At 41.9% G+C, this 71,586-nt stretch overlaps 1 protein-coding gene across 3 annotated transcripts; it reads left to right on the top strand.

Moving 5' to 3' along the window:
* The first annotated feature begins 16,853 nt into the window (after positions 1 to 16,853).
* Positions 16,854 to 60,187, top strand: RPS6KA6 (ribosomal protein S6 kinase A6). Of its 3 annotated transcripts, none has more exons than XM_064462850.1 (23): positions 17,074 to 17,163; positions 19,133 to 19,965; positions 26,774 to 26,833; positions 30,354 to 30,470; positions 34,042 to 34,123; positions 34,938 to 35,018; positions 35,544 to 35,623; positions 38,447 to 38,553; positions 38,826 to 38,863; positions 40,597 to 40,739; positions 41,574 to 41,644; positions 42,882 to 42,970; positions 43,420 to 43,484; positions 45,539 to 45,641; positions 46,979 to 47,103; positions 47,399 to 47,524; positions 48,085 to 48,174; positions 48,846 to 49,004; positions 49,455 to 49,616; positions 50,023 to 50,099; positions 51,806 to 51,923; positions 53,859 to 53,999; positions 54,897 to 60,187. In XM_064462850.1, exons 3-23 carry the CDS (start codon positions 26,789 to 26,791, stop codon positions 55,020 to 55,022), a joined length of 2,145 nt encoding a protein of 714 aa, XP_064318920.1. In that variant the 5' UTR covers positions 17,074 to 17,163; positions 19,133 to 19,965; positions 26,774 to 26,788; the 3' UTR covers positions 55,023 to 60,187. The 3 variants fall into 3 exon arrangements, with proteins under 3 accessions (XP_064318918.1, XP_064318920.1, XP_064318919.1); XM_064462849.1 differs by having other exon boundaries at positions 19,129 to 19,965; XM_064462848.1 differs by lacking the exon at positions 19,133 to 19,965 and having other exon boundaries at positions 16,854 to 17,163.
* Positions 60,188 to 71,586: the final 11,399 nt, after the last annotated feature.

Below are 71,586 nucleotides of genomic sequence, written 5' to 3'. Positions count from 1 at the left end.
GTAACTAAATAGGATTTTCAGGACAATTTCTGAAGAGACTCGATGCCAGTAATTTTTGCTAAGCCAGTGACAAACAAGCAAGTACGTATCAGGTACACAGAATTTTCCTGGATCTCTTCAAACCTGAAGGAAACTATTCCCAGAGACTGAAGTGAAGTATCCAGGGACTTGCAGCCCGACACGGAGCCTTCCAGCCATTTTATGTTCTCTCCTGTCTGAACATCGTGTTTCTATCAGAATGCCTGTTAAAAAAAAAATGCTATCAAGAAGAAGCTATAACATTGTCTGCAGTCATCCGAGGAGTCGTGCTGAGGTGTACGAAGGTCTAAAAAACTTTCATAGCTGTTGGCTTCGGGCAGCGGGAGGGTTTTTTTACTAGGAAAGAGGCTGATGCAGGGGGACCGGGGAGTCGCTCTGGAAGAAAGCAGTAGTCTGCACCTCTGGCTGCGATGTCACACACTGCTCAGGAGCAGTAAAAGGTCCCCCCACCCCCTCCTCTTGTGCCCCCCTCCGTGCCTGGTGTGACGGCAGGAGGGCTGGATCGGGCCCCGCTGCTGCCCCGGCCCGGGGCGAGGTGCGTGCGGGACTCGACCCTGCACCGCCTCTGCTCTGACCCCGCGGACTGAATGTCGGTCGGGTGCGTACTGGGGCTCGGTCTCCTCCGCAGGGAGTCGGGTTTGGGGGTGCCAAAGCTGCTCCGTGAGACGAGGTGACGCGCGGCAGGCGGGGCGGCCGCTCCATCTCCGTGCTCCTGCTGCAAAGCGTGAGGGGAAATGATCACGGAGGGAAAAAGAAACACAGGAGAAAAAGGTGCTTTCTGGGTATTTATTTGCAGTTGTTTGTGTTATTTCAGTGGGGAAGAAAGGAGGGAAGGGGAGGCTCTGTCTTCCTGCCAGGGAGATCTGAACATTTTCAGACTTTACCTACTGTTTTATCTTGGGCTTTGGTTATTTTTCACTGGAAATTTGGAATAATCTTGGACTGTGTAAAAATTTTCACTAAAAAAAAAAGCTCATTTGATCTTTTTTTGAAAGAAAAATTCCCACTAGCTCCAATCTTCCCACAACAGTCTCCTCCTCTTTTCTGTTTAGTGTGAATTTTCAGTTAATTGTCCATTACCTCTTTCTTCAGAAGGGTTTTGGGCACAGCTGACCTCACGCTGCGGTGATGGGGGAGAGGGAAGGGTCACGTACCGACGCTTGCTTGAACCAGCCCTGCCTTTTGGTCTGGAGGGCCTTAAAAACAAGACTGCAGTGTTGTTATCTGGGCACGAGGCCAGCGGTATCATCTGCCTGCTCCCGGGGGGAACCAGCCGCGCGGGGTGAACGGAGGAGCTGTGCCTAAAGCCCCATCTCAGGCAACAGCGTCGCCCAGTTTCTGGAGGGACGCGCTGGATTTCGCCTCTCGTGTCCATGCGAATCAAACAAAAGGCCATCTTTCTCCCCACTCTGCTGGTTCCTCGTCTCTCCCGTACCACTTAATTAAATAGTTACCCAGCGAAACCCTCCGACGTGCTACATGCATCACGCAGGGAGCACGCGCTTGCTATTTCCTTGGTGTCTCTGTGTTCTCATGCCTCTCTCGTGCAGCAGCCAGGCTCGGCACCCCCAGCGGTCCCGCACCAGCGGTAGATGTTTTGCAGCCCTGCTGAGGCAGGGAGTGACTCAAGGGCAGAGCTACCCTGTGCCCTTCGAAACCACAGACAAAAAGCCCTGCGGCAGGGAAGCGCGGGAGCGTCGTTACTTCTCGTGCGCGCAGCGGGAGCCTCTGCTGGGGCTGAGCCCCGCCAGTGGGTCCGGGAGGGTGTGCAGACCCCGAGAGGGGAGATGGGCAAGGGGAGCTTGCGGGGGGCAACCTCCCAAAACAGCTTCTCAACTTCAAATCAGAGCACGTTTTCTTTTCTCCGTAAGCTGGGTTTGCTTCCGAACAGCTGAAGGCCTGTTTAAAAACTCCCTTGCTGGCTTGAGGTTACAAACCGGGGCAGTCTAGAAGAGAGCAGGGGGTGGGAGCTACGTCTCCCGTGGACTTGACTCATCTTCCCAGGTGACCACTTGGTTCAGAAAACCAAGGCTGTGGCTGTGTAACGGGTGCTTCTTCCCCCTTTTTATTTAACAAGTGATGCTGGTGTGAGGCTATCACAGAGGTTCCTCCCCAGGAGCACCCTTCTCCCCTCTGGCTGCCGCTGGTTTTCCGGGTAGCCCCAGGTGCAGATGAGCCACCAGCTCCGTGCCTGGGGCAGCGGCTGCTCCCGGGGCTCCCTCCTGGGGAGGACGCAGCAGGTGAGAGCAAGGCCAGTGGGGAAAACAGTAGTGAGGGCTGAAAGGAAAGGGAATCTAGATGGAAATAAAGGAGAAATGGAACAAAGCATGAAAGATGAGAAAGCTGGTGAGAGGAGGTGAGATCAAGGCGGGGGGAGAAGAACAAAAACCCCATGGAAGCACTTGGAAGAGAGGGGAATTTAAAGCAAATAAAAAAAAAAAAAAAAAAGACAACCAGCAAGTATAACCCCATCAAAGACGAACGGAGCCTGGAGCAGGAGAGTAGCAACCGCGCCAGGAGGGCACGTCTCGGGACAGCCAAGTTGCTGAAATGGCACCTGAGAGCCGGTACTCGCCACCCGGCAGCCGCGCCTTACGGGTCCGCCTGACGAAGGCTGCAGGGTAGCTTGCCTGTGTTTAATTTCGGTTAATACTTCTCCTCTGTAATAGTTGCAGACCCACTGCAACCGAATCCCTTACGCCTCACTTCCAATAATAGTAAGTAAATGGCTCACTGTGAGCTGAACTATAAACAGATTTTACGAATTCTGCCAGAAATTTAATATTGAATTATTTCTTGATACCCACATGTCTTTCCTGGTTTTCTTAATTCTGCCAAATATTTAGCTCAGCAATCTCTTCTGTCAGCAACCCACACTCTCCTAGCTACATAATCCCATTTTTGGACCATTATTTAAAATTTTGGCATTTTCACAGCGCTGGCCAAAGAAGCAAAACTGATCCGAGAGGACTAAAACAAATGGACGTGTCCAGCTCTTGTTTGCGGATCAGGCCATTGCTCCTGACATGAAATCCAGACTGCCAAGCAGCAGGATTTGACTCTAACCAAGTAAAGCCGAGGGAGCTATTACCCTTCCCTGCCTGGGTGAGCCCCAGCCCTCGGCCCAGGGTCCTTGTTTTAACCCTTTGTGGGGCAAATCCCTTCCAAGTGTGTCTTTTGCCCCCCCCGTTTGAGCTCAGGGCCACGAGAAGAAGACAGATACATTTTTGCATGCCCTATGATCACACCTGAGAATATATGGTTTTCTGAGTTTCTTTTATTTAATTTATCTAAAATTTCTTTGTATAGGACTCTGAGCGCTTGGCTGAAAATGTCATTTCTTGCTGCTGTCAGTGGGCTCTGAGCTCACTCGACACCTGCTATGATCTGTCTCCTCCTCAGGAAACAGGATGAACGCACATGTCTTAATTTTCAGAGTATACGTTGCTTATTGGTCTGAATGACATGCAGAAAAAAACAGAGGGAAAACAAGACTTGCTCAGCCATCAGGTAATAAAAGAATAAAAGCCCCCAAATCTGTGCAAACATTTGTCACAAAGAGTCGTATCACCTTTGTATGTTACATTTCAATTATCTCCCCCCCACCCCTTTTAAATCAACTCTCGGCTGAAGAAGCCATCTAAGATAACAGATATTCACTGTAGCTGCTTGCTGGGACGTCCTGTCGTGGGGGGAGCGGGAGCGGCTGGGGCGGGTGGGCTCCCACCCGGGGCGGGGACGGGACGGGACGGGGACGGCCAGCATCGCCGACCGCTCGCGGCTCCCACGCTGAAGCGATGTGTTGACTCACTCAGTAATTGATTTGGGCAACTCGAGGCAATCGGTTTCCAAGATACCACATCCTTCAGATATTTTAAAAATCGTAACTCTGGCAGTATATTATATTTAAATGTCGATGTATAACGTGCGTGTGTGTATATATATATACACACACACTCATAGGTCTCGGTGTGAACTGAAAATGTATGGATGGGCAGGGAAGCGTGCGTAGCTGCCGCGTCCCACCCGAGGAGGCTGCCGGGGTCGGGTCAGCGGGTGGCCCCTCTCTGAGTCACCGCGCAGCATCCCAGCATGGCCTTAGAGGCTCCCGTCGGGGTTTTCAGTGTGTCTCCAGTTAACATCCTGCAGTTACCAACTAGCAATTTCAGATTTTTCTTTAAAATAGCGGGGCAGTGACCAGCTCCAGCGCAGCACGGTGCATTTTGTTTGCTGTTTCTGCGGTTCCTCGCCGTCGCCTCCCCACCTCCACGCCACTGAGCGGCTGCCCCCTTGCACGGAGGGATCGCTGCCTTTCAGCGGTGAGCGCCTGGCTTCCTATATAAAGGCAATTTCTAAAGAAGAGAGAGGAAACTCTGCCGTGATCTCCCCCTGGCTTTCTAACAAAAAAATTGTTTAAACATTGGTTAAATTGGTTGAATATCACGAGTCCCCAGAGCTGCACACACGTCTTTGTGAGCTCTGGTTTTCAATGCATGAAGAGAAAACTCGTGTACGCAGAGGGAGAGGGGGAAGCTCTGAAACAGGCAGGAGGGCAGGGGATAACCTTGCGGGTGGGTGGGCAGGGGGACACGCGGGTCGCCCCTGCTTGAACCGGCTCTGCAGGTGCCGCGCGGCGCTGAGCGGGAACGAGGGGAAGTGCCCAGAAAGGCAGAGCTCCCAAACCCCCTGCTTTGGGCTTCCAGAGCAAGAACAATGCTTATTTAAAACCTGAGGCCTGACATGAGCCAAACTTAGTCAATGCAGAGTTTTGCATTGTTTTGAGGCCAAGACAAGGTGTAAAATGTGTTAAGAATGGAGATAAACCAAAGGATTGGATTTGTGCCCTCCCAGGTTTGTGACCATCATGATTTCATAAAATCACAGAATCATTAAGGTTGGAAAAGACCTCGAGGATCATCAAGTCCAACCCCCAACCCAACACTACCATGTCTCCTAAACCATGCCCTGAAGTGCCGCATATACAGGTCTTTTAAATACCTCCAGGGATGGTGACTCCCCCACCTCTCTGGGCAGCCTGTTCCAGGGCCTGACCCCTCTGTATCTGAATTTAAAGTTAGGATCCAAGATGACCCAAATCCTCCTTTCATCCGTCCCTTGGGTGTAGGCTGCGGCAGGAGAGCGCAGAGGAACCACAAGGGAACAGAACCGAAAGAGCCCAGAACCACAGGTAACAAAGACAGGTTAAACTGATGGACCAAACGTCAGTGCAAGCACGTAATGGGGACAGGTAAGCCTGGGAAGCACGGACAGCCCTGCAAGACGGGGTCGCAAACACACCCGCTGCCAGAGGCGGGCGTACACGTCTTGGGGGAGAAAGGAAGAGCGGCAGGGAACAGGGACCAAACCACAACAGCCTCCTCGTTGGGGTGCAAGGGGGGGGTCTGATCTTGGCTGATCAAATCAGAAATAGGGCTGGAGGAGTCACCTGAAGGCGTGCGTGCCATCCAGGACCGCACCGATTCGGTTTGGCCCGGGTTCAGCAGGCGCAGGCTCCTGGGTGCGGTCTGTGTGCTGCACGCCGCGCTGACGGTGCTGCCCGTAGGTGTATCAGTGGGATGAAGTGACGGCTGATTTTTGGCTCAACAAGGAAAAAATAAAACCCAACCTTTTTTTGTTTGGTTATAGCCTCACTATAAGCTACGTATTGTGGAATTTCCATTGAAACATTTTAGGTCCGTATCACATGCAAAAAATAAAATCTGTGCACAAAATAATAATCTGTATTAAAAGCAATATAGTAATTATAAGCTGAAATTAAAATAAAATCCCTTAGACAACCTCCTGCTCAGGAGGTTTTAAAGGCTGTTTTTACCCTTATCTAAGGGTAATAATGTTGGGTTACATATTGTTTTTCCATATCCTAAAAATTTCACAGTAATGAGTATTTTTTCTGGAAGTATTTCTTAGTTCAAGGAAAGAGATCTTCTGCTGATTCAACTCATGCCCTGAAGTACCCTGAGTCACTCCAGTTTTCTCTAGCCAAGATCTGGCCCAATAACTTTAATTTACTTTTTTTTGGTGACTCTTTCAACTATTTAGTCACTTAAAATACAACTATAGGCTTACAAATGTGTATTTCTTATTTGCAGTAGAAGAAGGGAACTGTACGCCTAAGGGGCCCTCGCGAGGACCGTCCGGCACCGGCGGAGCCGGCGCTGTGCCGTGCCGGCGGGAAGCAATGCCGGCCGTTTCCAGCGCAGGCCCTGGCTGAAGCACGTCTCTCTCAGCTGCTGTTTCTGAGACATCTCTGGATGTGCTGCACCAGGATTATAATAACCCACGTGTACGATGGGCACCCCGAGGAGTCTGAATCTCTCCAGAAATCTGAAGAACGACGCCCAAAGGTTTTCGCAGCTCTCTCAAATGGATGCCAGCGGAGAGAAGGACAGTCTGGGGCAAAACAGCTGGTTCTGTAGCACTCGATGTGCTTAATAATTTTCAGCAGACTCCAGAAGAAATTAAAACACAAACTGAGAAGCGCTGCACTCCGACGGCGATAAAACAGAAGGAAGATGTTTTTACAGAGCGGGGTGAGGATAAAAAGAAAGACGGGCCTGGGGTTGCGTTAGGGCTGAGCAGCCTGCCTGGGGGTCCTCTGGGGGACCCCCATAAAAGCTCAAACCGCGACTCCCTGCTCAAAAACATTTTGAGGGAGGAGGGACTGAGGTCCTCGGGGTGTGTGTTGATAGAAAATAACTCAGCCCGTGTGACCATTTCAATAACGTTGAAACAAAAATGCACTAGCGGTTGTTCTGGCAGGTGCTTTTCAAAACGAACCACCGGCCTGCGCAGCTCCATCACCCGCTTTCGCGGCAGTGATTGATTTGGTAAGGAGCTGCTTGGTTGCGCTCAGCAGCCAAGGTGTTTCGTAGGTGAGGTCTCTATTTTTTCTTTCCAACTCTGTAGAGCACAATGAAATGGAGGTGACACTTTGATATGCCAATAGCATTAAAAAAGCACTCCCAGAGTCTCAGAACAACCTGGGAAGAAGGCGGAACTGCAGCGCTGAAGTTAAACAAACAAGCAGACAAACAAGGAATGACAGTCTTCATTTCCCCTGAGGTTCCCGCAGCTATTGGTGGGTTAAGCAGATCTATCAATGTGACACGAGGGGAGTCGGACAGAAATGCTGAGCACTCACTGCGACGTTTTATGGAGGAAAAAAGCTTTTATGCAAAAAACACTTATGGCAAAATGTTCTCCTGTGTAGAAAATGCTACAACACAGTTACCCCGTTGAAATCGTGTCGCACTTTGCAGTGGGGCTTGGGCGCTGCCGGCGTCTTGTGCTGGTTCTGCGCTCAGGTAAGCACCATCCCTGCTCCGAAATAACGCCACCTCTCAATGTTAAGAGGATATAAAGTTTTGTTTGTAGCTGTTAATATAGATAGAATCATCTCTGCGGGAAAACCTCTTCCATCTAGTAAGCTAAATAAGCAATGTTAATAGCTGGATGTAAAATGTCTGGAAAAACATAAAATACTTTTAAAACCGTCTTATAAAAACGCATTAAGCAATGAGGACTTTGTCATAACAGAAGAAATATGTTACTTCTGTTGCTGCAAGCTTAATAATTACGCTTAATCACCCATTGTTTGGTGATTCAAAATTTAAAAGGGTGTTTTGATTTAAATTTTTAAGAGTTCACAGACTTCATGTGCTCTAGAAAAGCATCACTGGCAGGCAGTTGTGGTACCCTAAAATACTCCATTTAGCACTAAATCCGAAGTTGCAGAGCAGCTCGCCCAGCCGCCCGCTGCCCAAAGCCCTCGCTGCTGAGCTCAGGCAGAAGCCTAGCTTTCATTTAACAAGGCTGACTTCTTTCTTTGAGTTGATTCGAACTTCAGCCCTTTATCATCTGCCTCTGTTTATGTGCACTTATACATAGTTTAAATTTTCCAAATTAATATTTCAATGTGAATATTTAAAGTATTTTAATTCTGACTATCTCTTTCCACGGTTCCTGTAATTACAAGGTACGTCATTCATTTTACATTTAAATAGGCTTCCTTCCCACACAAACCCAGCATTATTTCTTTTTTTTTTTTTTCCTTTATATTACTGTTAGCATATTTTAAAAGTCAGTCTTACTATTTTTTATACTAAGAAATCAGATCCTCCTCTTTTTAAGAGTCCTGCCCTGGTGCTTTTTGCTGTCCTTCTGAAGATGGTACTAGATGGTGGTGGCTGGAGGAAAAAATATCAAGGGCTCCTCCTCCTCTTCCTTTTATGAGATAAAGGTCGATGCTCAGAATTACTCATTTAAAAAAAACCCCAGCCTTTAATAAAAGTAGAACTTTATTTCCTCAGCCTTAAGATGTGCTGGTGGTTCTAAACCCTGGGGTATTCAGCATCCATCCGTTCACGTGGTGGGGTGAGGGGCAGCTGAGCTATGCTTGTAGCTCTGAAGAGGGGAGGTGCGAAGCCAGCCCTAGCGCCTTTTCCAGGGGTGCAGCACGGAGTCTGAGACTGAGGGGTTTATTGGTGCAAGTAATTTCATTACGTAGCGCCTACCCTGCTGGAACAGGAGCTGTTTATGACGCTACCCAAACTTTAAAGAGGAACAGCACCGCCAGGTCATTGCATCCAGAATTTCAGTTGGATGCAGCCTTTGCCTTTTCCCCTTTCCCTCACAGACCGTCCGCGTAAGAGCAGCGTTTCAGCAGCAAGGCTCCAGACCTAGCTCCTTTCTGCTGTATTCTTTAAGGTCTTGCCACATCAGCTGTAGGGCTCGGTTCTAGTTTGCTTAAACTCGGTGAAACACCATTAACTGGTGAAATGATGGAAACCGATACCAGGCGGGGGCTGACCTTTTGTAGCTTCATTAGGGTTTTCACGGTACCTCCTACCAGCATTATTCTTCCTGTTAACAGAAGATTATTTATTGTTTACTCCATAGTGGTCTGCTGATGTTCGGCTGGGTAATAGCTGTTCTTTAAAAGTCTGACCTCATTCTATTAGATGCTTCCTCCGCTGAGTGCTCTCATTTCTCACTGAAGCCAATACACAACATTTACTAAAAAAACCCTCCCATTAAAGGTGGTGAGAATCTGCCTCTCAGATGGCGTGGACTGTATTCTTTCCTTATCATTAAGAAGTCTGTTCGCCTGTCATATTTTACTGCTCTCATCTGTTCTGCCATGGCTACTGATCGATGCCTGTGACAGCTCATCATTAACAGGAGAAGCAGCTCTTTCAGTGTCAAAGTAAACTTGTTGAAAACTCTTCATAACCGCCTGTCCTCATAGATTTACGGCAAATGAGAAAGTATTACAAAGAACTGGGACCTGTCGCAAGCAATGCCCTTTCTTAGCTTAGCATTCAGCTGCCCCGTGACCACTGTCTTTTATTAAAGCAGTAGAAGACACAAGATAATGCAATGAACCACAAAGCATTTTGTGTGGCATTTCCCTGTATGAGAGACAGGGTTTAAAGATAAATTGCCATTGTAATTGCTGCTTCGGATTTGTCCTGGGAAAGCACAATGTGACCGGGATAAAGAGTTTTGACTTTGCTGGTCGCGCTGTGTTATCAGATAGCGTCGACAGGACCAAGCAGTTAACTCTTGCAGAGCAGCGGTTAAATTAGAAAGAGAAGTAACGAGCAGTTCGCGGAGATGGTACGCAGAGATTCTGTATTTGATACACGTCTGTAAGGCCAACCGAGAGTAACGCGAGGTAGAGGCACGCTTCAAAGACAGACCTGCGTCTTTCCTTAGTCTTTTAACCAAACCACTGTGTGACTGTAAAGGCTTCTCAGCCTGACAGCCAGCCTCGTAGAGAGTTTCAAGTAAGTTCTAGTCACTTACCTGCTCATCTGCATACAATACTGTTATTTAATTGTTTCTATTCTTGTATGTTTGGTATGTAAAAATGCAGTAAAGCCATTATGCAGGAAAAGAAAAGGAAAGTAGCTGAGATGATTATTCTGTTATCAGTCATGACTAAGATGAAGAGATACACTAGCAAGACATTGTTCCTAAAATAGCGATCTTGCAAACAAGAAATGTCAGTCAAATGAGGTTTAAATTAAATTCCTGATAGCAATTACTTACAGAATGATTATGCTCCCATTGAAATTATTATGAATATTGTCACCATTTTTTAATGGAAAAAGAAGTTGGGCTTCAGATACTGGCTCTGAAACTTATTTCAGAACGTCCTCAGCTTTTACCACGCTCTTACACCCTGCTGAACCCAAAGTCACACTCTGCAAAATGCGTACTTGGCTGGCTGGAGGCTTTAAGCAACACTCTTTGCACGGGATAGTATGAAAATGAGTTAAACTGAGAAACGGGCACTGGCAGGAGGTTTTGAATGGCCACAAACAAGTGGCTTCACTGGGGGGAAGAACTGATGAAGTGAAGAAATGTGATGTGCGGTCCAAATAAAGAACTGATGAGTCAAATTGTGCCCCAACTGGAAGAGATGAAAAGTCAAGATGGCTTGAAAATAACCTTGATAGTAGTGGAGAAGAAATAGCAATCAGTTCACATTCGGTTGACCCCCAGAAGCTACGAGAACAGCCGTGGGCTGGGAAGGTACGCTGATTTCCCTTCCTCCAGGTGGGGGATTCTTTCGTACTACTGCTACAGCCATTATCTGAAGACCTAAACTAATATCACTGAAGTGTTATTCAGCGACCTACTCTCTCTTCCCAGTAACGTATTGATTACTCATGCAGTCAAGTCCTTTTGTTCCACAATAAGGAGAACACAATTTCTAAATATATTCTTTTAAATCAGTAGCTTTACACTGCAAGACACAAACAGCTACCGCTGAATTATTTCTGACAGATACTAAGTCCCTATTTAATCTTCCAGGTTGAGACATTTTTCAAAGCATGGCTCAGTAGGAAGTTAATTATAATCTTCCAAAATGGGAAGAATTTTCACCTGAGATGATTAGGATACTGGTTTGAGGCATGATATGTGGGCTCCTAGCTAAAGTTAGGAACTGGCAACATCTTTGGCTCTGTATCATTTCAGCAGTAACACCCTCTGCTGTCACAAAAACTTCCCTGAAGATTGAGATCACGATGCCTTTAGATGCAATCAATTCCTTAAGTATTCATCATTGTTGATACATTTGCATACTGGAACATCAGGATGGTTTATCCTGTGCTCTGAGGAAAAATGAGAATTCAAGATGAATTTTTCAGGCTTGGTTTCAGTTTCAAGGATTAAACAGGTTTGAAGAAAAATAAAGAAGCAAGTTTTGGAAAATACAAAAGTATGTGAGATTCGGTTAAAAAAAAAAAAAAAAGGATCAACTGCTTGTGGTTGATTTGCCATCTGTTGGCGTATCCACACTGCTGCGGTAACTTATTTCAGTATTTAGTTACTTTTTCTGACCTGCATTTGGCTCAGCTAACCTCAGGTGCTTATATGAGAAATACAGTTGCTTACGTTTCCTTCAGTAGTCTTTGGAAAGAGCTGAATTACCACAGAAATTCTTGTTGATGAGTACTTAGAGTGAGGTTTGATAAAGCTGAGCCTTTGGGTTTGTCACTGTAAGTCATTTCGTAGAGGCTGGAGTACATCTGTGGTTCTCTGCTGGGCTTTTCTAAGCACAGACTCCAAAACTGTACTCAAAGCCCCAGTATCCACTGCCACAGTGTTGCTCGTGGATGTAAACTCACTCCTTACTCGATCGCGGCTTGTGTATCCAGTCTTCGTGGTCTGTAATTTCCTTTGAGTCGCCTGTCATTTCCCAAAGGGCTTTGATAGCTAATGACTACTCATTACTTTCCTTTCTCTTTGTAATTTGTGCATGTTATTGGTAGGTTTTTCATATTTACTTCCAAATCACTGCTGAAAATGTGTACAGAGAAACTGGAATTTCCCCACCCTTCATTTACGAGTGACTAAACAGCCCAAGAATCTTCAGCCTGGGAAACAGAGCAGAGCACGGTAGGATGACAGAGGTGGGATATATGCCGTGCATAAAGTCACGAATGATGTGGAGAGGGTAATTAATCACTCTCCCTTACACTCTCCCTTAGGGAACATCAGATGAAACTAAGCAGTAGGCTCAGAGTGAGATACTTCCGACATAAGGCATAGTTGCGGAACTTGGGAGATGGTATGGTTGCTGAAAATGTACATATTCAAGAAGGCCTGGGCAAGTTGATGGAAGAAATATCCATCAAGGCTATTCCGTGAAAGATACTACCCCTGGCTCATGAAACCTGGATTGCTGGAGACTGAAAGCAAATTCTGGAGAAGTTTTCTTAGCTACTGCTTACCCTCTTTGTATTTTTTGTCTGGCATCTGCTTTCTTGGCCAGTGTTGGAGACAGGATACTGGATCTTTAATTTGACTGCACATAGCTTTCTGTTTGACCATATAGAACTTCTGAGACGTATCAGCTGGCTGGTTTGCAGTGTTCACTCAATTCGGGGGGAAAAAAAATCCTGTAGAACATTTGAATTCAAAATGCATTTCGAAATGAAGAACCACTAACAAACTTTAAGTGCAAAAGATTTAGATAATCATCAGAATATCTAATGCCTGTCTGCAGTTTTCATTCCCTACTTAATGCAATATGATCAGCAGAGATAAATTTGTTGTATTTTCCATATGGCTGAGATCTTTCTTGAGCTCATTTTGGACAAACGTGGCAAAATTTGCTGCTAAGTTTGTCCTGTGGTCCTAAAATAGCCCGAGAGAAGAGTGTTGCTTTGACGGTGAGAGTGAAATAGTGTGTATCAAGGATCTTTCTTAAGGTGTTGATCTAGGAGCTTCGTCTCAAATTAGCTTCCTTTTTTAGCCATAAGTGAGCTTTTAAAAACTTGCTACAAAAGTACGAGAGATGTAGATGGAGAATATAATCATAAAGCTGAAGCAGGGATTCAGTAAGAGCCTCTTCGCTCGTGCTTCGTACATTCAGTATAACCATAATCGAGTAGAAATCCGATTCTTGCTGTTTCCTCACACAAGCGACTTCTCTTGCCTCTGTAGCGTGGGGCAAAGTACACAATAAACTGCTTAACAACATCAAACTGTTTATAGTCCATTTTATACCACATTTCTGTAAATACACGCACATACACGAGCTTGGCTCTCCTTGCATTTTTAAAATATCAGTACATACAGGATGGGATGTGGACTCTCACGTTTCTACTTCATATTCAAACTAACACAGTATTGACTAAAGATTTTGTTGCGGTACTCTTCCATAACTTAGTCCAAATACATACAGATCAGTTCCTCCTCTGGAACAACTCTGGCGTAGACACAGGCACACAACTACACATTTTCAATGCATCAGGTCAGTTCATTTTCCTTCTCGTATGAGAACGAGTCACGCTAACAGAAGCATGCTTTGTACCCACGTAAATTCATCCACACAATAGGAAAGGGTCGTACTGCTCTGACTGTGCAAGCGTTGTTAAATACTGTACAAAAGATTAAAGGTGAAGTGATGGCGAACTTGAATAAACTTGCCCTGAGAAATTAACAGTGTTCCCCCCAAAACCACCTTCACAATCGATACTAGAGGTCACCGTCTGCCTTGAACTGAATCTACAAATGCTAAATTTGTACCTGTTCCCTTTCAGGGGCTTTACCATCATAGTAAGAGCAGAATAGAAACATCAGCCTCGACTTGGGCAGTTTCCTCAAACTTTGCTTTTTGTATAGTTTCCTTCCTGAGATCTCGCTGAACTAGACACTATTCACATATTCCTTCACACTGGTTTTTCTGCTTTCCTTTCCAGGGTGGAGCTGCACTGTACTTGCCATGGTTAGCGTGGTTCGGATTCCAGTATCATTAACTGGGAGGAGGAGGGGAACAAAAGACACTGGCCTGATGATAATATTCATATTTTTCCTTTCTTGAAAAACATTCTGAGTGAATGAATGCAAAGTTTGCAGGATTCCTCTGAAATAATCTTCTTTAGGTACAAGGTTGATACAGAGTCACAGAAAGCTTAAGGGGGAACGCACTTCTGCAATATGCCTCTCTGAGAAATGTCCTGCTACGAATCATCTGCAGAAAATTTGCAGGGATATTTTTTTACACCTCATAAACTGTTGTTCGTATTTTCAAGTGTATGACGACTGATACTTTCAGGGGAATTGAATGAGCAAACTAAGCACGGATGCTGTCGGATGGCTGCAGCCCTGAGCTCTGTAAACAGGACAGCTGAGTGGATGGAGTTCATTCACTGACACCGAACAAGCTGAATTTTGGCTGCAGATGCCATTTATTTACTTATTATTATTATTATTATTCCTTTCCTAATAGGCTACATAAAAGAGCATTCTCAGCAACTTTGCCGTGTCATAGCATTAATTTTAAAGTGAATAAATATTTAGAAATTGGTTACCTTGAAACCTTAATCTAATTAAAGCACCTGACAGAGGAAAAAGTGGTTATAATGTCATGCTGATCATACAACGACCTGCTGAGAACATAATGGGCAGAACCAGCTGAACGAATTAAGGTACTGGAATGTAAAAAATATTCAGCTGAAAACTGCACACCAAATGAGATCCGATATCCACTCAGTCATGGACACAGGTGAGCTTAGATGCTTTAGAAAAAGGTACAAAAAATATCCAAATGTATAAAATTTAAATATTCCTTTGAAACCCAAGACATGAGGCCTTAGTCTTCCTGAATTAATGACTTGCTATTCCATTTCTGATCTTTTATTTCTCTATTAAAGATCATTTGGGAGGGGGAACCTTGCTGAGTTTTACGTTTCAGTGACATATTGCTGCCTTTTTATTGAATACCTTCTGCTGCTTCGTTTGTGAGACCTAGAGTAAAACAAACTCTGAATTTACTTTTTCTTTTTATTTATCTTTTTATTATATCTACATGTATCATAATTTCCCTTTTACAGTCCTTGACAAGGAATGAACAACAATACTTATTTGACTATTGCTTTTCTCTGAACTTCCCAAATATTGTAGTGTTAGGACTTTGTGGATGCAGAATACTTGTTTGCAATCTCTTATTGTTTCAGGAAACAGGAAAAGCCTCAGGAGCATAAAAAAATTTCAGACGCAGGGAAATGGCATCTGCAACACAAGTTTTAGACACAAGTTCCTGCTGAGCACTCAAGCACTTTCAAAAAGTCACTTCTTACTTGATTGCCCTTATATTTAAATTAAGATCTGCCTCACGGCACTGCTGAAGTACATGCATATTTAATCTCACAGAAAAGATTTGGCCATTTGGCTTCTTGGGGGTGCACACCAGTTATCCCAGCAGAGGCACTGGGGTAGGTAGCGGTGCGTGAGCCAAAGGCCCAGGAAGCTGGGGCTTGTTTCTTGTCTCCTGTTGCTTAATTGCTCTAAAAGCTCCATATTAGCACAATCCTGCTATAACAAAAACAATGTTTACAAGTGACCTAGCCTAAATAGTTCTGTATTTAAAATGTAGATCCTCTCTCGATAGGAAGTACTGGCAAGTTTGGTCCTACATTTTCTTGCACACTTCTTATTTTCTGAAAGATGAACATTCCTGGTACACGCTCCCTGTTTCAGCCCAAAACATTTGTCTTCCATGGTTGAGTTACAGACCTTTAAAAATAGGTTTGCAATGGAAATGCTGACATGCCAGCTGGCTGTTGCTGCAATGACACATTCACAATAGGCAACTCTCTTCAGCAGGCTCAGCGACAGGGAACCGGCAACGGTTAGCGTTGTGAAACAGGTCGCTCTGATTTAATCAAGACTACAGCAGCACGGCATCTTATACTATCCACCTGTTTGTACAATGACTGACTTCTGAGTGAAAAGAAAAATCAGCACGGGAAAGTGTTCTGGGCTATGGGGTGTACGAGCTCGTTCCCTTGGCCGTGCTAATTTAATCAAAATTATTTGGCAATTAAGAACAGTTTGAGACTTCCTTTGCTAACTTCCTCTAAAGTGCAGGGCTTAAATAATAAGTCGTGCGGAGTGTTTAAATAAACTCTGTGTCATTGAGGCAGTTTTCTATCCTTAAAAATATGTATTTTTGATAGTATCACCTAGTGTTTTCCAGCTCCTGAATTCAAACGGTGATGGAGAAATTATTTTTTTTTCATCCCTGGCCTTTTTTTTTCCTATTTCCTCAGGTCTGGAAATCCTGGAGTGTTTCTCTCTAAACACTTGCTTGGAAACAAAAGAGTCCATCCCCTTGGTGTTTGTAACCACGGTGAAGCAGGCTGCTCTCCTGCAGACGTGCACAGGCTTTGCGTCTCACCAAGCGCCCAGGAGGTGACGGGTTTCCCACTTCCCAACCTGTGTTTCATATCCTGCCACCTCGGAATTTTGAAAAACGGAACTTCTTTTTTTTATTTTTTTTATTTTTTTAAATTTTTTAATTTTTTTTCCCGTCACTGCATCCTCGCCAACGGGTCGCCCGAGGTGTAGCCGGAGCTGCTCCCCCGCCGGGCCTGCGGCGCTTGTGAGGGGAACCCGAGGTAGGGACCGGGTGTTTCTCGGTGGGCTGAGGGGACAAGGGTCTCTCAGCCGGCGGGTCCCTCACCGTCCCCTCTCACGCCATCCCCTGCTTTCACCCCTCTTTGTTTTGTTTTAAAGCCCCCCGCGCCGCTCCCCGAGACTCTCCGTCAGTTTCGCCCCAGGCGGAACCGCCAACACCTAAGCGCGGTCCCTCAGGCGGGAGGGCAGCGCCCCGAACGCGTCCCCCCCGCGTCCCCCTCGCCTGAGGGAATATTAACGACACTGCACGTCACCACGCGTCACGACCCCCCCTCCCCTTCCCCCCCCCCCCCCCCCCCCATGCAGGGGATTCTCCGGCCCGCCCTGACGTCACCTCCACGCCGCGCAGGCCCCGCCCCCGGCGGCCGCCATGTTGGGGGGTGTGCGCGGGGGAGCGCAGCGCGGAGCCGCCCCCGCCGGCCGGCAGCAACAGCAGCTGCCGCCGCCGTCGTAGCCTCAGCTCCGCCGCCGCTCTATGGGCAGGGGGAGGGCGGCCGCCCGCCGCCTCTGAGCCGGCCGCGGGCCGGGGAATGCGCAGCGACCGGCGGCGGCGGCTGCTGCCCGGGTAGGAGAGAGAGCCGGGACATGGTGCCGTTCGCTCCGCCGGAGGACGCGGAGGAGCCGGAGCCCTGCCACAAAATGGAGCTGTACGTGAGCGGCGGCGAGGTCAGTGCGGGGCCGGGGGGGCGGGCGGGGCTCCTGCTCCCGGCGGGCACCTGCCTCCCCCATCCCCGGACCCCCCCCCCCCTCCGCCGCCGCCTGGGAGCGGCCGAGCCGGGGGCGGAGGGCGGCCACACCGCAACGCCCCCGGCCTCTCCCCGCCGGCCCCCGCACCGCCCCGGCGTCGCGGATCTTCTACCCCCCACCCCCCCCCCACCTCCGCCTCTCGGCGCCGCCGCCGCTTCCCCGCCTCCCCCGGGATCCCCCCCCCCACCCCCGCCGCTGCCCGGCCCCCGCCGCCCGGGCACCTGGCCTGCTCACTCCTCCTCCTCCTCGGAGCGGTCGCGCCGGGACCGGCCTCCCCCCGGAGCTCGCCCCGGCTCCGGCCCGTCCCGGGAAGGTGGCGGCCCCCCGGCGCGACCCGCCGCCCTGGCCCGCCTCCCCCGCCGCTCCCTCACGGCCCGGCCCCGCCGGCCTCCCCCGCCGCTCCCTCACGGCCCGCGCTGCGGGCGGGCTGGGAGAGCCGCGGCGAACCGCGCTCGCCTCCGGGGCGCGGGCTGGAGGCGGCGGGAGCACGCGTGGGGTCAGCGGGGAGCCCGCGGGGCGGGCGAGGGGGACGCGCGTCCGGGGCCGGTGTGCTTTGTGCCGCCCGCCTGGCGACGGGAGCTCCCGGCTGGCGGCTCCCGCTTCACCCACGGCTCGGGAGGCTTTCTGTAAACTCTCTCAGTCTTAGGGCCGTAGCCTCCGTGGAAAGTTGCTTTAACTTCTGAAAATTTGATTGTGTGAATCTGGAGGCGCATCCAGGTGGGTGGTCGCTAGGAGAGGTCCCTTCGCTTTTCCGTACAATAATTATCACACACACAGTTCACAGAAAGACCCAGGAGTGTGTGACTGACGTTTGGGTGCTTAAACCTTGCAAAGAACTAGAAACGACTGCGAGCGTCTCCTCAGGGTATTGCTTAGCGCTCTAGGTGCATCCATAAGCAAGTACCAAATGCTATTTAAAAGAAAATAAATTGTAAAGCTCGTTATGCTGTAATAACGTGTGTACCTCCGGAGAATGTGACGCTGGAGTGTTACTTTTGCACTTTTAAATCAGAAGCGTAGGATTACACATCAGGTATTGTCAGGTATGACAAATAAAAGATTGCACCTAGGTGTATTAGACACACAAAAGATGTTATCTAAATAAAGCTTCTTAAAACTGGTCAGACTCGCTTTCTGTGATGGGGTAGGCTTTTCTTATCGTAAGTAAAGAGGTCTGTAGCAAATTCATCTCGAAGTACAAAGTGCACGAAACAGGCGTAGTAGGTTAAAGTTTTGGGAAGAGTGAAAGGATATCCTGTGAAGGATCTTGGTGAAACTTTATCCTCTGATTAAAAAAAAACCAAAACAGTAACTCACAATAGGAACAAAGCCATGAGGTTTTAAATTTCGTAAGGTTTTTTTTTATTATTTTCTGTATCTGTGTCTACAGAGTGCCACTTCTATGTACTATAATTACTGGACATGCATTTCTGCACTGTGGCTGCTAGACTTTAACACTTTAAAATATTCTAATGATCTAATAATACTCGATGCAGTCCCTGTAACTTAACATTAGAGAAATCCTAATAACATTAGTGAAGCTACGGGTAAGGATTAAAAAGTCAGCAGCAGAAGTATTAAGGCTTATTTGTTGAGCTTATGGTTTGTAAAAATAGTATGCTGTAATTAAGGTATGAAGCTTATTGAGGGTCTGAGAACTTTCTTGGCCCCGTTGATCGGTTCTTTAAGAATATTTTGATACATCAATGTTAAAATAATCAGAGTATTGTGGATGATGAAATGTAAATGTTTGTGGTTATCGTGCATCTCTCAGTACTTTTTAGCTGGGCAAATACCCCTCCACTGAGGCTGATGCTGCTTTCAGAGCATTGTGTTCAGTGCTGCTTTTGTGTACGGATTCCTCCATAACTGTTGTGTTGGCAGTTAGCAAGAGGCTGGAGAACCATCCCTAGCTCCAGCGCAGCACAGCTCGGACGAGTACTTCTGCTGATGGTGGTGGCGCTTAAGTTATCTTCGAATACTTGCCTGGGCTGGGGCTGCAGAAGAGGTGTGAGCTTGACAGTGCGCTGCTGTGGGAGCCTGTTTCTGAAGTCACGCTCGTCTAGCCAAGAGAGCAGAGGATGATGGATGGAGGAGAGGATGATCCAACTGAAACACCTCTGCCTTCGTAACGTCCAAAGGCACCTATTTGCAACAGCTGTTCTTTAAATTGTGTTTTCCTCAAGCATAAAACTATTTCAGTTGTGCTCTGATTAAAATGAGGCATCATGTTTGTTATGTCTGCTACATTTGGGGACCAGTGTTTGAGACTGTGTTTAGACTAAAACTAGTTTCTTCAAGTTGTGTATGATGTTCCCAAATTACATTAACAAGTGGTACTCTCTCCGAAGTGCATGTCAGGGATGTGTCGCACTTCTCACTTGCTGGGATTCTACATTCGCATAGTTTGGGGATTTAACAAAGGTTCATTTTATGTTAAAATGAAGTTTAGTTTGGATTCTTAAATTTTATAAAATTAATTATAGCCTATAGTACTTACTACAACCTTATGTTGGCAGTCTGATAGATCTCGGTCACCTTGGCCGCACTGGAACTACAGTCAACAGCATTACTCTGAAATAGTCCTGTATTTTGCAGACTAACCTACTTGTGCTTACCAGTGCTCTTGACCATCAGTTGTGGCACAGGAGGAAAAATCTGAGAAACAGTTTTCTCTGAGGAACCGGCTTGTTGACTAAATTTAGGATTACGTTATTAGAAGTAAGTGCATTTCCAGTGAAGTGGTGCTCTTGTTGACTTGATGAAGTAAAAACAGTTGACAAGGGAAGAATGTGATCTTGGAGGTAGGAAACAGATTTTCATGCTTCAAGGCATAAAACCAACATGAACTTTTGGAAGAAATTCAGGACTGAGTTATTTTTGCCTTTTTCATGTTGGTGGTCTTTGAAGCTGGGGATTATGTTTTGGACTGAACTCTTAGTGTATTCCTATGAGGGTGTCACCTGTGAAGCAGTTTTGTGACTGGGGGGATTTTGTAAGATAGGTAGGGAGGTTTGGTGTCATGCAGTTTAAGCTTCAAATATTGAGTGAACTTCTTGCCTCCTAAATATAGGATTAATAACTATTTTCATGGTGGTAAAAACAGGTAGGAAGGTGTTGATTATAATCAACTGTTGTAGATTATTGAAATATGATTGCAGTCTACAAAGAAACAGGAAAGTAAACGTTAACATTTTATTGACCAAGCTGAACAAAATGCAAAAATACTTGGAATCAGGCAGAATACAGTATTTTTTATTTTTCTGCACCACTTAATAGAAGTAGCCTCTCACTCATAAGGAGTGTAATTGACTTAAGCGCACACTGTTTGCAATACATCAATACTGTGAATTGCATAAATGCGACCTCATACTCATATTTTTAAATAAATACTTCAGAATCCAATTACTTAATTGGCTGACAGTGACGAGGAAGACAAGGCTGGAATGACAAAGTGACTGGAAATTAAGGTATTCTGCTAGAAAACTGGGCTGCGTTGAAAGTCACCGCCTTCTAAAAGGCGTGCGAATGAGATGAGTTTTGCTGCTGTTGTACATAATGTGTTGCCCATGCCAATTTAAATAAATACATCTTTGATTTTGGTCGATGTTTTTAGTAAGCGTGTTCTAAGCCTGGTCTGTCAAAGGCCACTGAATTTTGTCAGTGTTAGGAGTTGCATAACTCCTTTGTGAGTAATTACTGGCAGTGACATGGATGACTCAGCTACCTAGTTTTGTGCATCTCTGAAAATCTCCACAATTAGGTGGTGTTATGCTAAGAAAAATAATAGTATTGCATGTAACTTGAACTAAGTGCCCTCAGCCATTGCAACAACGTACATTTATAAAGACGTACGACAACAAACTGCCTTAAAAAAAAGGTTTAAAAAAAAGGCACATTAATACTCTTAAATGGAAAACAATGCGTGTCTTTATGCATTGAGAAGTGCTGCAATATAATAACAGTAATAATTCTGTTTTGGTATACTGCTTTTGAAGATCACTTTGGAAATCTGCTACGGTATTCTGAGTGTCTAAAAGGAGCAGGGGGTGTCTTTGCGGTAGCTCACCTTGATTCCCACAGGATCGCTTTGGTGAGACTTCACAACAACCCTAAATCAGAAGAATGGTATGATTTTAATATTTACGTAGATGTACTTCTTTACTACATGAAGAATAAAATTTGAAATGTGTTGTTCTCATAAATTTTAAATCTTACCCTTTCCCAGTATTCTTTAATCTGCCATTAAACACTATTTCCAGAGCAGCTGCGGTATGCCCTTTGATTATGGAGTTAGTCTTCTCCCAGACAGGTGGTAGTGAAAAGGTCTCAAGTCCTTTACTAGTTCAGTGACCCCTGTGCTTATGGTTAGGTTTGTGCCTTGGCATAGCTATAACTACTCCAAAACACACGTCATTCTCCCCTGATCTCTGATAATGGAAAGGATCAAAATGTTCTTTTAAAATCAGTAATTATACGTTGCTGAAGGTTTGTATCCTGTCTGAATGTATGACTTATTTGCCACAGGAAAAGAACTTCATAACTTCCCCTAGTAATTGACTATGGGTTTAAGTATTTTTTTTTTTTTAAGGTAGATGGCTTTTATCTTCCTCTTTTACTTGGTATGTTAAAAGAGAGCGTGGGTTACCTGGCCTCTTCCTTTTGTGCAAGGAGCTGAGGCACAGGGTGAGCGGATGAGAAGAAAATTCAGCATAGACCTGTGGAGTCTCAGGTGGGCGCTGCCCTCAGCGGGACGTCCTTGCTGTGGTCATGTTGCAGTAGGGCAGGACTCGGCTTTAGCTGGTGTAACTCTGTGTCGGGTAACCCTAATAACACTGCTTCTGCTTCCACTTCATGGGCTTGGCCGCTGTACTGGGGGAAACCCTTCCCAGAAGCAGGCCAGCGCAGGCAGTGAGGAGCACTGAATCCAGCTGGGGTACCTGCATGTGATAGCAATATCTGCCTTTTAAAAATAAAAATGTTGCATGGAGAAAAGCTGCGTATGTTTTATAGGAAGAACCAAGTGCCTTTAAGCTTCAGATTTGTTCACACTGAGTTTTAGAGATTTTACAAAAAAAAGAAAAAAAACCAACAAAGAAACAAACTAATACCCCCTCACCTGTTCGGATGTGCTCAGGACCTCCAAATTTCTTAAGCCTATCTCAGGAAATAAGACTCAGTAGGCCAATGTGTTGCTAATTAAATTAATGATGCAAACTCCCTGCAGTTGTAATTCAAAATAAATGAGGAACAAATGTGGTTGTCTTAACAGGATTTTTTTCAAAGGATTTTTTTTTTCAAAGTCTTTTCAAAATAATTGGGGTTTCTCATGTAAGCTTCCACTCTAACATTTTGAAATAAGTATTTGAAGTAATACTTTTCTATGTGGGGAAGCAAACTGGTTTGTCTTGTGCTCATCTGGAAGCATTGAGGGGTGTAGGTCTGGTGACTGCAGCTGCAGTAACTTAGCAAACTGAGCCAGTGAAGGAGGAACCCGTGGAGGATGCAGAAGCTCTTGTTGATCCGTATGTGGAATTTCACCTGTCTGAAGCCAGACTAGATTATGTGTAAGTGGCGATGAATAACGCTGTCTACTGCTGGTAATATTATGATTAAAATCCCAGTTCTGTTTTTTTCTATAAAATTTTTAATTCTGTTCGAATGCTTAGATGAAGATCTCTGAAAACAGGGCAGAATGAACCAGCTTTACATCTTCTGTGGTTTTACCTTGTAGTTATACATTTTTGCTGACCGTCTGTCTAGCTGCTTTTGGCCAAGACCTATAGACCCACCAATCCATAATGCGTTTACCACGTAAACTGTTGAACACCCTTAATATGGGGGGGGGGGGAGGGGGAGGATGGTTCTAATCATTGGTAATACTGGGATTCCTCTGTTCTGCTGTAATTATCAGAGGAAAAACATGTGCAATACTTGTTAAGCTGTTTACCAGCCCACAAAAGCCCTTTGGATATTCTCCCAAGGTAATAGGGTATAGTCCTGGCTAGTCATGGGACCCATTGCAGCTATTTAAATCAGAAGGCAGATTGCGCTGTGTTACTTCAGAGGCTGGAGGTGCTGGAGGATTGGGTCTCTTAGCCTGAACCTCTGGAAAAGTAAGTTTCTTGCTTGCCAGGTTGTCTGACCTTAACTTTGTTCTCATCTCTTTTTATGCAGTGGCCTTGGTTATTTTTACGCCGATCAACAAGGCAGAACACTTTCCCTAACTTTAAAAATTTTTATTTGGAAAATATTGATGCTGTTTGCCTCAATGTCTGAGTTTAGTTTGTGTCTTAGTGAAAGTCAATATTTACTGCGTTCAGTTAATTGTAGGAGTTTAGCAGTACTGAACAGCAAAATGATTCAGGGATAAAATTGTCTCCTTCAGAGTAATGGTACTTGCTTTTCACCTGTTCTTTTATAGACTTATGTGCTTTCTAATTCTCAATAATTAATTTATGCATTCATAGATATTTAGTAAGTAATGACTTAGAGGTTAAAATAGTTCTGTTCTATATATGTTTGTGCATAAATATTAATGATTAAATGACTAAAAAGTCCCAGTTGGCTGCAGAAGTAGAATTTTGTGTTTGGTTTCCATAAAGGTGGGAATTAAGTATTAATTGTAATTTTTCTTCTTTTTTTGCCTAATATGAGGGACAGTGGAAAGAAACTTCTAGCTACTGAAACTTGCCTAGTATAGGTAACCGTGTAGAACAGTAATGATTTTTGGCACTGATTTTTTTTTTAACAGAATAACTAGCTAACTACTAGTTATTTAAAACGACTAGACTTTGGGTTGCAATCCAACAGGTTTGTTGGTGTTTGGATTTTTGTTTTGTGGTTTTTTTTTTTTTAAATGGATAGTGACCAGTGTTCACAAACAAATAAGGCAAAAGTGTGGTTGTGTATATTGGGCAATACAAGTAGATTCATGCACTTGAACATAAAATTCTTTGGACTAAAAATTGGCAGGCATCCCAGTCTTTGTAGTTACAGAGACTGGACAGGAAAAGAAAAACCATGAGCAACAATGAAGTAGAAAAGTGTAGGATAGGAAATTGTTAATGAAGATGACATTTGATTACCTGCCATAAAAATCCAATAACTTACGATATATGATTTGCCAGAAAGCTGAAAGTATGCCTACATGGCGTGCTCGGGGACTGTGTAGATCAAATAACATGCTGATTTTTGGTTCAAAACCCCAGTCCAGCAGTTACAGTTTTCTGTATCTGATTGCCTGGAGTTAAGCTATTGTTTTCAGTGTGTCTGTAGTTCTTCTGGCTAGTGGTATTGGTTCCAGAGCTTAAATTTGAGTGTAAACCCTTGGAAAATATTGACCATTTAAAAAAAAAAAAAAAAAAGATGAAATGCACTCTAAATTCACTTCAAATTAAAGTCTGTGAGTGAGGGAGGAATTGTATCATATTTCTGAGCGCCTGGATTGGAAACCCATTTTCTTTCTAGGTCCAAATAGGTTTTCTTGACAATTTCGGCAGGCCTCACGTTAATTCACGCTTGAATGTAATCTAGTGATACTGTGAAAAGAAATCACATGGCAGTGAATTGTCTGGAATGAGGTTTGAGTTCATATCTGCTCTGAACTTCAGCATTTTCTTGTTATTGTATGAATCAATTGGATACATCAGCTATAGTGGGGGTCCCATCCCTCCTGGTACCTAATTTGGAAAAAACTAGTTATGAAAAAAAGAAATAAGTTATGTAGCAAACTAGTAGCATTGATTTCTGTAGCGTATGTGAGGCTTCTGAATCCAGGGTAATAGGTTAGTGATTTTTGGCCTTGAGAAATTAGGGTGGCAATGCATGATACATATGAATGATGAACATGTATTAAATATGCCAGCACTGGGTTAAACTGATGGGTTATAGTTAGTGTGAAGAGTATGTGTGTAAACTGTGGTTAAAAGAAATAGAAACATAGAGTGAAAGTATCCAAAGCCTCATGCTACTTTCTTTAGCTTTTTTTTTCCAGTGGGGATATAGTCCATAAATAAGTGCCAGTATCTTGATGCAAAAATTGGAGATTTAATTTTATCAGCATAATTAATTTAGGACTTGGCTCTTAAAAGCTGTATTTGAAATCAAGAGCCCTGGAAGAAGCAGCGGAAGTGGTTGAGTTTGCTGAGATGGTGCAATGATGGTGGTATAAACCTGTCCCTTCAGCCCTACCCGTTTGTCGAGCTTTCTGTTTTGTTGTTAACAGGGGCATGGTCTATATGCCATTTCAGGGTTCTTTGTGGTCCTGTGTGTTACTGGTTCACATACCGATAATCACACCGTAGCGTGGTATCTTAGGCATGTGTTTGAGAAATTCAGAAGTACAAGAAAAAAATGTCATTATGTGGTTCAGGAATGTAATTGCTTCAACTTCTGTTTTCAGGAAAAAAGTAGGTTTTGTTTTCTTATGTTATTTCTAGTTAGTAGTTGCGCGAGATCTATGCCACATGACACTAGTGATGCTGAACAATTAACATATAAATTAATTAGCAATTATCACTAGCAAAATCTGTAATTGGCTTCACCCATTTTGTCAGGTATTTCCAGTTCTTAATTAATGCTTTGCATGTTGAAACAGAGCATGTCCTTTATATTTCTGCATTTTCATTCATGTCGGTTGTTAAAAAGCATTGGTTTGTTACTTAAGGAGAGCTTAAACCAAATAACTTAATCTATAAATTAAAATCTTTTCTTACTGTGACTGTGGCCTTGATATCTTTGTTGTTGGAAGTGTGTGAAGGGGGGTAGGCAGATGCTAGCAAGTATTGTGCTCGTTTAAAACCATGTCATTTGTTTGCTTCTGTCCAAATGTATATCATACCTTTTTGCCTCTTCAAGGTGTTATGTTTTATACTGATCCACAAATATTTTAATATATAGATCTACAGTTTCTAAAGTACTTCTCTAATGCTTGAGTATTCTATTTGCTAGATATTCAGATAACTTTTGATGGAAGCAAACTTTTAGAGGAGTATAATTTTTAAAGGAAATAGGTTGTTTTTGTGCCTAAGAATTCTGTGGTATGTATTCTCCATTCTACCTGGTCTTGCACTTCTCCCTCTTGCCCCAGAAAGACTTGCAACCACATCATAATCTTTTCTTCTTAAACTGTAAATTCATTTTTAGGAGTGGATTTAAGATTTTAGGTTTCTGAAAAGCATCTGCAACATAAATTTTGTGCATAATGGAATCTTGTATGGTTGGTATCCGTAGCTTTTAAAGAAGGCATTTTAAATTAATTCCAATTAAATAACTATGGAATGGCATTGACAAAGGGATAAGCTATATGATACATAAGGGAGATGCTAAATATAACTATTAAGCAGTAATATTTGTTTGAAATTACACTTGTAAATTAGAGCAACAGGAACACTAGTTTTCATTTCTGTGCTCTGAAATGTAAATTGGTCAAATTATGAACTCTGCTTGTTTGAAATTGCTAGGTCCTAACGTTGTTTTTGTTTTATTCCCCTTTCTGTTCTGCATTCCCTTTCCTCCCCCTCTCCAGCTAAATGGCCTTAAAATGGCAGATGAGCCTATGGAAGAAGGTGAACCATATTCCTACCATGTAAGTATATTTGATAGATGTTCAGTTTAGACACTCATTAGCGTGACTTCCTTCTGAAGCAAAACTATGCATTCCCATCTCTTTAATAACTTTTGAACCTGTCATTTTATTTGACCAGATCTGAAGAGGCTCTAAGTCTCAGAGATTATTTTGAATATTAGTACCTGGGTAGGGGCCGTAAGTGCCTTGTTTGGGAAGGTTTGCTGCATGAGGCTGTGATTTATGGAAAACAGTCTGTGTGCTGGAGAGAGCATTTACAGATCCCTCAGCCTCAGAAAATGTTCTGTCCAACCTTGAACCTTTTCTGCACCATGGGTTTAATGTTGCTCTTATTACTCTGTCATCTGTTCTTCCTTTGTATTTTTAATGTAGTTGCTGTACATTCATCGAGAAGGTACTTAATTCCTGCTATTTCAGAACAGAATCTATTTTTACACCAGTATGTTAATTTGACTTTTATGTAGAAATTTCCCAGATAAACCCTTTTGAGCATGATTTTTGTCCAGTGTCTTGGTGATGTACCTGTGTAGGAGATGCTGACGACCAGTGGTCTGTAAGTTGGCTAAATCTTGGACTGAACTTTAGGCTAATTCTCAATGTGGTGAAATGCCCAATTTGCATGGAAAAATTTGCCCTCATTTTTTAACACACACATCCCCATATATGTCTTTGAACAGGATCATGGAAGCAGGTATCAAGTATAACTTACTGCCAGCTGTAACCACTGCTTTGTATTGCAGTAATAACTTTTTAAGTGAGTTGGAGAATAAACTCTTGGGGGTAGAAACATGTGGTGCTTGGACACTTCCTGCTGTGGCACAAGTAAATAAACCGTCAGTGTCATAATCATATGTGTAGCAAAGAAAGATGAGCAATGGGTTGTCTTAGTCTTTCACTGTACTTGAACCAGAAGGATGTTGCTGAGCTTGTTAGGTGCTTGGAGCTACATACCAGTCAAGCAGTAACGAAGCAAGATGGCACAAAGCCATAACCGATTGGGGTGTTTCTTTCAGTGCTTTGTCTTCTGTTGAATCTGCTGGGAATATTTGCCTCTCTTGCAAGGCGACTCGCTTGGGAGCTGGTACCTGTGCCCTGAAATAGGTTTGCTGCTCAAGCAGCAGAGCACAAATCAGATAACCAGATTTGCAGTTCATGGAGGCCAAACTAGAAATGAAAATGAAACTGGCATTTATATCCGTTCAACTCTTTACCTGCTCATTTCTTGTTGATGATGCAGAGGTCTTTTTATGCTTCAGTCATGTCAGTTTTTAGTTCTTTAATGATAGTTAAGTAGGTGAAAATATATAGACACCTTTTGTGAAGGTAGAACGCTCTATAGAAATAACTCATTTCATACATCTCAAGTTACTCTTTATTTGCATGGAAAACATTTTTCTCCTCAGTTCACATTTAGAAATACTCTGTCTCAGTCTTGGCAGCAACCACGTTTGATGTCACAGGCTAATGACTCAAGGTGGGTGATAAAATGAAGAGCAGATGAACTCCTAAAGATCTTTTCTCATGCAAAGGTTCACAATGTTAAGGAATACAAATTAAGGATGTTCAAGTAAAAAGGCTTTTAAATAGTGTGTTTACATATTTCCATTAAGTCTGTTGTACAACTTGGTATACAACTAGAGGAATCACTGGTTTCGTCTGTCATCAGATGACTTAAAATGGTAGTGTTCTTACCTGCCTTGAATTGCGGGCATGTCTCAAAATAAAATGAAAAAAATCTTTCTTATGAACATGTATATACATAGTCAACAAGGTGGATGGATGAAATGAAGTTGGGATGTATGCACTGTATCATCAGTGTGTGTCGGCTGTATTTTTGGTGAACAAAGAGGGAAATAAAGTAGCTTAGAGTGTGAATTAAAGAATGAACTTTCTTATCCAGGAGTGTCTTGTCTTAATACTTACCTTTGTATGGGAAACAGGCCTTTTCCAGAAAGAGTGTGAAATAAGAGATGCAGGGGAAGGGAAAGGATTCATGTGCCAGACTACAGTTTCTGAATACATGAAGATGTTAGTTTGAACTCTTCTTCCCGCTCTGGACAAACAAAACAATTAAGGCATAGACAGTTAATGCAGTGTGATTGCCTCCCCCCCCCCCTTTTTTTAAATTATTGCAGCAAGTACATACACATTTAGATGACCAGATTTCTACCCTGAATTTCTGCGTAACCCACATCTAGAAAATTTTATCTAGATACTTCGGTATCAAGTCTGATAACACTGATTATATGTTCTAATGCATGGTCTTGGGCAGCAAGACTTTCTGTAGTTTGCCTGACTATAGAATGATACTCTTTCCTAAAACCAACTGCTTCATCAAGTGGTCAGGTCTTTTTCTGGTGCCGTTTGCACTTGTCATTGAGGGAGAGCAACGCAGTCTAGGTTATTAGGGTGTTTTTCTGGTTTCTACTAAGAGAAGCTTTCAAGATAAAGATCTAAAGAGAGGATAGGAGGACAGTTAATAATCATTTGGATACCCTAAAGACATCAAAGTACTGCAAATCAGGTCAGATTTTCTGTTTGATTGGGCTGTATTTGCAGTGTGCAAGAAATTAATTGGAGTTCTCAGTAGTGCTGAGGGGTGGCTGCTCCTTTTGTACGTGCAAGCTCAGGTTGCTGCTGTAGGCCTTGGCACGTAGTTTGTAGTTTCAAGGGTGCTTATTTTGACACCTCACTTGTTTTGGCTCACAGAAACTTCTCTTACACCATAAAAGCTGCAATGCATCATCTGATTTGTTTTCATCATGTTTGTCTTTTCACAATTGTAGCTGCTGTGCCCTGCTTTGCTAAAGATGAGAGTAACAGGAAAAAGTCAACAGAATGCTAAATCTTTTGCCTACTTAACATTACCCTTGGCTTTCTGAAGGAGGTCTCCACACAGGATAGTCTTTCTGTGAGCTCTGCACCCCAGAGCTGTTTCTTCTGTGGGATACAAGAATTCACAGAGTTCTTAAGATGGCTCGTATCTTATGCTCTTCAAATGATGCACATTCCTTTAGCTACAACTGGATGGCCGCATTTATTATTTGCGTCTGTGAAAAGCAATAGTTACCTAAAACTATGAAATTCATTTAGCTTACATTAAGACTATTTCAGGAAAGGGAAAGATAAGAATAGTAATCACTGGGAAGACTAAAGGCTGCTAAAACAGAGGTGAAGCACAGAAGGATCATCTTTGACTTGCATTAAAAAATCCCTGTATGTATTCCTTCTGTGTAAGAAAATCCATCTTTGCTATAGTTGTAATATTTATGGCGAAAGGAGATGAGCATTCTATGAGAATTTTACTTCCATTTAGAAATTTTAGATTCCTTTAAGAAAAGATGGATGGGAGAACTCTTCATTTGAACAGCTTTCTTTTATGCCATATCAGAATTTCAAATATTTGATTTTAAAAAAACAAACGAACAAGGAAAGAGCAGGTGTTTACCTGCACTTCTGATGAGAGTTGCTTAATTCAGGCCTGTTCATTGCTGTGGTTTTGTTTGCCTTGAAATAATAGGATGAAGGAAGTGTGAAAGAAATTCCTATTACACACCATGTGAAAGAAGGATGTGAGAAAGCAGATCCAGCGCAGTTTGAACTACTTAAGGTTCTTGGACAGGGATCATTTGGAAAGGTAAGATGGCAAACTTGGTTTTCATCGGATCTCTGCTTTGAATGTGCTTTGTCTTATTAACGTTTTGCTTCCCATATTTCTCTAATATTACAAGGTTAGGTATAAACCTAACAAATTCGAGTACAGGTAGATATGCTTGTGGAAATTGCCGTGTTTTGGAAGAAGCTATCAGTCCTGTTTGCGGTTGGCTGATGTGAGAGGGGTTTTTGTAAGAAAGACAGTGCCATAGCAGAGTTACTGAGAATGTTTGAGAAGTTATAGACAAGGTTCATCTTTTTCCGGTCTTGCTCTGGTGCCAGGGGAGCACTGTTTATACCAGGACACAGGATCTTATCCTAGACAGAGAGGTAACAGCCTCAGCCTCTAGGGAGAAGTGCGAGTCAGTAGCAAGTTCTAGGAGGTCTGCGTGGAAAGTTAGGGTTTGCTTTAACTGAACAGAGGCATGTTTATGGTTCATCTGGACTGGCGTCTGCAGCTTCATGGGAGCAGTGGCACCAACAGCACGGGATTCCACCAGTTGGGTTCCAGAGTTAGGGGTGGGTTTTATGCAATAGCTCTGCCTAATGCCATGGCTGTTTGAAATAAAATAATAGTTTTCAACTGCCTCAAGACTTCATTGCAGCACCTAGTGAGGAATCAGAATGAACAAATCTCTGTTCCATATAGTTGTCTCACATCTTCTGTAGTTTAGGTTGATGCTAGGGAGGCACCAGCAGTGTAATAAACATGGATAGATGCTCAGGGAGGAGATGATGATTTGTCTTTTAGGGGTGGTACTTGACATGCTGTAAATGTTTGACTTCTTTCGATACATGAAATCTGTAGTGATGTAGATATAGAGAAATGATTGTGGTAGTTCGGAACTTGAAGCAATGTAACAGTAAAGTAAACCTGTGAAATGTATTTCAGTTTTTTATTTTGCTGTATTTGTCAAGCGATCTACAGCTAAAAGACACTAAGTGAGCAATTATTCAAATAGGTGATAGAAGAAATACTGCAATTTTTTTGTTAAAATAATTTCTTTTTCTAATGTGCCGCTTGGTGTCACATTGCAGAAATGAAAAAACAAATGTCTCAGTCACTAGTTTGAAACACATTAATTGGAAAATTAATCCTGGTGTACAAGAAACTAATGTATTTTTTAAAACCAGATCCTTAAACTATTGCAACATGTAAAAAAAAAAATAGACAATCGGCTTTACATATGTTTCCATTTTCCTGTTCTTGTGCTGGTTTTGTCTGTCTCATGGCAGGAGCAAACCTCTGCATAAGAGTTTTATCGGGGGGAATTAGACATTAGGAAGGCATTCTGTGAATAAGTGATAGTTTAGAAAATAGACTTTAAAATATTTCTTAATGTTTTACAGCTTAAGAAACATTTCTTTATCTGGTAATGTTGGTTGCCAATTCCCTCATAATGTTTCTCATCTTCAGAGACCAAAAGGCTCCGTGCATTTTAGTCCAGACTTGAGATGTCTAAAGCTGTCTTAGGGGTCAGCACATCTGGTATGGACATCTTAGCCCTGACTCAGGCTGATTCTTAGAGTTCAGACTTCTGGTAGCATAAGGAAGGCTCTTGCTCAGAATCCCACTGGCTTGGTGAGGTGTCTGTTTTAGGGCTTTTGAAACCTGGCAGTCATTGGTTCAGGAGCCAGCCTTAAGGATTGGATGGTAACTGTTGCACATCTGAACAGAGCTCTTTTTTTCTCTAGTATTTGTTGCTTTCTATTGAGAAGAGAGAAGAAACAACACAGATCAATGGCTGTTGCCTCCATGGTGTCTGTTTTTCCTCTCTCCAGTTCATGCTTCCCAGGGATCTCCCCTTGGGTCTAGCGAACGCAAGAATTGTTTGCTTTGGCCAGTATAGTGTTACAGCCCATCCTCTACCTGTCTTTCAGCACCTGTGTGGGATTTAACACTGCTTCACAGAAATAAAGCGTTAAACCTCATGTCTGTTACTGAGTTTCTTCAGCCTTTGATAACATTCTGAGGCTTTAGCACCTGGTCTGCTGAGATGGTCCTTGATTCGCTTAGGTGATTCTCTTTGTACGATCCTCGATTGTGCTTCACAGCTAACAGCCAATTGTCGCATCTCCAAGATGCGGGATTATGGAGACTTTGCAAATTAAATAGATGGTGCTTGCGGGTTTTCCACAGTGGCAGCTCTTTTGGTCCTTACTAGAATTCATAATTTGTCTTCCCTTACCTTGTCACAAGCTGCTGGTTATTAAGCACTAAAATATTTGCATATGCTCATCGATATTTTACTTTTATAATTGTGAGTGTATTAATCTACATTTGGTTTCTTATTTGCTGGTGTTTTTATTACTCCCTTTTCTATTTGAACATCAACATCTCATTATAGGAGAGCAGTGCTGTAGGCCGAATGTTGGGCAAAACTTAAACAAAACAAAAAGCTCCATAACCTTGAAACATGATGACATTTTTCATCTAACCAGAGGTTAAAATAAAAACAACCCCTCTCCCAATACTGTACAACTTAGTCAGTGACAGTGTATGAATTTCTGATTCTAGAATAGAGAAGTTTGGCAAGTTTATTTGATTTTTAAAATAATTTCAAAATTTTAGTAATTTCTAACAAAGTATATATGTAAATAGTGGTAATGAAAATCTGAATAAGGTAAGATCAGAGAAGCAGTTTCAGGTAGCCTTGGCATGCTCTCATGACTTGTACTATGTTTTTTACAGTACAAGTATTCTTCATAACTAATAATTGCTACTATAAGAACAACAACTTAGAAACAGGAGCATACACCAAACAATTCTGTAAATTGAAAGGCCTCATAGTTACAATTTTAGTCAGTAGAGGTATGTGTATTTGTACTGCATTATTCTATCTAATATTATGCTTTTCTTAGTGTCAAGTTATATACCATCTATCTTTAAAACTCCTGTGGAAAGAAAAGAGTAGAAAAACCTGTTGGAGTTGCTATTCCAGCGGGGAAGGGTGCTTTGATCTTAAATGGTGAGGTTTCCTTGCTTTCGTCTCGCCGCTCTTACAGAATTCCTTAATACAGCCTGTCACATATTAGGGACTTGGGTCTTAAACCTCAAAAAACTCTCTTAGGAGGTGGGAAACCAGGCAGAATAGTCTTTCTGCAAGAAAGTAATATGAAGAAACACTTTTATATAAGTACTTAAACAGCTTGCTTTAGGAACGCATGTATAGATATGACCAGTCTGAACACTTCAGAGTGCTCGGTGTTTCATGTACCTCTAGTATGATTAAGGGAGTGCAATTTGCCCTTCCTTTAAAGATGTGTACTTGGGAAAGAACGCTGAAAGCTGTCTGAAATTAATAGGAGATTTTTAAATGCTTTGTGACAGTCGCTTATTCGATTACTAAGCTTGCTTATGCAAAAAGACTTACTATGAATATTTGGCATCTTTTAATTCGTTGGAGTTTTTGAAGAATGGGATGGGACTAGGGACATGCTATCTCCTTGTCTATATTAATGAAGTTAAAAGTAAAGACATAGTAATGGTTTTGAGTCAAGTTTACATAAAATATTTTTAGCAGTAATTTTAAAAGTGGTGTTTATATTGCCAGGTCTTCCTTGTACGAAAAATAATTGGTCCTGATGCTGGGCAACTTTATGCAATGAAAGTATTGAAAAAAGCTTCTTTAAAAGGTACGTGTGTCTTTTGGATTGGAACTTTAGAAAATGGCTTTCAGTGCAACTGTATCTCTTCAGTCTTGTCAATACTATTTAAAATAATTTTAAAAATCTTAAATCATTTTCAGTTAGTTCATAAGTCTTCCCTGACAGTAGCTTTTTTCTAGAATAACTTGTAAGTTCATGTGTAAGAATTATTATTTTAAATCTGGCCAGATAACTTTGATTATGTGGTTAAAAAGTACCCTTTCAAAGTGTAAAAGTTTATTATTTAATTCTGTTTAGTCTTTTCATTATATCAAAACAAATTAATTTCACAAACAGTTTTCCTATTTTCTTTCAGCCAGTGAGAGCACTACTGTGGTTAAAAATGTTAAGTCATTGCCTCTTGTTAGAGGTGCCAGAGCAAGCGAACTTACTGGTTTGGCTGTCAGAAGGCACCTTAGTGGATGCAAGTCCTCTGTGTATAAATAGGGACTGCTAGTAGTTGTAGAGGAAAAAGCAGTCTTAAAAGACAGAAAATATTTATTCAGAGCATAGATGTGACCTTCTTTCTTGAAAGTAATATGGTTTATCACAGAATATTGGGATGTGTTGGGGAAAAAAATGTAGACATTAAGGAAGCTGGGGCAGGTGAGAACAAAGAGTTTTGCTGTCTGAAAGCATGTGCTTTGTGGGAGGCTTAAAAATGAAAACCAAATGAGGTAACAAGGAAAAGTACTTCTTTAGACAGCAAAGACTTTCCATATGCTAATTTCTGCTCCACTTGTATTATACCAAATGTTTGTTTCATACTAGTCTGTCTTTTTCTTTATCTTTTTCCCCTCAGTTCGGGATAGAGTTCGTACAAAAATGGAGAGAGATATATTAGTAGAAGTAAATCATCCATTTATCGTCAAACTGCACTATGGTTGGTATCTTTTGCTACAATTCCTTTCAGTACTTGAAGGCTTAGATGATCTTGTTCATTTTATAGTTTTATAGCGTCCATTTTACTGCCCAGAATAGGTTCTTGCAAGTTTAAATCACAAGACTGAAAAAAGGAATGTAAATACACCTGTATGTAGAAGTTTCAGGTTAAGTCCTTTTAAAATTAAAGATTTCCTGGAAAATTCTTAAGTTCTGCAGAGGTTTTTTTGTAGATTTCATTGAGTAAAACCAAAACACCGTAATTCACATACTTGGTGTTTCCTTGTTTGACAATGGGGAAATAAATAAAAGAACAGTATTATAATGATCTTATGACTACGATTGGCTTCTGTGAAGAAGCAAGTAATCACTCAATAAATTACCTCATGTACTGCGTGAATTTTTAAGTTCCAAACCAAAAGTATTGCCTTTCACTGAAATTTCCACGTTTTAAAAACCATTCAGATCTGTTTTGCAGATCGTGTTAGCCACACAACTATTGATTTTTTTTTAATAATTTTTTAAGCCTTTCAGACCGAAGGGAAGCTATATTTAATATTGGATTTTCTCAGGGGAGGAGATGTATTCACGCGATTATCCAAAGAGGTAAGTACTTAAAATTTTATCTCCACTCAGTGTTAGGCAGGTGGGGTTTTTGTTTGTATAGCATTGCCTTCTAGAGCAGTTTCCCTCATAATTCTTGGCATAGTCAAGTTTTTAATAACTTAGTTGTGCTTCCCTTACATATTCTAGAATAATATATTCTGTAACCTTAAATGTGAGTGTGTGTTTGATTAGTAGCTTATGTTCTTCTTTGGTATCTACAAGGGACAGTTCTTTTGTCTAAAAATGTTTTGTTGCTTGGAAACCTAACTGAAGTAAATTAAGATTTAGCAATAAAGAAAGGGGATGTATAGTTCTTGCTCTCAGAGCTTAGGTGCTCCTGCAAGCCTGCATCTACAAGAGGTTTCTGCTGCATTGTAAAATTTCTTAATGCTGTAATACAAATCCTAATGCTTAATCTCCCAAAGTGTGAACATTGAGGTTTTTCTAAGACCGTTCCCCTTCATCTAGCATTGGCGTGCCACTGGAACTTGAATTTTTCATTTCTGTTTTTTGGAGGGAGTGCTTCAGAGGTGGGAATATGATGCAGCCTGCTGTTGTGTGTTTTTTTTAAAAAAGAATTTGTCATCAAATATTTATTATATGTTACCTTAAGTATTATGAATGTGTTTATAAGACTTTTCTTTCTGCAAACCTTTCATAAGGTCTAAATTTTTAATGGCAATTTCTCAACAGCTTCACAGTAAGAGAGCTTTTCAGTGTTTTCACCAATGTAAATACATTTATATTGCTAATGCATAGGAAAAGCCACTTCTTAAAGGAGAAAACCGAGTATCTGACTGGTCTTTTTTTTAAATTCATTTTTCGTTACATGAAGGAGTTTACTTCACGGACTTACATACTGGGGATACAGTTGGGGTTTTTTTTTTCCCCTCCCATAGACTTTTTGGAAAAATAAAGCTCTACTTTAGAAACAGGCAAAAGAGAAGGAAGACTTTATAAAAAAGGAAAACAAAAACCCCTTTACAAAGCTGACCTTGGTAAACTGTGATTGTGTCTTAAGAATTGAGCTCAATTAATTAACCTTGAGGCTAAAATGGAGGTTAAAAACTTTAAGTGACTTGAAAAGGGTTACTGTAACAGTAGGTAGGAAAGAGGTCAATCTCGGCTTTGATATAGGATGTCTAATTATAGAGGAAATTCTGGTATAGCAGGAAGAACTATTCTTTAGCACCAACACAGCTGGGATTACAGAGTATGCAGTGTTCTTAAATAAGGGATGCAAGTCTATCCATAATAATACTATCTAGGTGGTTGAAAGAGGTATGTATTCCCTTTGGGAATAAAGAAGTCATAATTGTCAAGTTTTCTTACTGTTAAGTCTCTACACGGTTTTTTCTTTTGAAGACTTCAGTTACCTTCTGTGGTGGCTTTTAAACATTTACTGTGTATATAAATAAGAAAAAAAAATCAGACGTTTTTATTTTCTGGTGGGAGGACAAGGTATTTTCAAAAGGGCATGGGAAAACAAAGACAGTGGACAATATACAAGGCAGAATTCCCCATAGCATTATTTTAAATGAATGGATTTAGTATGAGGTTATTAAAACACTTTTGTTGGTCTTTAAATTCTAATGCGGGTATGAGAGTTTCAGCTGTGGAAGTGAAATGAGTATATAGTGAAGTTTTCATTGGTAACATTTAATGAAGTTGACTTGCATCATGTTTAATTTGACACAGAAAGCAGTTTTAAACAAAATTATTACTGGGAGATCGTAGCTTACCATTTAGCATCATTGTATTCTGAGATTTGCATTTTGGCTACTCCAGGGAGCAATGATATCCAAAGCTTCCTCTTGCTCTTTTGGATATAGATGAAAAACAGTATCAACATTGCTCTTGAAAAGAGATCAAGGTGAAACTTTGGGTAGCGATAACAGCTTTATCGTTCATACAATATTAATACCTATCATTATGGAAATTAGGAGTATTTCTGTTGCCAATAGAACTGGCACAGTTGGTGTACTACTAAATCGGTAAGCCCAGTTAGTTAGCAAGACTTAATTTAAGGCATCTACTGTGCAGTTGAGATGGCTGTTCTCCTTGTTCCTGGTGTTTCTTACAAATAAGGGAATAGTTACCTTAATCCTCAAATTCAGTTCCAGTAATTTAAAGATTACTAGCTTCTCCAGTAATTTGTAGAACATGACAAGAGCCAAAGCAGGTCTGATTCTTGTATATGAAGTTAGAAGCAGCCTGTTGAGTATTTAGGACAGAAATGCATCTCTCAAATGCTCTATATGCAGCATCAGTCCGTTTTTCAGTATCTGGCTAAGGTTGTTAATTTTTTTACCGAAGAGGAGCAGAGTAGGTTCCTCAACTCCCGCTGCAGATTTTCGCATAATTGTTATTTTCACCAGTGTTTTATTTTCCGTACTTTTTTCTAAATTATTTCTACTTCTTTTTCTAAATATTGTTAATGTGAGTTCAGAGACAGTCACCCAATATGGCAGTCATATACGAAATTTTATGATGCAGTGGAAAACAGTCTGTATAGGATTGAGGCAGAAGGAGTGCTGGTGGTCAATAACACTGAATATAACAACTAAATCTGTCTTAAATGTTAGCTAATGCTCTGCAGTAAGTACTGATGTTTTTGTTTAATATCGCAGGTAGCTCTTTTGTGTACTTGATGATTAGCCTATATTAGTATATCATTTCGGTTAGGTGCGTTAATGACTTATGAATTCATAAGGTATTTCTAAAGTGTATTTTTAAACTTAGGCAGACAGGACTATTTTTTTAGATTGCAGTTTTAAAAACTGAAGACAAGATCAGAAGGTAAATCTATACAGTTCTTATTAGGTTATGTTTACAGAGGAAGATGTGAAATTCTACCTCGCAGAACTGGCCCTTGCTTTGGATCACCTTCACAGCTTGGGGATTGTATACAGGGACCTGAAGCCAGAAAAGTAAAGTAAAATGTATTTTACCACTATTATGTGTATTTTGCTTGTTGCTTTGCATTTTCCACTACAGTGATATAAAAAATTTAAAATATTTTTTTAGACTATGTAAGCAAACGTAATGTAAAAACTATATCTGTGATTTAAATGAAATAAGAATTGGCTTGTTAAATTAATAACAGAAGTTGGAGATCAAAATTGTTAACTATTATATTTTAAATGTTATATGTAAACATTCCTTTTTATGTGTATTGGTGAATGTGAATTTTAATTTTCAGCATTTTGCTTGATGAAGCAGGACATATCAAGTTAACAGGTAGGTAACACTTAAGTATGGCATTTTCTGAACATATTCCTGTATAAGCTTTTAGTTACAAACCTAAGACCTATAGTGATGGCTGGACTGTGCATGAGCTAGTACTGAGCTGTCTAGAAAATTTTTTTGTTGCACAGACTTTTATTAAAAAAAAATCTGTATCCCCTCCCTATATAATGTTTCTCTATATAGTATGAAGTAATTTACTGAAGTATTTGAATAGACAGAGGCTGTATCTGATGGTTTTGGTCATTTACCAGATCCTGATGTCCATGCAGGTGATGCTGAAGTTAGTTTTCATGTTGGCTAATGTTTGCATAGATCAGGTTGCAGCGTTAGCAGCAATATTGTTGTAAAGTGCACATCCTACATTGCTGTGGCTAACAGAAGAAATGTAGCTGAAAGTAGAAAACCGGACACTGAATGTGTGGGTTTTTTTAAAAGGAGCTCTAGCTTAGGTGGTGGTATGTTAGTAACTAAAACTATCCATTGTTCCGGTTAGAAAGCGAGCTGTATCAAGATTTAGTGTGAAATGCCTTTTAACTGAAGGTCAGGAGGTTATAGACCCAGGCTAAAGTTGCTGAGCGTGAGACTTTTAAAAGAGGGCAGAGGTGCTTTTGGTGTAAAAAAAAAAAAAAAAAAAAAAAAAAAAAAAAATTCTGAAATACTACAGGGATTTTTTGAGTTTCTGGATTATCACTTCTAAATGCATATAAAATCGCAGGAAAATGGTCTGTAAGGATCAATTAAAATACTTCTATTCTAGGAAATGATACATACAAAAGACAGTGACTATTTGGAAATCAAATTACTGTGAATTTCTGAAAGCTTTGAAACACATTTAAGGTGATGATTTTGTATTATAAATTTCATTATATATTTTGGTCTATAGATACTGCTATTAGATTCCAAGAGAAAATAAAATTTTTTAAACTCTGAAAGACTTGATGGAATAATGGTGATGGAAATCACATTTATAAAATATATAATTTCTTAAATTCTGCATGATATATTTAAATCCAATTCAACCCTAAAATTCTGACGTCCTTCTGAAACTGGAAAGAATAACTGGTGGAATTATTGATTAGCAATCATTTCCCCTTTGAAAAAAGGGACGCTTGAGAGCTTTGTCTTCAGAGTAGGGCTAATGTAAAGGGCTTGTGTATTCAATGGCATTGTTCAAACTAGGGAAAAAAGTATTCTGGGAATAAAATGGGCAGGTACGCAAGACTCTGCTGAACTTGAGTCAGGTTGCAGAACCATGTTGTCTTATATAACACACTATTTTTAGTCTGATTTTATTTATTCATCGTTCAGTAATACTAGACCATGCAGACTGTGTTCTCTTTGAAACTCATTTTGACTTCTATCCAATTTTTTGTGTGAATAAAGCAGGCAAGAAGCAGAGAGAATGAGAACTTTTGGTTATCTTAAGGCTCTAAATGTGTAGTATTTCAAATATTGAATTATTATTATTTTGAGTAGTAGTATTGGTGACCAATCATCAGTTTAATATGATTTATAGAATAGCTCTGGTGGTGTGTAGTAAATTAAATGTCTGCGGTATCTCTAGATACCTACAGCTTTTTTCATGAAGAGGTAGGGTAATTATGTAGTATTCCTGAAAGCAAAAACCAAAAGCTGTCAGCGCTTTGTTTTTGAAATACCATATACAGTATTGTTTTCTTCTGAAGTTCTTTACTGGCTGTATTCTTGTAATGCTGTTGTTGTAGACTTTGGACTCAGCAAAGAATCAGTAGATCAAGAAAAGAAGGCCTATTCTTTCTGTGGTACTGTAGAATACATGGCACCTGAAGTAGTAAACAGGCGAGGGCACAACCAGAGTGCTGACTGGTGGTCCTTTGGTGTTCTCATGGTACTGTATGCTTCCTTGCTTACCTTGCTTACAGGTCACAAATACACTGCATGTGTCTAATGTGGAATAATGTGTTTAGATTAAGATTGTCCAGATCTAATTAGGAATGCTTGGGTTAGGGGAAGAGAAAATTCAATAACTGAATTGCTGCTGAAATAGCAGCTGATTTGAATAAAATTTACTTTTCACCTGCTTACCCTTGTAAGGAATACTTACAGGAACCACAAAAATCACACATATAGTCCATTAGTAGTGTAGAACAGTTGTAGTCAGTGTGAAACTTCAGTTTGTATATTTATTTTGCATGCTACTTGATAGTCAAAGGGGAAAAAAAAATGGAAGACACTGTTTAACGGAAAGTCAATTGCATTTTTGTAAGAGTAAGCCCGTTGAATGAATACTGGAGCGGAGTAGTGAAATAAGCCAGTAACAGCTGGCACTTATGCCTTTGCTGTGATGTGTTAGAGCATCAGGCTGAAATATGCATATTGGCATTAAAAGTAAAGAACTGTTTTTTGAATTTATTCTTCATGCTTTTCTCAGAGTGTGGCAACATCTAAAACTTGGTTAAGGAGGGAATTTTATTACTTTAATTAAAGTAGCTCATGGATGTAAAGTATTCCTACATCATCATAACATTACTTTTTGCCAGTATTATTATCATGTAAACTGCCAAGGAAAACAAAATTCTAGATTTGTGAATGTTTTTGATTAATCTTTTAAAAGCTCAAGCCAGTATATGTCTAATGTAGCGATAGGGAAGAGTACAGTACTTAACACTTTGAGCAATTGGGGGAAGAAGTGTTGATTTAGATTAACATTTGTTCTTTTCAGTTTGAAATGCTTACAGGTACACTACCATTTCAAGGTAAAGATCGAAATGAAACTATGAATATGATACTGAAGTAAGTATAACTTCTTACTCTTTTGGAAAGTCAGAAAATGTACTTTTTAAACATGTTTTAACAGCTTGTTGTAACTCCTTGTGCTTGAAGAGCATTAAGCTAGAACAGGAACAAAAAAGCCAAGCCCCCACAACAAGGTTTGGATCATGGACCATGCAAATACTGTGAAGTATCTGCAGGAATTAAAATCTTCAGGGATGAACTTTCGTTTTCGTTGTAGGTGTATGATAAAGATAAAACCAGTGCAGTGAATTAGAACAGCATTATTTACCACTCATGTGGTTATGTTCCCTTGCTACTGTTACAGCATAACTTATTTTGTAAGCAGTAGTTAATGAGGTGTTGCTTTGTGTACGTATATATGGAGAGTGTGCTTATGTACTCATATTTTTCATATTAAATTACCTCAGTTACAACAGAAGCTGTCTAACAAGACAAACTGGGTAAACTGGTGATTAGTAAGTGAAGTTGTTGGGCAAATACATTCTCGTCTTTATTTGTGCTTGGCTAACAAAGAATTTCCTTTAGACCACATGCAGAGCCTTGGGCCTTTTGAGGGGGTGATAGGGAAGGCGTGAGAGAGAAGCCCTGTTCTTAACAGCATACGGCACTTTCAACTTACCCCGAGCATGAGTTCGTAGTGATGTTGCCTGTGAAAGCGGGTGGTTTAGATCACTGGCCTTACTTGGAGCTCTAAGTGACACTACAGTTCTGCAGAAGAATTTCTTGCTTTGGTGTAATTGTTTTCATAAAATAAGCTTGGTGAAGTCAGAAAGCTTTTATATAATGGCTTAATGAGATGTTATTTGAGACTCTTGCTTCAAGAGGAATGTTAGCAATCACTTCAGTGGTTTGGGACTTGGCGAGTCTCCTCTGATGTTGATTCTGGTAGAGGTGTTTTGGTGATAACTTATTGGTGACATGAAGATGTCTTTGAAAACTCTGTGTTCCTGAGATAATCATTTTGCTCTGTTTACCCTAAAGCTTGTTTTGGGGGCTTGGGTGGGGTTTGGGGTTTTTACTCCGGTGTGGTGGGGTTTTTGTTTGTTTAGGTTTTTTGTTTGTTCTTGAAAGTTAATCATATGATGTGGAAATTAAAAGCTGATGGCATAAATGTGTACACTCTACAAGACTTTGGAATAGATCCTTGATACATCAAATTGTGCAATTAAGCCTGTGTAGACAATTTTTAATAAGATGCACTTCTTCCTCTTACTTGTTCTCTGTTTTCCTTTAGAGCAAAACTTGGAATGCCTCAGTTTCTCAGCCCTGAAGCACAAAGTCTTCTGAGGATGTTGTTTAAAAGAAACCCATCAAATAGATTAGGTTGGTTCATTTATTTGGATCTTTGAAATAGAAGTGGTTGGGTTGAGTTGGTTATTTAAAGAAAGTAGTTGCTAGAGACTCTCAAGCTCCAGATGGTCAGTAAGATTTGGGTTTAGATACTGTTTCTTGCTATCTTGGATCATCACTTCCTGGGTTTGGCTAATGTATGATTACTTTCCGGGACCAGTGACTCTTAGCAGTGAGGCAAAGCTTTGACAGTGTCAGAGCAAAGAATATCAACACTGTATTTTGGGGCTTCTTACACTCTGTTTGCATCCCTGATGAGGCGTACGCTACTTAATTGAGTATTTTACATCCTTGGAGTACTTCTGTATTTACAGTTCCATCAAATACCATATCTATGCAAAATTTAAGAAATGAACTGATAGCTAGTGCAATCTTCAGAGTTTACTCAAAAGTGTCTTAAATACAGTATTTTCTTTGTGCAGGAGCTGGTTCAGACGGAGTTGAAGAAATCAAGAGACACCCTTTTTTTTCTACCGTTGACTGGAATGTAAGTACAAAATGAGCTGAATGCTAAAGCTGGTTTTAATTTTTCTGTGTTGTAGCATTATAAATATTTGCATCTGAATAGGGCGCAGTAAACACTGCAGTACTGCTGCCTTACATTCTGGCTTCTACTATAATCTTGGCATCTGGAGCTGTAGTATTTATGGTATAGAGAGTATTAATAGAGATTATATTATATTATAGAGAGTATAAATTGAGCACTTAAAATAATTAAGTTGCAGCCTTCTAAAGCTTAAATTGTCTGTTGGAGCATTTGTAGTTGGGAGAGGATGCTGGTGTTCCCTGTGTGCAAGAATCCTTCTCCTCAGTGTCTGTGTAGTGCTTCCATGCAGGGCACAAAAACTCTCTGTGACTTTAATTCTCTTCGACTTCTCTCTAGTTAGCCACAGCACATTCCTTTTTTATCAGTCATATTCCGTTCACAGTTGAAGTGTTGACTCTGGTGCTCTGAGATGGCCAGAAGTCTCTACAAGGTCATAATTGTTTGCTTAAATTTTTAACAAGCACCTTGATGCTTTTCCTCTGCAGTTCTCTGAGCTTTTGAGAGGTGTTTCCCTGAAACATTCACAAAACTAAGATTCTCCATATCAGATAAATCTACTCTGAAAACACTCCTTTGCTCTAATGCCTACAAAAGGACATACACAGTAAATAAGATGCTGCTGTGCTGACAGGACTACCTGCAATACTGTGCTCAACTGTTTCTTTAAAGCCTGTTATCATTATCCTTCTCTTTATCTCTTGTTTTTACTTCTGAGAAGGTTGTTCCTAGCTGTGTTTATGCGGCATCTACCACAGAGTCCTCATTACCAAGTAGAGTTTTTCAGTAACAGTAAAACTTCACTGTTTTATATGGGTATAATTCATAAGAGAAGGCTGTGTTGGTATGGCGTGATTATCTACCTTTTTATTTTGCAAGGGGCTGACGTTGAAATAAATACCAGCACGGAGGTTTGAAAGATCTGTAGTTCTAACTCTTTCTTTTTCTTTGTCTTATTTTTTTGTTTGACTGCTTTTGTATTTATTTTACTGTGGTGGTGGTGTTGACAACTTATGTATTGTATCTTATTATTTCTTTGGGATGAATTCAGGTCCTTCTTCCTTGGTGCTGTGTTATGGGGGTTTTTTTCTGGGGGGAAGGGGGTTGGGTTTTGTTGTGGTTTTTTTATTTAATTGAAATATGTTGCATGTTCTTGTGCAGGAAGATGAAATGAAAAGGACTGCAAAAAATAGGTCCAAAAGAATGAGAGAAATGCTAAGAAAATGTTCTTAGAACTTCCTGAACTTTGAATGGGTTTTTGATATCATTTGACATGAAATTTTCTCTTCCTTAACTGTAAATGGGATTACTGCTGATTTGAGACCACTTGGGCAATGCATTTCTCTGAGGCATGTTGGGTAAAGGAGGAAAAAAAGGAGGAGCCATTGTTCTGCTTTTCCTTCCTTCCTTCCTCCTGTCTTAGTTTAGTGGACTAGGAAAAACCTGGAATAGAGCTTTGAGCATTAGCAGTTCCTTGCCAAGAGGGACGGGCCTGTCACTCATGAGAGGTCGTAGTCTGGGACCCAGAATAGAAAGGTAAAGACTGTATTCTGTACCTTCCCTTTGGGGTGGGTTTTCAAGGGTTCTGACAAACAGCAACGAACCAGGTCTGAGATGGTGATAGACGGTAAGATGTGCTATGGCTGTTCTGTGCTCTTCTGAATAAGCTGAAGATGAAGTAGTGAGAACCAGCAGCCTGCTGTTGTAGCTTTAAGCGTACAGCTCTGGTAGATGAGGCAGATTCAGAAGAATAAGGAAAAAGAGCTCTGTGTTGTTTGACTTGTTTGGTGACACTTCCCGTAGCTTTTCAAATCAAGGGTACATGAAAGTAACTCTGTCTTTATATCTGTGGTTTTCTACTTGCTACATATTATTCACTTCTTCAGAAAACTGTTTTAATACAGCAATAACGTTTACATACGCGTGAGCTTGGCAAAATTACAGCACCCATGGAAGTTTCACTCTCTTAATTTTATGACTTTGTCCTTCTACTTTAGAAACTGTTCAGAAGAGAAATTCAGCCCCCATTTAAACCTGCTTCTGGAAAGCCAGAAGATACCTTTTGTTTTGATCCAGAATTCACAGCAAAAACACCGAAAGGTAATTGTGCATGACTGTAAATTGGTGAGGTTTGCGGGACAAGAGGGATCAAATTAATGTTACAACAACAAAGCTTATTAAGAGAAAAGGCCAGTAACAAAATTAAAACAAAAGAGCCAGTAACAAAATTGAAAGGGTGCAACTAGGTTCCAGTACTTGGAGCATGTTCTCCTCAGTGGGTTCCTATTCTTTCAAATAATCTGCTAAACTTCGATTTACCAACAACAAAAAGAAATATTAACAGATAAGGTGTGGTTTCTAGTTATGGTTTAATGTCAGACATGCAGTGTTTGGTGGGGGAGTATTTAATATGAAAAGTAAACTAAATTTGATTGCAGCAGTGATTATTTTTAGGGTCAGTATTCACTGAAAATGACTCAGTTTAAGTAACTTTCTTGAGCCTATTAATTATTATAATTATAAAAATTAAATCTTAAAAGTAGCATTATAATTTTTTTACTGAGCTGTTCCCCTTACTACCCATGCTGAATTTGACTCTACTCTTGAGAAAATGGTGATTCAAAGGTAGAGAACGGTGGGGAAAATGTACGGTGGACTGGGTACCTGTACTCCTAGGTCAGTTGCAAAGATATCTCATAGTTTCAAGAAGCTGGTGAAAATTTATCTTTAAAATATCCCTTAGATTACTGCACTACACAATTTCCAACTAACTGAACCTGGAAACAAAGACAGTAGGTGCAAACACTTATTGCTTAGTATGCTTCAAGCTTCACTTCGTTTTCTTTTATGATTTTTTTTTTTCTTTACTGGTGCATCCAACTTTTAAAACCACTTTTTATGTTTGGTGAATGTTTATGGTTCTAATAGCCTACACAGAACTATTGAGCTGTGCTTACTGTGAAACTTTAAACAGTGATTTCAGAGGTGCACATAATATACTCTGAGGAAAATTTGGTTATAATTATTCAGTAGTACTACTAATTGAATATTCTTGGATTGCCTCACTTGTGCCTTGTCAGCAGCACATACACCACTGAAGTAGCAAAATCTGTGGATGCTCTTTGTGATGCAGCCCTTGAACATACGACCCTGATCTGTATTTCTTAAATAGTGTTGTGCTTCAATAAACTTCTTAAACATGTATTCCTAGATTAGTCCTGCAATGTTTTGCAGTTCTAAATAAAACCCAGGAACACTTGCTTTGTGTGTGTAATTGAAAGAAGACAGATAGCTGACTAGAAGTCTTATCCAACATCTAGCGTTTGTGGTGTTTGCTTCCCTTCCCTCAGAACGTTTCTCCCAACATATCTTCCCTGAAGGTTGAAGAATAGCCTTGCTAGGGTTTAGCCATGCTAATCAAATGTGTATGCCACTAGATTCTCCAGGAGTCCCACCTAGTGCGAACGCACATCAGCTCTTCAAAGGATTTAGTTTTGTTGCAACGACTACTGTAGAAGACCATAAAATATCACCACTTACGAATATACTGCCAATAGTGCAGGTAACATTTTACTTCTTGGGAAACTTTTTCTGGCATGCCAAAGATCGATCAATATTTAGTGTGTACGGTCTGTTCTTCTTTGGCTGGGGAGACTGTTCTAAAATGTGCTTTATTAAAATGCTTCCTTGGGATATTTTTAAACTTTAAATAGCGAGTTGCTGGTTTTCTGGAGGCAGAACTCAAAAGAGGAAGCATGGGCAAGCAGAAAAGACTTCTGCTGTAGGAAACAGTATTGTGGCATAGCATCTTGTTGCTTTATATGACAGCTTGTATGTGTTTGGTTTTTTTTTTAAAGCAACTTCATGGAAACAGCGCGCAGTTTACTGATGTATATGAATTGAAGGAAGATATTGGTGTTGGATCCTACTCTGTTTGCAAGCGGTGTATACACATAGCAACGAATATGGAGTTTGCTGTAAAGGTACTTTGAATGAATTTCACTGTGACAGTTCCAAAATTATTGTGCAGTAGATTTGTAAATTTAAATGCATGAATTTCCTAGTAGCTTTTTATATACTGTGAGAAATGAAAAAGTGTTTTCTTCATTTGTTATGTATTGGCTTCTGTAGCTCTTCTTTTCGTGGGTGAAGTCATGAAGAACTGGCTTTGCAGTTACAGTCTTGAAGCCTAAAAATATTGTTTGATGGTGAGCACACCTGAAATAAAAAAAGATCCGCAAGGGTAGAACTGGGCTGCAGAGGAGTAGCGGTGCTTCAGGCAGTCCGTCGCATTTCCTCGTCCATTGGAGCAGAGTAGGCTGCATTAACGATACTGTTTTAACTGGTAGCCAGGGCAGAGCGAGAAATGAATAAACAGTAGGATGTGAAGCTGGAAGATGCATTAGTTGTGGTTAGTAAGAAGTAATGAACTCTAGCAATCTTTTTATTCTGTTGTTGAAGTGAGAATACAAATACAAAAATACCTCTTTATGAAATAGACGTTGTTTAGTCAAGTTGTTTTTCCTGTTGCTATATTTTGCAGATAATTGATAAAAGTAAGAGGGATCCCTCAGAAGAAATTGAGATTCTCATGCGTTACGGACAACATCCAAATATTATTACTTTAAAGGATGTATGTACTTTTTCTCTGCTACCTCTTATTACACAGTAGTCAATAAATAGATATGGATGTAGAGAGTTTATTGGGATTTATTACATTTCTTTTACGTAGTAAAATATATTGGGAGAGCAGTACATGTAGTAAAGTGAGTATTTCAAAATGACATTGTCCTGTTACTATTTTTTTCTAAATGCTATTTAGTGAACTTGAAGTGAGAAATGATGCAAAGGTTAGAATTGCTATCTTCTTATTTGAAATGACTATGTAATGTGTTGGTAAACTGAATATGAAAACGCACCTGTGTGGTGTCCTGTATATGCAAAGTGCCAGCAGCTAAAAACTGTCCAGAGAGGGGAAGAGCAATAGGGAATGGTAGGGCTACCCTCCTCTTAAAACAGAAGCTCCTAGACTGGAAATTTTAATTCCAAGTCATGACTTAGCAATCGATTACCTCACTATCTCACAGAATGACACATACCCTTTCTTATATTTCATGCTTTAAGGCTCCTGAATTGCAGAATTAAATTTTTCAGTCCCTGCTGTTTGTGCTTTATGCTCATGTGCGAGTAGGTGAACAATCTAGTCTGTAATTTTCACGTTTATCAGGGTGTATAATTATAGATGATCTTTTTTAAGACGTATGTGTATTTATATACCTGTGCACTTGTTTAACTTCTCATCAGGTGTATGACGACGGTAGATTCATATACCTTGTGACTGAACTGATGAAAGGAGGAGAGCTGCTTGATCGAATTCTCAGACAGAAGTTCTTCTCGGAACGAGAGGCTAGCGCTGTGTTGTACACTATAACTAAGACTGTGGACTACCTGCACTGCCAGGGAGTGAGTAATTTCTTCTGAGACGTAGCTTTTTTCACACTTCTTAAAATTAACAAATGCCTTTTGTTATGTGCTTTGGTTGGCTTGTTTTTGTGGCAGAAGGGAAGAAGACTGAGCATTTTACGACAAAGGTGAATAATATAAACAGCTCATCCTGTTATTCTGACAAGCCCTTTCCACTCTACTTCTACGGTTTATGAAACAGCAGATATTTGTTCTCTTCTGCTTGTTGGCAAACGGTTGTGTTAGTTCCAATTGTGTTATGAGCCAGGAGGCTTTTTTATGATGTTCCTTGAACTAGGAATTTTTGTTACCTGAAAGTTACATAATTGTGTAGAACAGTTAATAGGTATATTAAACTAGAGAAGAGTTTTTTTATAAATTGCAAATTATGTGCAAATGAATATACTCGCGACTTCTAAATGATAGATTTTAAAATTTCTTTGTTTAAAGGTAGTGCATCGAGACCTAAAACCTAGTAATATTTTATATACGGATGATTCAAATAATGCTGATTCTATCAGGATTTGTGATTTTGGATTTGCAAAACAACTTCGAGGAGAAAATGGACTACTACTAACTCCGTGCTACACTGCAAACTTTGTGGCACCAGAGGTACCTTTGACTGCCGTGTGTTTTCTCTATGATGTTTTTCATGCATCAAGTTCTTAAACTTTCTAGCAGTGCTTAAAAAAAAAAAGAAAAAATTCTGCTAATTTTCCTTAAATATAATTATACATACTTCCTAAACACTGGTGCATATGTTTATAATAAACCTGCTTTAAAAATAGCAGAATCCACCCTCAAAAATCAGATGTAAGCCTGTTGAGAATCTTAAGAGATGATGTTCTGGGAGCAAGAAATATTGTCAATAGTTACTGTAACCTGGATATTGAAAAATGAATAATCAAGCTCTGAAATTATCCTGGGATTGATTTACCCTTCCTTAGGCCTGGTGTAGTGGTATTGGTTTGGGATGTTTTTTTAATATATGAAAAGTCTTTAATACTCTGTTTTATAGGTTCTCATGAGACAGGGATACGATGCTGCTTGTGACATATGGAGCTTGGGTGTTCTTCTTTACACAATGTTGGCAGGGTGAGAAATATTTCTTATATTTTTTGTTTACCTAACATTCCAGCATGCTGCATAAATACATGCTTTCATTAAAATTGTAAGATATCACCTCATTGGTTTGTATGCAGAATGACAATGACACCGAAGTGGAACAGGAAGCTATAAGTAAATGCATATATAAACTAGGCTTCTCTTACAGGTAGGTTCAAGGCTTCTCTCTCCTGTAGTGCCTGACGGGGGGGTGCCAAAGACTCTCCCCAGTTTCCTGGGGATAATTTACTCTGTGAAAGTATGTGGTAGTTTTCTTCTTTTCCCCTTCTGCCTCTTGTCCTCCCCACCGTACTACCCTTGTAGTCCACCAGCTTGTATCTCCCGCTACAGGTGTGACTCCTGGCCCTTTTGTAGAACACACTGGCTTGTAGCCTCTTAAGTTTTCTAAACCTCTGAACTTTTATTAAGGACCATGAAGTGCTTAGTGGCTGAACGATAAAAGGTTTCCTGAATTCTGCTCTAGCAGAAAAAGATGGGATTTTTTTGTCTTATAGATAAATACTATCTATTGGAGACTGTTCCTCTGGGTAAACTTTTACTTCCACATGTAAAATCACCACCTCCACTACAGTTCTGTCATCAAAACTGTTTGCTGTGTGATTTAAGTGCAGGCATGCAGATATTGGGCAGTATACTGCTTGCACACTTGAGAAACATTGTCTGAACAGAGGATATGGTAGGCCAAAAGTATGGGGAAGGAATGGTCCAGCATGAATTCCTTTCTGGTTTGTTTCTCTTAAGCTCATCAACTGAAAGACTAGAACTAACTGGCTGGGATAGTTCCTAAACCTTTGTTGATGGTGCTGGTTCATCTTGCTTCTCTGCAGAGCTTTCGAAGTACTAAGATAGAATGCATTAAGCTTAATTATTGTTTGCAAGCTAATTTGGAATCCAAGGGGTATTATCATGTAACTACTTAATCCGAGTAAGATTTGGGTTTTATAGTTAAAACTAACTTGATATAAGCCTATGATCATAGGAGATACCAGAATATCATAATACTCTTGACACTTGTAAAAGGTGTATTTAAGTGATTCAGATTGGTTTTCAGATTTGCCAATTTAGTTCTCTCAAGTTCATTGCAGTGAGATTTGTAGAAAATAACCCAGATTAGCAGGAAACCCTGTGAACTGTTAGAAGCCTCCAAACCTGATCTTGTTTACGCCTCCCAAACTCACTTAAGTAAAAAAACTATCATAAAAATTCTCTTGTAGCATTTCTCCAAATGACAGATGTGTGTACGCTGTGCTCATTCTGTCTAATTAAATGCACATAACCCTAAACACGATATTACTCCAGTTTTATTGGGCCATTCTGTTAGGGCACTGTCCCAGGTTTGGATCACTTCACGTGCTCTGGTAATCTAGCATAATTTGTGTTTATGAATAACGTCTATTTAACGTGAAAGTCTGAACTGATGAGAATGCATTATTAAGATATTAACTTAAGGCATCTTTTTAGTCTGCATTTCCCATTTACTCTACTTGACTAACCACAACTATGGGGAAGAGAAAATAATAGTTTTGAAGATGAAATGGTAATATAAGAAGTATTTATAGTATGTAGTATGTTCCTGTCAGCATTGGCATATCTACTCAGAATGATTCACAAGATTTTACCAATTTCTTGCAGCTTCTTACCTATAATGAGTCATTTGGGTTTTTTTGTTTCCACAGCTACACTCCATTTGCCAATGGTCCTAATGATACTCCAGAGGAGATCCTGGTACGGATAGGCAGTGGAAAATTCTCTTTAAGTGGAGGCAACTGGGACACTGTTTCAGATGCAGCAAAGGTGTAAATGTGTTTTGATTTGTCCTTATTTTTGTAGAATTCAAATGAACATCTACTGAACTTTGTAAAATAGAGTGGTCTTACACAGTAGTTTGCTATTATTACCTGCAAATTTTATTGCAATGAAGGTCATCTAGTCCAACTGCTTGCCCAAAGCAGGGTCAGCCATGAGATCTGACCAGGTAGATCAGGGCTTTCTTTATTCAGCCCGATTTTTGAAACCTCTGAGGGTGGAGACTGAACAACTTGCCTGGGCCACCTTTTCCACTGCTGTAATGAGAAAGAAGCCTCTCCTAATTTCAAGCCGGAACATCTCGTGTTTAACTCTGTCCTCTGTCTCCATTCCCTTGGCCATGCTGACTAAGGAGTGCAATTACCTCCCTCAGTCTACTTGCAGTGCTTTGGTCTGGGATGCTGTCAGCCAACTTGGGCGCCAGGTCTCACTGGTGGTTCAGGTTCAGTTTGCTGTCTTACCACCAAAACCTCCTGCTCCTTCTCAGCAAAGCTGGTCCCCAGCCAGTCAGTCCCCACCCTGTACCTCGGCAACAAGTTCTTCCTTTCCAAGCCCAGGACTTTGTGTTGGTCCTTGCTGAATTTTGGATGGCTGCCCTGCCCTTGAACTCACTAGCTCTTTCCCCATGTCTCCAGTTTGGTGCTCCACTGGAGACTTGGCAGGAGTGCACTCTCTTGCTTCCCCAGGTCACTGATAAAGATTTTAAATAAGATAGGTCCCCATATATGCTTTCTTAATCATTAGTATTTTTTTATTCCTTGTTTTTATCGGACCAGAATCAGGTGTTTGTGGGATTCCTTAAATGGAAGGATGATTCTTACAATTATCTGTTAGTTCTAGCAGCCAACCAGCCTTGCATTAATTAGTTAATTTTTTTGTAGTGCAATTTCTTAAATGTTGTTCAATGCTGAAGTCATCAGGTCTTTTGTCTTTGTTAGTACCTTCAGCAATTAAACTAGCACTTTAACAACCAAATATATCTGGATACCTTGCCAAAAGTCTTGATCAGCTTGATTATGCAGCTGTCTTTTTTATTTAAAACTGCATCTCTCCTCAGTCGCTGTATGTGTGTTCTGGGTTTGGTGTTGGCCTGGGCTGGAGGTATCTTAGTCACCACTGTTACCTTTTATAAAGCTTGGCATTAATGTTAAATCTTTTCCTGATCCTTTGGAACTGCACTATTTGTTCATTACAGTAGGCGTGATTCAGAATACTTGTTGGCTGATGCTATCTGAGCACAAGTAATTCACTTCTGTGTATATTTAAGAATGCTTAACATTTTGTGCCTAAAACAAAGGGAACATTCTGTCAGCTTGTTCATATTTTGTTTTCTTTCAAGCTATTCCTGTCTCTGTTCTGTGCCCTTCCCACCCAGCTCTTCTTTTGACCAGCGTTGTAATTAGTAGCTTAGTGCTAATGCTTCTAAACAGGCAAAACCAAGTGTCCGTTTCTGTTGGCTTTACTCCTTATATAGCTTCTTGAAGAAATAAGTCTTTGATAGCATAGCATATCACTATATATGAATTCAATGGTAATATGTAGTCAGCAGACCCCAATCTTGTAGCATGAATGAGATGTTTGCAAATAGCTTTCTTCCGTAAAACCTGCTAAATTTTCATAGGATTTCTAGACTTTTAAAGATCATAATAATAAACTGAAATATGAGACACAAACAGCAGTAAGTTTCTTTTGCAGTGAAGGCTTGCTCTGTTAAACTGATTAAATAGTACAACACATTGTTTTCAGGCTTCTGCGGTGTCAGGGCACAGAATGATCCAATTTATCTGCTGCTTTTTGTGTGTGTGGTGGCGTTGTGTTAACCCCTGCCACATAGGGTAGCTCTTTCATTGCTGCCACAATTAATGCTTTAAAGTCTGGATAAGATTATTTTAACTGAATAGTATGTGTTTCATTTTTATCTAGGACTTGTTATCACATATGCTTCATGTAGATCCACATCAGCGGTATACAGCAGAGCAAGTACTAAAACATTCGTGGATAGCCTGTAGGGACCAGTTGCCGCATTATCAACTAAACAGGCAAGATGCACCACATCTAGTAAAGGTAAAATAACGCGAAGGCTGAGCTTGAGCTGGTGGATGTGCAATGAATTGGGTCAGTTTTAGAACTACAGGCAGAGTTTACTTTTTTCTTTAGAAAAGAAATCGGCTTCCTTTTTGTTTTTCCCATAACGTACCTATTGAAGTTACGTAAGCAGGCAAATTATTAGCGAACAAATCTTTTTAACCCATGTGTAAAGGAAGAGATTTTTCTGGGTGTTTTGTTTTCAAAGATTAAGGTAGCTTTGGCCATATGGGAACCTGATAAGACTGTCATCTGAGTCTGAGCCTTCCACAGGTCTCCTAGCGTTCTTATTCAAGAAATTTTGTGAGATTTGTTTCTATGACTGGTTCATGTTGTGCTTCCCTAACATAAATTAATGACCTATGCTACAGTTTTTCTCCTGGTATTTTATCTCTTTGTTCTGTATCTGTGTTTCTGACTTATGACACAAAAACATCCTACTGTATGCAGACAGCTCTTAAGTTGACTTCATTAGTTTTGTTGGATTCAAAAACAAGGACCTGTGATAGCTAGTCCTAATTGCGTTGTCTTCAAAAGTCAAGACCTGAGTAGCCAATTAAATGGCTGTGTTTGATAAATTGATGCTAATGTTGCTTGGAAGATACTAATTCTGACCCACATTAAAAGGTTACTCCTACCTCTAAGGTATGTAAAAGAAATACCCAGGAAAGAAAACATCAGATACCTGTGCTTAGAAACCTGAAGGATTCAGCAGTAAACATTTTTTTTTCTAAAACAGGCTTTAAAGAATGTGCATGACCTGCCGTAAGTCCTGGGTGTTTTTTTATAGAGTTAATAAAAAATGTAATAATCATTTAGTTTATTTTCTGATAGAAATGACCTTTACATCCTCTTATACATTTCATTGTTCTCTAGGGAGCCATGGCTGCTACATATTCTGCACTGAATCACAAGACATTTCAGCCAGTGTTAGAGCCTGTTGCAGCCTCGAGTTTAGCTCAGCGACGGAGCATGAAAAAGCTAACGTCAACAGACTTATAGATCCACTGGGACACCTTAGCAAACCGAAGCAAGGGGAAAACCCAATAAATGGCTCTATTTTGCCTAACCTGTGATCAAAAGGCATCTATGGTTTCCTGCTACACTACTTGAATTCTGTAAAAGTCCTTTTTTTAAAAAGAAAAAAAAAAAATCCACAGGTTCATACTGTGTTGTTTTACAGGCCGTATCTGTTAAATTAATTTAAACATCAGGTACACCATAATGAATTTCTCTACACTGTCCTTTAAGAGATCTGTTGCAAATATTATTTCACATTCTGTATAGTTTTGCTGGGTTCATTTAAAAATGGTTTTGGGGACCGTTGCCAATGACCAAGTTGTACATAAAGTGTCAGTGTAAGGTTTTTTCCACACCTTTAGACCCTTTTGTGAAGGACAAATTCTTAATTTTGTAATCGGGCACTTAATTCCTTCAACTAAATTCATTTAACTTGTTCATTACTATTACGAAAAGCTGACTAACATATTATGCCAGTGTTAAATGCATTAGTGTTACTTTGGAAGGTTTGCATGGTGCCAGAAACTGATAAGTTTATGTGAAAATACGAACAAAAGGGATGTGTAAGATCCTGCACTTTACCCATAAACTTAATCTGATCACTTTTGACCCAAAAGAAATGCGGGTTAACAAATGGCCTCTTAAAGGAAAAAGAATATTTCCAGTTGTTACCACAAATGGCATTGTGTCCTGCACTAAGCTGGAGGAATTGTGCATATAAACTGTCAAAATTAAGATCTAAATAACATTGGTACCACTTTAAGACAACATCATGCAATCCAGTAATTTGTTATTTATATTGTCTGTCCATTTTTACAATGGCTATGTCCTCGGCAGTCGTTTCTACTGAATATACCCGGTATTCAGTTTGGCATATAAGACAAGCTGACACTTTATTATAACAAGCTTGGCATGTGGATTTTATTTCTTATTTATTTGATTTTTATAGAACATTGCTTCTATCTGAATCTCTCGCCGCATGTATAATATTACAGAACATAAATGCAAAATTCTATTTGCCTAACTGTAGGGGTAGCTTGGGAAAATAAATAAGCCTTGCAGTGTGCCCAGATAAGGGAGTTCTGACCACGAAATTTCACAGTGATGGAGAAGTTACTGACAACATCCTGTTGCCAGCACTCACTCGCCCTCTGTCTCGCTGTGAGGACTTCAGCTGTTTTTAAATGCTGTGATGGAGAGGAAGTTAATTTCAGGGCCAGAATTATCTTGGGGTTTGACTCAAAACCAGTGCTAACTGCTAGTAGACTGGGAACTAATCCATTCAGAGATGATGAGCTTAAAAATTGTTTTCAGAAATTGTAGATGCTACTGTGCAAATTGTACTGTTGTAGTAGGATGATACGCATTTTAAATATTAAGTATACTAGTGACCAACAGTTAGAGAATCCAAGTGACCAAAAATCCAGCGTGGTTCAGAGTGATTTGCCATCGTTGAATTGCCTGTTTCCAATACCTTTTAGTAGCCAATTACAAGACAGCAGTGATGGCGGAACGGGGTGTTTTGAGACAGGGGAAAAAAAGCCTTCAGGAGAATTCTGGCCCAGCTGCCCAAAGCGGCGGTAGTAACTTAGTAACTCAGATCTTAAAAGGCAGAGGGTGTTGGCCGGTTTTTGCTTATACCTGTGAAGTACTTGGTGGCATTGGAAGTATTGTTAGATAAGCTGCTTTATTTTGTTGTGGTGGGGGAAGAGGGAAACTATCTGGCCAAATAGTTAGGTATGAATATACGTAGATTTGAGACTATAGCAAACATAGGTGTGCTATTTGTATCATGCAGAACATACCCCATACTAAATTTCTTGAGTGATAGATGTTGGAAGCTTTAAGGGGCCGTTTGTGCCTAGTTTGGAGGTGCCTGTTTGAAATGCCTGAAAGCTTATGAAAGAACACTCCTGCTTCCTGGAAAGCTGCTTGTTTAGTACAAAATCTGCCCTTTATGCAGCTGGTTCATCCTTCTTTTCATTACCGAAGACCCTTGCCAGCAAGAATGTCTGTAAACCTCGTCTGCAGTCTCAGCAGTATAATTTTTTTTGTAAACTTAACAAATGACTGTCAGAAGAATTTGAATTCACTCTAAGAAAAAAAAACAGTGGTGGAAATAAAGCTACCTTTGCCCAGGGTCAAGGTAGAATGTGGGTTGAAATGTACTAGGTAAAACTGTGTTAGGGATAAGAGGGTAACGCGAGGCGTGGAACTCAACTAAAGCGTCCGATGTGAATTGTGTTCAGCTTTCCCGTAAGGTAGCAGCTGGTCTTTAATGGCTTTGTTCATGAATCATTTAACAGTGTTTATATTGGTATTTTCTTTTAGCTTGCTTAGAAGCACCACGTTATAAAGCACCTTAAAAGCATTTTGCACAAAAGCAGTTGTAAGCCGCTGAAGGTACTTAAGTTCTCAGTGTGCAAAACAAAGGTGGTAGGAGGAAAAGTACATGAACAGATGGATGTTCTGGTTCTTAGCAAAGAATTTAAAACATCTTCTATGCTGTTATCGCTGCTGTTTCTATACCAGCAGCGTTCAGTGCAACTGGTACTCCTGGGGTAAAAGCAAGGTTTCAGTGACTGCGATGTTACAAGGTTGTCTTATCACAAGGAAAACATATGGACAAACACCTTAGCTATATCTGACAGGCCAGTGTACCCTGGCATGCCAATTTTAATCCTTAATTTGGGGAGGAAGTTCACTTACTATGAATATTTCAGCACATCAGTCTTTGAAACATTTTGGATATGCTGGGATACAGAGGAGTTCACTTGCTGTTTACTCTTACTGCGTCGTACTTAATGATCATCATCTTTGTGAAATTTCTTTTGGAATTTCTTGCATACTCCTCATCTTTTCTACAAACTTAGGCTTTGTTCAATTAAGCAATTATATTAAAAAGTAGCATGGTCTGCTCATGAGTAATGAGCTGAGTGTTTGAAATGGAAGGACGCTTATTTGAACTTGCTGTTGGCTGGAGTAAAAGGTTAGTGTAACTTTTCTTTTTTCTTACGGTCTTTGCCCAGTTCAAGGTTACCAACTAGTTACAATTTTACTATCTTACTGATTTTTTTAAAAGAGTGAAAATTTTAACGATGGCTTTTAATTACAAAGGAATAGATATACGTATTATGTATCTAGAGGAACTTCCAGAGAACTAATTAATATCTTAAATGGTATCATATTTTGGATATGACTTCTGTTACCACCAGCAAAACAGCTTCTACTCTGACGTTTGGTAATGGCAATTATAAATAAGTACCAGTTCTCAAGCGCACACAGAGCCTGATACATTCGCACTACAGAGAGATTCCCACAGCCATGAGCTGGAGCAGGCTCACGACACTCCTTGCTGTTCTTTCACCCCTCGGATGGCACAATTTCGATCTTTAGTTATCCTTTTGATAGAAAGTGAGGAACTCTACTGTATTCCTGCTATGTATCCAAAAAACATGCAGTGGCGTCGATGTCAGCCAGCGGTGCGTAACGCAGAGTGCCCGTACCGAGACCGTTGCCTCAGGTGCGTTCATTTAAGCCACTGTTGCGTGGCTTGCGTAGTCTCAACGCCGCCATTAGCATGTTGTGTGGGTTTTCACATTATGCTTAAAACTAGTGAATTCTCTTTGACCACGCCAAGAGCCTGAGGTGTAGGTGCTCTAAGCGTATCGTTCATTTGAGGCCTATGTTGTAGGGTTTAAATGTTCTCCTTGCAGCCAGAGAAGGCATCCAAAACCTCACCCGCGTCAGTCACATTGAGCTTGAATTCTGTCTTCCATGTTGAAATCATTTTCTGAAGCTAATCTTCGTATGTCCAATAGCTAAAATTACCTCTAGCCAACTTCATCAGTTGGAAGTTACTTGCAGTAGGTGTATAAACTGGTCATTTGCAGTGGCAGATTGCTGCACACCCTGCTCGGCTCTCTGCCCTCAAATGGTACAAGTGAAAAGTCGAGATAGCTTGTAAGCATTGAGTTATATGAATTACACCATACAGTAGTCGTTGTCCTGATTTGTATCAATGAAATGAGGCTAAAACATCAATGCAAGCATGGGGGTTTATGTACTTCTGTAGCACTTAAGTTTTTTCAGTCCTAACCAGAATTAGAAGTTTGCAAACATTAGTGAGAGGGAAGGGAGGAGCAGGTTTTTTCTTTCTCAGAGTTTTCTGAAGCTGTGATAATAGTCCTTATGCAATCCTCTGGGAGCTCTGTGTGATTGAAATACAAAACTTCTCCTTGAAAGTCTGTTCAGAAACTTCCTAGGGTATGTGTTGATTCCTGTTGGGAACGCGCCTACGCTGTCACTCATACCGTAGCATCCTTCCGCATTAACCCCCCTTAGTTAAGTATATCCCAAATACTGTTTGTTCAGTGTGGTTTTGAAATGGTTACTCCCCCAAATTATGCCGTTGTTAAGCCTGTGTTTTCCTGTGGGAATAGAAGAATGAATATAAATTTTAAAAAAAGGCCCCCACCCATAGCGTATAGCTAAAGCTGACTTGAGTATTACACTAACGTACGTAATTACAGGTCCCCCCAAAATAATCAGTGACTAGTTTTCTTGATATTTTTCCAATGTAATGAAAGTCAACTTTCTTTTACAGCTTTAAAAGGTAATTGATTATGTCTCTTAATAATTAAGACTTGGGCAATAGCTTATCACCAGTAGTGAGTTTGAATAACATTGAATCCTGTTCTGGTTTTTTTTTTTTAATGTGAGAATTGAAAAGATGCTGGAGGTGGATCTCCTTTGCAGGACAGAGTGTTCCTGTTTTGTGTGTTTTGCATTAGGCTTGTGAGCAGCCTCTGCTAAGTAATTGCATTGTCATAATATCCCAAGCACTTTGGCATCTTGCACTGATGCTCTGGTTAGAGCTAAAACTCTCCTGGCACGTGACTGGCTATAAATCTCAGTACAAGAAAGGGCATTAATTGAAAACGGTGTGCAATGAATTACATGCTCGCTGAGGTACTTCGAAGATGAAACTATACGAAAGGTCCCCGTTATCAGATATTGTAACTGTCATTTCTTTCTCTAAGCATATTGTGGATTTTGTATCATATTGTATTTATTTCATTTAATTTTAAAAAAAATGTTTTCTTTAAAGCTCTGTATATATTGACATTAAAGTTTGCATTGTACTACGTTCTCTTCTCCTTGTAAGGCTGAATCTGGTAGTGCATTGTATGGTATGTTGTTCTTTGCACTGTGCTGCTAAAAGATACTATTGCCTTGAATTACGACATGCCAAAGACAACCTCAAAATTGTATTTATTTTTGTTAAACTTTTGTGAATAATGATAAAGGTACAGTTTTAAATAGCTGGCAGTTCCTTGAGTACTAGAATCAAAAGGTTGCAAATTCATAATATTTCATAATTGACAAAAATCCATCATTTATGATTTGGAAGTTCATCAACTCCTTTATTTTTTAAATAGATACAAAAACCAACGAGTGAGCATTCCTAAATTAAATGTACTGTCAGTTGCATTATTTGGTAAACCTTGCCAAAAATCTCACATACATCAAGAGCTGTTTATAAATTTATACTCACAGTCAAGTGTTTCATGCCACGCTCTCAATAAACCATACATTCACTGATAGGATTGATGTATTACTTCAGGGTGGGATGATCTGCCTTCTGGATGTTTTTCAGGTATCTGTACAGCTTTGACTTAGGATATTAGGAAATATTTTTCCTGCGAAGGTCTGGTCTTGTGGAAATACAGGCATTTAGGTGAGGATGGAGAATAATCCCATTAAATCCCATTAAAAAGTGACCCGCGCACCTGGTCAGAGCTCAGTCTGTGCGTCAGCCCTTGCCGTGCGCGGGCTCGGGAGCCGCGTTACAGCTCTGCCTCCTGACACCGCTTCGTCTTCAGGTTTAGGCTGACGAATCGCTGCAGGTCATTGAACTCTCCTGTCCTGTACGTGAACCCTTGCTGCAAAGCCAAACGTGGTTGATCTCGTTGCTGGTAGGTGGCGGAGCGGCTCGGGGTGCGGGTGGTTATCCCCAGCACGGCACGAGGGTAGGAGATGCTCGGATGTAATAGCGTTGAAGGTAAATGACAATATCTGGACGTAAAATACTTGTAGGGCATTTAGTAACTAGCGTTGCTGTCTATTCAAACTGGGTTGCAGACGCCTTGTTTTCAGTTGCCCTATCAGTCCAAACAGAAGGGATTTTGCCGCAGTTGCCTGAAGTAAGTCCATCGTCTCCTGGGTGGTGGTTGCTCATATGATAAAGCACTTTCAGGCTTCCCAGGTGGCGGAGTCGCCCAGCCCCAGGACAGCCCTTGCTGGGAGGACTGGGCCTGGCATGGGCAGCACCTGCAGAGGAGGGAACTCAGAGGGCACCTGCAGACAAACCCCTCAGCAATCTGGGGAAGGATCAAGTGCTTCAGTATGGTTTTGGCTTTTTCTGGGTTTTTCATGTGGTTTTTTTTAATGTTTTCATTAATAAAATGGGCTCCCACAGTGGGGCTGGGGCTGGGCAGAGGAACCGTGGCGGGGGGGCTGGTGGTCCTGGGGTCTCCTGCTGCAGCTGGAGGGCTCCGAAGCTAAGCTGTGAGCTGGGAAGGGGCAGGGGGTGACTGAAGCCATGTAGGAGGCAGCATGTAAAAAAGTTTCCAAGATGGTTATTTCCTTGACTTCATTGAAGGTGGTGGGTAGGAAAGAATAACCAGATTGGAAAAAAGATTACTTGAAAAAAATTTCAAAACAACAACAACAAAAAGCCCTGAAAACCCCAAAGCCTCAGATAGTGAGTTCCTGTAGGCTTGGTGAAGGTCTTCCTGGTGGGAGAAGAGACAAGGCATGGATTAAAAAACAGCCAACGTTACTCATCAGGTGCCAGCGTGTGTTTTCAGAAACCTGCAACAGGGACAAGCCAAGTGTTAGGAGACTACGGAATGTGCTTTAATCGCATCCTGCTCGCTTTGCTTTCCTGCAAACGCTGGTTCTCAGAAGCTGCTTTCCCTGTGATTCAGCTCTGAAGCTTTATGACTGTAAGAGGCACCTTCCCATGTCTGTCTTTGTGCTTTTTATGGGGTAGAAAATGCTTTAAGGTGAATAAAATGCTCTCAGAGGCCCTTCAGCTATGCTTGCTTCAGCTGCGTAGCTTGCCATAGGTAGTCACCAGATGAAGCTCACATCACCAGCAGAGCATGTCACGGGGGGAGACCAGAGGACGCTCCTTGGATGTAACCGGATCGGTGGCGGACCTCGAGGACGGAGAGCAGGAGGTAAGGACTGAGACCGCGGTTCAACGATACACCGGTCTTAGCAGAAATGGGGAATGAAGAGCTGCTTTTCCAGGCTGCTCCTTGCCTTTGTGCAGTGAGGGCTGCGATTTACTGCGGCAGGCAATACGTTCCCTTCCTAGCGGGGCAGCGCGTGTGCGGCTGCCCTACTGTCCTGCACTTCAAACACGCCTTTGCCCCAGTACGTAGCAGGAAGCCTGCGGCTGCTGGCGTAGGCATCCTGCCAAAATATGCATTTAACTGTATTTATTTTAGTTTTTATTTAACAATTTTTCCCCCAGACCTTCTGGGGAGTTTCTCTTAAAGAACAAGGACGCGGCTTCCTGCGTTCCTCTTGAAAGACACAGAAGAAAACTCTTTTGCCAGAGGTGTTTCACACTGCCAAACCCTCGGTGTCTAAACGATAAGGTTTAATGCCCTCACGCTGGCTGGCAGTGCAAATCCCCGTATTCCCAAAGAGGTGCATTTTGGCTTTTGTGGCTGCCGGCCCCTAGGGTTTGAGTCCTGGTCTCTGCTGAGGTGGCTGGGATTCACCACTCTAAATTACTAGATTCCTCTAGATTTAAGGGGGTTGTATTTGCTTTTACACCTAAAGGCTTTTGAGGTGGGATTAGAACCGCATTTGTGGGGCACAGATACAGCCGTGCCTAATCTGGCGGCTGGACGTGCTGAGCACCTTAAGGCTTGTTTGGAGGCCTTTGTAATTAAACTGCTGATCCTGTAGCAAGGTGTTAGCAGCAGGTAACGTGTATTCACTACTTCTGGGCTAAGTTTAGTAGTTTCGTAGGTGAGAAAGCAGCAGCCGCAGCAGGGGTGAAGCGGTGGCGCGGGGGCAGCTGCGCAGAAAGGGTGCATTTCTTCCATCGCCCTTCTCTTGAAAAATCGGTACCGGTCGAGCACAGAGATATACCGCGACCTCGAAACCGCGCCGCCGCAGCGCCCGGGCGGGGTTGCGGTGGTGTTTAAGGCCGTGCTTGCTCGGGGGCGCCTGGGCCCCGCACGGCGGGAGCTGCCGGGGTCGCCGAGGGCTTGCAGCACCTCCGTTCGCCCTCCCTGCAGAGCCCTCCCAGGCCGGCCCGTGGCTCCGGTACCGGCCGCCGCCGCAGCCTGCGCTCCCCGCTTCCTCCAGGAGATGGAGGCAGCGCCCCGCACAGGCCCCGCGCCGCCGGCGGGGCCCCGCAAACCCCCCCTCGGGGCCGTCATCCCCGGTCACAACGTCCAGGGGCCGCTTGTGGCTGAGGGGTACAACGCGAGGAAGACGGCGTTGGAATCCAGTCGCTTTTTGGGTGGGTTTGTTTTTTTTTTTAACCTGCTGCTGCATTTTTGGGACCAACCTTGGGGTTGTGGGTTCGCTTCGGTGTCCGCATCCCACAGCCGTGGGCCAAAACGGCTTCGCTCCCGCTCGGCCGCCAAGCAGCTCCCCGCTGGCCCTGCCTGGAGGGAGGCACAGCGGGCGCAGCCGCCCGCCCGCCCGCGGCGGAGGGCTCCGCGGGGAGCTCGCGGGCCGCTGCGGGCTCCGCGTCCGAGCGCCCCCAGGCGCGCAGGGTTCACAGCCCCCCTGCAAGCTTTTCCCGGTATTTGGCCATACTGGGAACGGAGGAAGAGGAGGAAGGACGAGGCGTGGCGCGGCCAGGGCGCGCGAGGAGGGCGCGGGAGGCTCGGCCGGGCCCCGCGCGGGCGCCCCGTGCGCGAGCCTGCGCGCACCGCTCGGGTGCGGGGCTGCTTCCGGCGCGCCGGCGCCGCTCCCCAGCGGCCGCAGCCGGCGCGGGCAGGTGCGGACGCTGCTCGTCTGGTAACAGCGGCAAGAAGCAAACCTGGGAACTTCTGATCTAGAGCAAAAACCTCAAAATCTGTAGAACACAGGTTTTTGAGATCGGGGGAGATATTTTGAGATCAAAATAGAGGGTGGGGGTGTATTTTTACGTGATTTTTCTCAAAGCTATAGAACTCCAGCAAAAGTGACTTAGACACCTGTCTGCTTATAAATACAACTTAGTACACGTTTACTGTTTTGATTAGGGAATTTATTGCGATTTAATACGCTGCGATACTGCAGGGTTCAGCACCTGGGACAAATCCTACGACAGAAAAGTTCTCACTAAATCCTGCTTGTTGGACGATACTTAGGAATAAAAATTAAAGAGCTTGCCTTGCCAAGTTAAAAAAAAAAAATTAAAAAATCACGTTATCTGATTCGCTGAAGGGCGGCGAAGAGACACCCCTGCCCTGCGTCACCCTGTCCCGCACGGGCCGGTGTGGGAGGGAAACGGGAATAACTCCTTAGCTGCGACTTCTCTGAGGGGTGCGGGACTTAGAGCCTAACTTGGCCTTACCTGTATCAGGGGCTGCCTCCGTGTGGGGCACGTACGGTTACTTCTGGCACCAAATACGTTATTGCTTGTGCCGGTCTCAAAACCGCTGCTCAGGCCCCGCGGTGCGCGGGGGGCCGCAGAAAGCGTACCTAGTGTTAATAATCCGCTTCGGTTGGCTGCTTCCCCCCGCGCCAACCCGGGAGCCTATCCTGCAGCGGCCTCGTTAATTTTCTGTGCCTCGTGGAAAAGGATCAAGCTCAAAAGCAGCTGAAAGAATGTATTTAAGCACGCTGGCAATGGTTGTCAGTGATGGAATACGCCACCGGAAGGGGGAATCTGAGGAAATTAGTAACGTAACTGAAAGTTCCCAGCAAACTACTGACAAGGGCAATGTAAACTTGGTCTCAAATTAATTATTGTAAATAAACGTTCGAAATGCTACAGGCCAAATTAATATTTCAGAATTCTTCACTATTTATTACTGCGCTTAATTTTCTTACTTAAACATATTTTGGGCCTAGGGCTGTTAAGAATTTAATTTTTGAGGTACTTTAATGAATTATAAAACATCTTTTAAACAGAAGCGAATAACTAATAAATGCCAAAAGTGATTAATTTTCTGAAACGTGAAAGGCCTTTGTATTTAATTAAAAAAATTGCCCTAAATTGTTGAAAAGTAAAGAGAAAGAAAATACAGAGTGGATCAATTGAAGTTTTGATTAACTTACTCAATCACAAATTGTTTTCCCTTTGCTGTGATGTGGCTGGGGTGGGGAGGCACCGGCTCGTGGCGCTGTGCGGGGTTAAGCCCTACTTCACCCTGAGCATCTCCTGCAGCCCCTGCGCGCCGCCCCCCCTTCAGTGTTGTCAAGAGCTGATGAAATGATGCTAGCGATGAGACTGGGAAAAAAATGTAGCAAAATTAGGAAAAAAAATATAAAAGATTGGAAGCATCCTCTTATTGTTGTTTTTTGTAAAAAGCAGGAAAATAAATTTGTTCTAGCTGGGAGGTCTGGGTGGGTTGCTGGTGGGGGCTGTGTGAAAGACCAACCATTTGAGGCCTGGCTGCAATAAATAGGGTGTTTGTACAAAGGGTTGTTCACGGACATAAGGAAACTGTGGCTTAATGTGCAGAAGTAAATAAGAAAAGTGACTGGGGTCAGGGTGTAGGTAGATTTGGGTGTCTGATACCTGATAACCTTTAAATTATGTGACCTGTAGTAATTTGGGTGCCTTTGGGGTGGCTTGTATTTGCTGCCTGATGCTCTTCTGCTTTCTGCAGGTCACCTTGCTACAGGGGGCGGGTTGGGAGCGAGTGCTAAGGTGGGATTTAATGAGCAGCACTTGCTCCGCAGCAGTTACCTGATGCGGCCGCCAGATTCTGCCTGGATCTGGGATGCTCCTGAGCCTATCTGTTAACGTGTGGCAAAACACTTCCTGTAACATAATTCTCACAGTCTCGATTTTAGCAAATAGTGCTCCTCTGCATCGTTTCCTCGTGGTGCCATTGGGAAAACCGGGCTATAGGGTATCGCATACTTCAGGACTGACTGTGTCTGTAGTGTATTTTGGCTTGAGTCAAGCCAAGAGTTCAGTGAACTCTGAAATATCCTTGTTGTGATGCTTATTTCCAACTGGGACACAGTTACCTTTTTTTTCCAGACAAAAAGATAATTTTTTTTAATATTGAAAAGCAGCTCTGGAACGTAGCTTTGAAGTAGAAGTATACTTTTTGGGAAACTTGTCCCCGGTGCTGGGGAAGAGCTGCTGCGCAGTTCCAGGCCATCCTTGGTGGCGATGGTGCTGAGGAAGGTTTCACTCTACAGGAATTTGTGGACCCATTTGGCTCCAGGCTGCAAAACAAGAGATGTCAACCACGTATCCATGATTTCAAGCTATTCTTTACAGATTATATTTTTAGTATTAAGCCTTGCTGGTGCTGGAACTCCCCTCCCGCATTGCTGGGACGTCCTCTGCACCCACCCATGGCACAGCGAACCCCGGAGCTGCAGATCTATCAATTAAACCAGCTCCTCTGTATAAATAAGCGGGAAGGGTGTTTTGCTGCAGGATGGTGCTGGGGAGGAGGGGATGAGCAGTGTTCAGCCAGCACCAACATTTGGGGCTCCCTTAGATGCTGCTCCCAGGGAGGATGGTCAGGGGATGCGCCATGGTGGGTGCCTGGGCACCCTCCTGCCCGGGTATCCTGTCATCGGTCGGGGTCACCGGCAGAGAAAGACAAGTTTTAATTCACCCTTTCAATCAAATCCCATAGTTAGCACTGCCTTACCAAGGGTGCAGACCTGGGTGCTCTGCCCCGTGCCCGGCTGCCCGTGGCCGTGCCCCCGTGGGTGCCTGGCGTTTCGGCATGGTCCCTCCTGGCACCCCCCGGCGAGGGCTGAGCCCCGGCGCTCGCAGGGATGCTGGCTCCAGGCTGGCAACTCTGCTTTAACCTGGGAAAGGGCGTGATGGTGAATCCTTCCTTCAGTGAGATGATTTCCAGGCAGGGAGGTGACACGCCGGCTCCTGTTGATCCCCAGCTTTTCTCGGGGGTCACAGCGGGGAGCTGGGGGGGGACTGAAGGTGAGGGGAGCAGGGGTGGGTTTTTTGAGCACTGCTGATGATTTTCCCTGCGTGGGCTTTGCTGTGCGGCCGGAGCAAAGGGGCCATGGCCAGAGGGGGTGGCCGGGGGCGATGCCAGCTGCGTATGCCCTGGATTGCTCCTTTTTTTTGAAAAACCCCATGGATTTGCGTCTGCAGCCGCCTGAGCAGTGACCGGGGCAGGTGTGGGAAGAGATCTGGCATCAGCAGCCGTCGGCCGTGGGGCTGAAGCAGCGGCTGTCTTGGCCAGAGCAGGAGGTGGCTTTTCTTGCTTAAAGATGAAAACCAGCGGGTGCTGTTGGCTGGGCTGGCCTGGCCGCGGGCTCGGTGCCGATGGCCACCTCGTGCTGACCACGGGTGGCTGGAGGGGGTGGCTGGTACCAACGTGCTCCCATCGAGGCAGCCCCTGGGATGGAAACACTGGTGTGGAGGAGGCTGTTCGACCATCTGGGGTCTTGGGATGATCCTGGCTCTGGAAAATAATTTATTTGTTGTTATTAAACGTCCCCAGGCTGCGCCTATTGGCCAACAACCTCTCCCATTCATGCAGGGCACGAGGACCTGCCTCCTTCCCCGCTGTCCTGGGAGGCTTGTGTGTTTTGACCTTGATTTTTAAGTACAGTGACTCTCTTAAATACTCACGGTAACTTTACAGGCATGTAAGTCTGAAGGTTTTGACCGGGGCTTTGTCCCTGGCCGGCACGGCTTCGGAAACGCTAGAGAAAAATTCATTCCCGGCTGTCGTGTTAAGTGAAAACTTGCAATATCTGAAAATTAAACAGAAGGTAGAGACGAGCATAGACAAAAGAAGTTTTAACTTGCACGTGACACTCAGATCTAGACATATTTGCACGATAAACTTCCTTGTAGCTTTTGAAGTCTATGAGGAACAAAACGTTCATTCTACAAACTTTTTAATGTGCTCTAAACATGTAGCGAGTTGCGTATTGCTAATGACAGTAATGCATGCTGTTATAAATAAATATAACAACCCTTAAACATATTTTGACTGAACATCAGGTTTTTGGCTAAATATCAACCGAGCCATCACCCTCTCCTGCTGCAAACCCTATTCCATTTAACCTGTGATAGCGATGCCCAGGGTACAGCCCCAACAGAGCTCGGTCGAGAGCTGAGGAGGCTTCGTGTTCTGCATTGATCTTTGTGTTAGCGGTTTATGGTCTTGAGAAAGCTGTAACCTGGGAGAAGACGCCTGACTCCTCCTCCACCAGCTGAGGACAGGTCAGTCTGTGCACCCACGCTCGTCCCGCTTTGCCTTTTGGGGTTGCCTCTCTTCTGGGAAGCTTGCCTTGCCTTGCCCCATCGCCCTGCCTCGGCGGCTGACGTTGGTGGCATGTCGCTGCTTCTTTTTGATGCTCTTTTCCTCTGTGAGTCCCCAACCCATTTGCATTTATCCTGCAGCTAAGGCAGTGACAGAAGAGGATGCAGCCTTGCTCTGAACCACAGCTGGCTGGATGAACAGCAGTTTGCCGTATTTAAAATCGGTGTAACTAAATGTTTCCTAGAATAGTATGACATCAGGAATACGTGATTTCATAAGCCTGTATTTTTCTGACCATTTTAATGTGCTTGCTTTTATTTAAGTGAAAAAACTAGTGAGAACGGAGAGGTTTTCCTCGTTTAGGTGAGCATTTAATTTAAATTTTGAGTCTGGGGCTTGTGTAATGCTTAAAATTATACGAGCCTCATCTTGACGTGGGGATTTATGTGCACAGCTTCCTGCATGTTGAGATGAGAATACCTATCATTAATTTTTGTGGCTTGAAACCGAGCTTGATTTAGATGCTTTCTTCCCAAGGGAAGAGACATTTCATAAAATCACCGCAGTGGTAATTGTTTGGAGTTCAGAGTGAACTAACTTAAATTTCACATGAATCAATTTTGTACTGTAAATGATTTATGCCCTAGCACATGCCTTCACATGTCCTTACAAATTATAAGGAGCTAAGAATAGGATGATTTGCTGCCAGGGACACTTGGCAGACTATTTGGCAAAAGTGTGTGTTTGTGGATCTTGTTACAAGGAGGTCCTGCTCATCAGTGGGGTCAATAAAACACAAATTCCTTCCAAATATTCCTTTCCTGAGTGTGCAGAATTGCACACAGATGGATGTACGTCCCAGCATCTCTCCTACAAGGAGTTATCTCTTAGTAGGGGTTGGTTTTACACCTTACAGCCACCATCCCTCCTCAGCAGAAGATGCAAAACCTTTGAGAACAGGAAATGTAGATGCTCAACAAGGCTTGAGGCCTGACAAAGGTGGCCCTGCTAACTGTGTCCCAAAGGCGTGAGCGTCACGGCGAGAGAAGTATTATATAGGATGCAAAGATAAAAAGCCATATGCGATTTAGTGCTTGGGTGAAACTAGAAAGGGAAATTTAAAATAAAACATCAAACAAAATTCCTTAATGCTTAGAGGATAAAGTTATCGTAAAAAGACATCATCAGGAAAGAAACGTTAGAAAATCAGTATATCTATCGGTGTTGTTTTGCATTTCTTGGCAAGTTTCTTTAACCTGCTCTGGTTTTTCCCCCTTATTTTTAAGCTAGGATTATAGAAAAGAGATAAAGTCCTTTTTTTTTTCTCTGGGCTTTGAAATTTCCTGAATTCTTTTTACTTTGAAATTGTTTTGCTTTGGAACCTTGAATGCTTAAATCGATTTTTGTTTCTTTTCTTATTAATGAAACCATTCATCCAAGAAAACTTCGGAGAAGAGAAATCTAAATTACAGACCTACCCTAGTGAAAAGAAATAAGGTGAGCAATCAGCTGGACCATCCAAAGGATTATTACTATTTCAACGTAAGCTATTTAAGAAAATGTCTATGGGGAAATATCTGGAAATGTAATAACTTAATCCTAAAGATCATGAAAACAAAGCAAACAACTGAGTATATTATAGAGACTGAGAACATGAGCAGAGACAGATGCTCATTTGGGAGGTTTCTTTTAGGCAGGCAGGAAGTTTTTGTTTTGCTGCAATCTGGCCCTGAAAAAGAGACTGCCCTGGAGCTTGCCGTGATGGCACGAAGGCTGCTGGTTACTGAGGAAAGCTCTCGGGTGTATTTTATTGGGTTTGGGTTTTGGGTCTTTGGTCGTTCATTTTGTGTTTGTTTTTTTTGTTTGTTTGTTTTTTTTAGTGTCTTGACACTAACACTCGCATATGATGAGCTTTAAGGCCCGAGGGATGATCGATCATAAACATGATGCTGAATTCAGTAGGGTTTGGTTTGGCAAGTGCCGAGTTTCCGGCTGAATTAAGGCTGACACTTATATGTAACTTCAGTTTAAAGATTTCAAATGTCAAAACACCAAGGATCCTACACGCCCCTCTTTTGTAGGTAAGTTACCTGGTATTTATGAAGTGTGAACCTTTCTGTCTGGGTTGCACTGCAAGTATACCAGGGATAATGTGAATCCATTACAACTGACCTAAAATTTTGTTGTTATTATTTTTTATCTTTAACCAAATATTTTCATCCTCCTTTTATTAGCTCTGCCAAAAAGCCTTTTTCTAGCTCATCTCGGAGGAGGGACGTAAGGCTGAACACATGAGATCATTTTAGGGGTTGAGGAAGAGACAGATGCAGCCCCAGAGAGAGTGACCGGCAGCGAGCCGGGCCCACGCACGCTAAGTTATTGCCAGCATACGGGGGTGGCCACAGGTCAGACGGAGGATGCCCAGATGTTGGGCTGCTGAGGGTATTTCCAGGTCCCACGTCAGAGCTTTGCCGCTGATGGATAGAGGGATGCTGGCAGAAAAGCTTGCCGTAGGGTCGCGTGCTACTGCACCGCACATCTCTGCTCACTGAACACCTACCCTTGCCACACACCAGTTCCTGAGCCGAGCCCACCCGCCCGCCAGCAGGGAGCAGAGCCAGCCGGGGCGAAGCCTGACTTTGTTGTAGAGATGTCAAGAAAACCTGCGCTCTACCCACTGCCAGGCCTGTGCAGAGCAATTATTCATGCTGGAGACCCAATGCTAGGAGACATGGGCTCAGAGAGAGGGAATGTCTAGTACTGGTAGGACGAGATCATTGTACTGCAACTTGAATGAAAGGCGTTTTTTTTTTCCATAACAAAGATAAGACAGGCTGTGAAAGACACTTTTTTCCACGAAGGAAGAAAGCGTTATCCTGCTTAAATGATTTAGACAGACTTTATTTTCTAGGAAAGCCATGAGTCTCTTCAGGGATCATTGTCTCCAAGCTGAGTTGCTCAGTGAGAACTTTCATGTATGGAAAAGAGACCCAAGTAGTGTGAACTGAGCCGGTGACCTTCCACCACTGTAAGTCAGGAGCCATAGAAATGTTTGTCAATGCTTTGAAAAGAAATGGTTGTACTTG

This window comes from Phalacrocorax carbo, chromosome 11, assembly GCF_963921805.1.
Source record: "Phalacrocorax carbo chromosome 11, bPhaCar2.1, whole genome shotgun sequence".
Lineage (NCBI taxonomy): Eukaryota > Metazoa > Chordata > Aves > Suliformes > Phalacrocoracidae > Phalacrocorax > Phalacrocorax carbo.
Note: the sequence above shows the minus strand (reverse complement) of the source record. Positions and strands in the feature narration are given on the sequence as shown.

Excerpts from the sequence above, each read along its gene's own strand:
- RPS6KA6 (XM_064462848.1), top strand. The coding sequence starts at position 17,083 with ATGGTGCCGTTCGCTCCGCCGGAGGACGCGGAGGAGCCGGAGCCCTGC. Across the intron at positions 26,834-30,353 it reads GTGAACCATATTCCTACCAT|GATGAAGGAAGTGTGAAAGA; the intron begins GTAAGTATATTT and ends TTGAAATAATAG. Across the intron at positions 45,642-46,978 it reads CACAGCAAAAACACCGAAAG|ATTCTCCAGGAGTCCCACCT; the intron begins GTAATTGTGCAT and ends GTATGCCACTAG.